This window comes from Callorhinchus milii, unplaced genomic scaffold (genome assembly GCF_018977255.1).
Source record: "Callorhinchus milii isolate IMCB2004 unplaced genomic scaffold, IMCB_Cmil_1.0 Scaffold5, whole genome shotgun sequence".
Lineage (NCBI taxonomy): Eukaryota > Metazoa > Chordata > Chondrichthyes > Chimaeriformes > Callorhinchidae > Callorhinchus > Callorhinchus milii.
In genome coordinates this window covers 54178841-54250369 of record NW_024704746.1, presented here as the reverse complement: position 1 = coordinate 54250369, position 71529 = coordinate 54178841, and the positions used below count along the sequence as shown (strand labels likewise).

General features: G+C 45.4%; 3 protein-coding genes across 4 annotated transcripts in view; 1 reads left to right on the top strand and 2 right to left on the bottom strand.

Annotated features, from left to right (window-relative positions):
• The window catches only part of uhrf1bp1l (UHRF1 binding protein 1-like), a 119960-nt gene extending 97015 nt beyond the window's left edge, over positions 1 to 22945 (bottom strand). Inside the window, exon 1 of the mRNA XM_007907722.2 lies at positions 22780 to 22945. Coding sequence (XP_007905913.1) covers positions 22780 to 22823 — 44 coding nt within the window. The 5' untranslated portion in view covers positions 22824 to 22945. The remainder of the gene's footprint in view (positions 1 to 22779) is intronic.
• Positions 22946 to 33933: 10988 nt separating this feature from the next.
• On the top strand, positions 33934 to 41450 carry LOC103187963 (cytoskeleton-associated protein 4). Its single transcript, XM_007907721.2, has 2 exons — positions 33934 to 34421; positions 39824 to 41450. The coding sequence occupies exons 1-2, from the start codon at positions 34128 to 34130 to the stop codon at positions 41060 to 41062; spliced, it is 1533 nt and encodes a 510-aa protein (XP_007905912.1). The 5' UTR covers positions 33934 to 34127; the 3' UTR covers positions 41063 to 41450.
• An 8266-nt stretch (positions 41451 to 49716) lies between these two features.
• Positions 49717 to 62441, bottom strand: LOC103187961 (IKBKB interacting protein). 2 transcript variants are annotated; one of them, XM_007907717.2, is made up of 3 exons: positions 62118 to 62441; positions 57333 to 57450; positions 49717 to 50798 (listed from the first exon to the last, which is right to left on the bottom strand). In XM_007907717.2, the coding sequence occupies exons 1-3, from the start codon at positions 62315 to 62317 to the stop codon at positions 50043 to 50045; spliced, it is 1074 nt and encodes a 357-aa protein (XP_007905908.1). In that variant the 5' UTR covers positions 62318 to 62441; the 3' UTR covers positions 49717 to 50042. The 2 variants fall into 2 exon arrangements, with proteins under 2 accessions (XP_007905908.1, XP_007905909.1); XM_007907718.2 differs by lacking the exon at positions 49717 to 50798 and adding an exon at positions 53983 to 54996.
• Positions 62442 to 71529: the final 9088 nt, after the last annotated feature.

Genomic DNA, 71529 nt, shown 5'->3' with positions numbered 1-71529 from the left:
AGTTCAATTGCTCTACCCATGGGCCACTCCTGCCAGCATTTACCCCACTGATATCACAAGTAAACCAAATCACAAAATGAACTACTGTAGCAACTATGTCATAAAGGGATTAAGTTGTCTGGTTTAACTGGTATCCATGTCATAAATGAATTAAGAGTCCTAGGTATTAGTTTGGAACTTTCTGTTCTCGAATGCATTGCTGAATGGAGAAGTTATGTGTTCTCTTAAACAGGACTTTAAAGAAGATGTGGAAAACACTGCTATTGACAAAAACAATTAAAGCAGTCACAAAGACCACCTAGAAAAAAGTACAATAGCTTATCAATTTACTAATTTAGGTGTTTTTAAAAATGTAAGAAATGTATGGCAGCAGGTCAACATTTACAGTTAATAGCCAACAGAATGTCTCTTACATAGTACTGTAAAAACAGTACTCACAAGTCTACAAAACTGTGTGTTTGTGTGTGGGGGTGGGGGGGTTAATCCAATGTGACAGCTGACAGCTAATTATCCTTCCATTAGTTTATGGTCCCTCTTAGATTTGATGTTACATTTAACTCTATTTTGGGAGGACATCTCAAAGCACTTACGAACTGGATGGAAACCGTGTTGTTGCAGTCGTTTCAGCATTCAAGTCCAACTGTGCTGTTCTTTGTTCTTCAGTTTCATTTGATCAGCTGGCAATTTTATTTGCCCATGAAATTCTTGACATTTGCTTAGAAAATGTCCTGGTCAGGAGAACACTTGTTGGTAGGACTGTGGCTCCCATGACAACCCGAAAAAACCGCCATACATTTGTTTCAGAATAAATTAGTATACATGTATCTCTTTAGAAGTGTGTGTACTTTCCTGTGTCGCTACTTTGTTGCAGAATACTTTGCATACCTCATATTTTAGGGCTTCATTAAAGCATGTTTTTGTTAAATGTAGCTGAGATTGCTGGAAGATAATGCTCATGACTCTCCTGTCTCTACATCAATAGGTTATTGCATTATTGGCGGAAACACAGACACACACACACATTTTGTCGTTATTAGTATAGATTAGAAAGTAATCAATAGAGACTAGTTTCCAAAACACTAGCCTGGAAATTCAAATTGGTTCGCTCAATGGTTCAATGGCACCTTATATGCCTCTTCAGGTCAGGAAGATTTCAGGAAATTCAATCCCTGATCTTTGCCAATAACAATTTGAACTTTTAAAGTGATTTTTCATTGAGAAAACAAAAACATTTCAAAACAATTCACAGGAACAAAGTGGAGGCCTGAGCAGGATGGAAGATGGGTGGGGAGGGTTAGGAATGAAATACATGAAGATGCAGTCAAAGTTTTGTAAGACTGAGAAGATTGAGCAAATACCTTCCACATGGTAACATTTTGCTTCCACCTTGCTACCATACAATGCTGTCTTTACTCCACACAAATTAAGCAAACAAGCCAACTTCTGAGTAATCCAACAGAATGGACCAACAACTTTTTCCATTCAATCTAGCCTGTCTGAGTGCAACACAGATCTGGGTACTCTTTCAACAGCGACAGACTTCACACTCCATTGCTGAAGCATCTGATCTTGTTAAACTACTGATAAGATAAAGATACCTTCCATTTTTATCTTCCCCCGAAAGGGAAATATTAAGAGCCAGTTAGATATTACACACTAAACATAAAAGACAAAGGTCATAATAATAATCCATGCATTTGATACAGCGCTTTAATAATAATAATAATAATAATCCTTGCATTTGATATAGCGCTTTTCACGTCAGGAGGACGTCCCAAAGCGCTTCACAGAACACACTGTAAAGTGAATTGACTGTATATTTGTGGGCGAACGCGGCAGCCAATTGCGCACAGCAATGTCCCACAAACAGTCGTAGATTGAAAATGACCAATTTATTATTGATTTTGGTTTTGGAGGGATTATTATTAGGCGTGTGGAGTAAGGAAACTTGCCCAAGGTTTCGCCCTGCCTGGAATTGAACTCAGGTCTCTCGCTTGCAAAGCGAGTGCTCTAACCACTGAGCTACAGGTCTTCTAGATGTCTCAAAGCGCTTCACAGAATATACTGTAAAGTAAATTGACTGTATATTTATGGGCGAAACGTGGCAGCCAATTGCGCATAGTGTCCCACAAACAGTTGTGGATTGAATGACCAAATTATTATTGGGTTTTTTTCTAGAGCGATTATTATCAGGCGTGTGGAGTAAGGCCAAGGTTTCGCCCTTCTGGGAATCGAACCCAGGTCTCTCACTTGCGAGGCGAGTGCTCTAACTGCTGAGCTACAGGACTCCTCACCTAACAACCGGGTAAGTAGCAACCTGGCTGTTAGTCGATTGGCGGATCGTTTTACCGGGTATAGTAACCCCTTAAAAAAAAATTGGCGATTATCTGTGGACTCTGTTAATTAAAAACACCAGTAGAAATGGAAAACTACTGACTGAGTTAGTCTTCATAATTACAATTCATCTCGGAATTGGACTGGAACTTCTCTGTGAGAAGGTACTCAATTCTGCAGCATTAATACTGTCAGCGCTGGTACCCGAGCAGAGCAAGACAGCCGGGTAAAACTCATCCACGCCGAGGGGACAGAGTTTGCGACACCTTAGAATGATTACAACATGAAAATATATTTTTGAAAAGACTGCTTCTCTTTCTAGTCCTTGACACTAAATCAACAGTCCTGTAGCTCAGTGGTTAGAGCACTCGCCTTGCAAGCGAGACATCTGGGTTCAATTCCAGGCAGGGCAAAACCTTGGGCAAGTTTCCTTGCTTCACACGCCTAATAATAATCCCTCCAAAACAAAAGAATAATAAAATTGGTCATTTTCAATCCACGACTGTTTGTGGGACACTGCTGTGCGCAATTGGCTGCCGCGTTTCGCCCACAACTATACAGTCAATTCACTTTACAGTCTATTCTGTGAAGCGCTTTGAGACGTCGAGAAGACGTGAAAAGCGCTATATCAAATGCAAGGATTATTATTATTAACACTTAATAATAATCCTTACATTTGATATAGCGCCTTATCACGTTGTTGAGCAGTCTCAAAGCTCTTCACAGTAAAGTGAATTGACTGTACAATTTGTGGGCAAAACGCTGCCCACAAACAGTCATGGATTGAGTGACCAAATTATTAATTGTTTTTAATGGATTATTACCGCCAGGAAGCGATCCGCCAATCAATTAACAAACCAGTTCCTCCTTACTGCTAGGTAAATAGAGGTGCATGGAGGAGAGAAACTTGCTTAAAGCTCCGTAGCAGCACTTACACCAATGAACTCTTTGAGCATGATACAGGGTTGACCAATCTATCAGGGCTTACCCATTAATAATAATAATAATGGCTACTCAGGTGAGGCAGTGAAGGGGCACCCAAACCTCAATTGAAGGGGGAAAAATTAGTTGGGTGCCTTCACAAGGAGGAGAGAAACCTAGAAGAGAATACAGTAATTGGGGGGGGAATAAAAGATTAATTCTTCAACGTGTCAGAAATAAACCTGCCTATATGTGGAAACGTATTGGACACCAACAATAAATTCATAAAACCAATGATATTGCAGACATGAGGTAAATAGGAATAACAATGTATTGTCATATATCTTTAGCTATGTGCATGGTACTAACATTAAATGACCCTAGCACAACTCCAGCAATTCCTCCTGGACATGGGGCTTGTAAGCATGATTCTTTGGATGAATCTAAATTCATTCAAAGAATCATGCATACAGCCCCATGCATGATTCATCCAGTCCTTAAGAAACCTGGGGCATTCCTGCAAACAGGATTCCTTCCATCAGCCAGTCCTTTTTATTGAGCCAGAAACAAGCACTACATTGTCATAAATCATACAGTAGATGCCATAAAAATTGTAATAAGCATCAGGAAATATTCATAACACTCAAAGCAAGTTTCAAGACAAGAAGTTATTGGTAAACCAGAAGCCAAAGGTAAATTGACTTGAACAGAGTTATAAGAGTTCCTTATTTGATAAAAGAACACAACAGAGTCAACAAGCAAACAGCTAACATGGAAACCTTAGTTTGCATTCCAGGACAACACTATGGAATTACCGAGCAGCAATACCTGTGTTTGGCATTGTGAACAGGTGTCAAACATGTAATTAACATTTCAGCTTAAAAATGCAACACTAAAATGAGAAGATACTATATCGCTAACCACCTGCCTCTAGTCTCAGCGTGCGTATTTTGGCTCCGCGCCCGACCCGAGCCTGCTTTCCCCCAAAATGCCCGCATCCCTGTCCTCTACCCCTCATCACTCCTATTCTGTCCTCCTCTCCCTTCATCCTTTTCATCTATCCCCACTTGACCGTCCCACAGCCTCCCTCTGCTCCAGCCTCGGAATTCTCCATCAGGCTCATTGTGGCACTCGGCCTTAGCTGTCCAGCAGCAGCCTTGCTGACTGCCCCATCCCCCACTATCGCCGCAAGGCCCACCAGCCCAAGACCCCAGGGGCAAACCTCTCCTCCCTCATCCACATTCCCACTCTCCCTGCCAATCCTCCCATACCGTTCCTCCCATCTCATCTCTGCCACCTCACTTGCCCTATTTCCTTACTCCTCCACTTCATTCCCCTCCTTTGAGCACCTTACCCTCTATCATCCCTCCAATCTTTCTCTCAAAATTCTCCTAGTTTGTCATCCCTCCAAACTTGCCCCACCTTCCTATTTGACATCTTCACCCTTCTAGCTTCCCTCTGCCTCTGCTCTGAATGCCTCCTCATCTTTGGCAACCAATTCATCCTGCACTTCACCCTCTCTTGCTCTATCTCCTCTGACTTCTCCTCTCCTCTCACAACCTCTCCCTCCACATCCACTCTGCCACCCACGTTCATGGTCATCCGCTTGACCTGGTGACTTTCGGGGCTTCAGAGTCTCGGACCTCATCATCACCGACAAAGCCATCTAGGGCCACTATTTCATCTCCCTTAACTCCTCAATCCCTTGCGCCACTGCGACTCAACCCACCGCCATCTCCTACCACCCCTGGAAAAAATCTCCCGCTCCCTCTCCGCTGCCCTGGAGTCATCTGAATTCCTCCCCCTCTGGGCTTTCCCTGCAAAGACCTATCCTCCTCGGTAACTCTCTACAACTCCCTCTCCACCACTCTCAATGCCCTTGCCCTCCATCATCTCCCGAACCACCTCCTGCTCACGCAATTCACCCTGGGACACCAGCCACCTCCACTCCCTCAAGAGACAAGCACGTACTGCCAAATGCACCTGTCTCAAATCTAATTTAATGGTCCATCGGCAGATTTGGCATTAAAACTTACCACTCCACCCTCAGCTCCACTAAATCATCCTTCCACCCCAAGATAATCTGGGAGACCAAGATAACACCAGGGTCCTCTTCTCCCCCACCAACCGGCTCCTCCGCCCAGCCTCTCATGCCTCGCTCATTCTCTCCTCCAACTCCAATTGCGAGGAGATGCTGGACCAAAATCCAGGGGATCCACTAAGCCGCCTCTGCCCTCTCAACCATTACCTCCTCCCCATTTCCCCCTCACACACCAATCCCTATGCATCCCTCCCTCCACACCTTCGAACCTGCCTTCCCCGTCCTATCTCACTACCATTATAACCTACACAAAACCCACCACCTGCTCCCTCGAACCTATCCTTACCCCTCTCCTTACCTGCCAGCTCCACCTCCTTGCCCCTCTACTCACAGACCTCATCAACCTCTCCCTGTCTTCTGGCACCGTTCCTATCCCCTTAAAAGCAGCTGTCGTCATCCCATCTTCAAAAAACCTTCCCTGGACTCATCCCTGCTTTCAAATTACTCCCCCATCTCCAACCTACCTATCCTTTCCAAGGTTCCTGAATGAGTTGTTGCTTCCCAACTTCACTCCTTCCTCTTCCATCACTCCCTATACAAACCTCTCCAATTGGGTTTCTCTGCTGCCCACAGCACAGAAAAAGCGCTAGTTAAAGTGATGAATGATATTCTGTCCATCTATGACTTGGGCTTTCTCTGTCTCCTCGTCCTCCTTGACCTCTTTGCTGCCTTTGGTACAGTTTACTACTCTATCCTGCTCAATCACCTCTCCTCTTACCTCAACATTCAACATTCATCCTGCCTCTCACACCGTCTCCACTTTGTCTCTACAAACAGCTTCTTCTCCAGCCCCCGCACCGTCTCGTGTGGTGTTCCTCAATCAGGGCTCTGTCCTTGGTCCTCTCCTCTTCAACCTGTACATACTCCCACTTGGTAACATCATCCGCAGATATGGGGTCAACTTCCACGCTGACACCCAACGCTATCTCTCTGCCTCCACCCTCGACTTCAGGATCACTGCTATCCTGACAGAATGTCTGTCAGATATCAAGTCCTGGATGAGAGCTAACTTTCTACAGTTGAACCTCAACAAGACTAAGGCTCTCCTGATTGACTCCCGTCAGGACCTCCACACCTCAGGCACTGGCAGCGTTACCATCCATGGATGCACACTCCACCTCCCTGAGCCAGTCAGTAGGCAAATACCACTGCCAATTTTCGTTCTGCAATGTGACACAGAACAGCCGTAAAGTGTATGATTGATTTTATCTTCAGAATTGTTGGCCAGGACACTGGGAGAAATAAAGAGAAAGCTTTTTTTTGTATTCTTGTTAAACACAGTGCATCAATATAGGTTTAAATCTAACTCATGAATTATGAATTCTTTATTCATGCAAGATTATTGAACATTTACCTCATGTCTTTAATAGGCTTTTAAAAGCCCTCACCCGCTACACCAAATGGTTGTGAAGTACAGTACACCAAATCACTAGCATTTTAAAAGATACAGTTGTTGAACATAACTTCTCATGTGTAAAACAAATGGAGCACAACAGAAATTCAAATCTCAAAGGACACGGTTCAGGAAATAAACGTTTTCAACCTAAACAGCCCATTGTGCTACTATGGCTTTAAACTTGTTTCACTGGAAATATAAGTGTACACAAAAGGTTGGATGGACTGTGTAGTACTGACAGTCAAACTGTGTCTCAGCTGTTGAAGTACTGGGAAACGAATGACGTGTAGGAGAAAGAGTAGAATTTTGCTGGACAAATCCTGAAATGAAAAAGGACATTGCCTCCAAATTTGATTTGAAGTCACATACTTCAGGCAAAGTGAATTGAGGGTTTATGTCTGACTTACATTTTATTTAAAAAAAGCTTGATAATTCAGTTACAATATTATTGCAATGTTAATACACTACAGTTCTTTTTAAGAGTTTATGTTCTATTAAAACAGTTCTGCTTTGAAACTTGTTTGATTTGATTAATTGTACAGTAAACATTTTGTGCACATGAGGCACAGGACTGTAAAGTTACCATATATGGAAAAAATGGGCTACCATAGCTTTAATATGCATGGGTTAGTTACAGAAATCTTGCCTTAATGTCATCAGCCAGTTCATAGAATTATACAGCACAGAAGGAAATTATTCGGCCCATCATGTCTGTGCTGGCTCTTTGAAAGAGCTATACCCAAATTAATCTCACTCCCCCCGCTTTCCCATATCCCTGCAAATTTACCCTCCCCAAATACTTGTGTATTTGTTATGTGTAAATTATATAAAACCTGACCTATACAAAACTTTACATATCATAAATGATAAATGATACGACTTGTGCAGTTTCTACATAACGTATACTCTGCATAAGTCATAATACATGTAAGGTTCCAACTGATACAGCTTGTGAGGTTTACTGCATTGTTTTCCAGAATCATAAACAATGCAATTTAAGATGCAGAGATATCTTGGCAACTTTAGGCTTTCAAATTTCAATCCAAAAATGATTACCTCAGGTTTCGTTTAATCTCGTTTGAAAAGTACTAATTATTCACCCACCCAACCCAATTATTCACCCAGGGGCTGTATTTTACAAAAAAAACACAACACCGAAAAAGTACCCATTATGAAAAGATTATGATATCTTCATGTGGAGGGCAAACTACGTTGTGGGACTCGATACTGCATGTAAGAAAGGCAGCTGTGGAAGCAGCTAGAGGATAGAACAGATCTTATGACATTTAAGGACATCTTAATCAATGGTTGGCTTATTGATTAAGCAAATAAAATGTACAAAATGGATAGAATAGAAAGAATGTCTACATTCAAAATATTGTATAGAAGATTGACAAGATGACGAAAGGTGGAAGCAAACAAACAGAATTAAAGGTTTTAGCATGTTCTCACAATTTAAAAATGTTATTAGCATAATTGAAAAATAATAATAATCTTTGCTTTGGTATAGCACTTTTCACTCAGAATGATGAACCAAAGTGCTTAATGGGATACACTGTAGTGTGACTTTTTGGGGGGCAATATTACAGCAATAGCTCCTCCAAACATCTGAGGAACGTACCTACTCATTAAACATGGGCGCTTTCAGTCTAAGTATTCATTATTTTTAATAAAATAGTAGAATTAATTGAAATAGTAAAATTTGTGTTGTGAATCATTATGCATTTTGATCACAAAAACTTCAGTACTCAATTGATACCTACCAGCACACATTCAGATTGTATTTGATAATCTATCAAAACTGTTAAGCAAAGCTTTAGCAGTATGTTCTAATTTTAGTTTCACCCTTGATATAAAAAGAAAACTTTTATGTTTACACATTATTTTAAAAGCCACAAAGAGCACTTCAAAGGACATCTTATCTATATTTATCTGCTGACTTTATTGGGCTCATAAGTTTCTAGAACTTTTCAATTTCCTGTTGAACAAATAAAATCTATCTGCTCAAATATTCCCTCTACTGAAATTGCCAGTGTCTAGATCAAGTTGTAGCAAGATAGATCAGATAATAATAATGATAATAACGTCAATAATCCTTGCATTTGGCATAGCTGCTTCAGGTCAAAAGAACAGCCCAAAACTCTTCACTGGCAATACTTTAAAGTGTTTTGTGGGAGATAGAGTTCTCTCCATTGCTACTAGCATTACCACCCAAAATCAGCAGTCATTATTATTTTTCCTGAGCCAGACTGTTAAATTAAGAATTAAATTAAAAATATATTGAGCAACGGACTATTTGGGTCACTGGAAACCGAGCTGAGATTGACAATAATTCACAAGAGAATAAGAATGTGATTTTTTTCTGTTCCAGCCTGGAATTTAACCTAGATTTCAGGGATAAAAGTGTACAATATTCCAACTCTCTAAATGTATTTGATTTATACTGTAGGTTACGATAGGACATTCCCCGGGCAAGTCACATAATAGATCCTGATAAATTGTGAAGTCATATGATTCAATCCTGGACACTTGCTATCTAACTATCTGCTGTGACACTCTATTAGGTAAAAACAAGCAATAGGTTAAAATAGTAATAGATTAAAATGACAAAATGATAAAATATGATAAAGTAATAGGTTAGAATAGGTTGAGCGAATAGTGAACCTGTGGAACAGGTTCCCTAGGTTGAAGCAGGAAGTGTTGATTCTTTCAAACACAGATTACATAATTTTCTTTTAGGAAATACAGTACATAGGTAGTTTGGGACAAATGTGTATGCGAGCCAGATGGATCTTGGTCTTTTTCATCTAGCATTTCTTATGTTCTCATGTTCCTAAAATTATCCAGGAAAACATACCATGTCTCAAAACAGTAAAGCAATTTGTTGTTAAGATGATATTCATGGCATCAGTGCCACCACCTTAAGGGTTGAAGTGTGATGTGGGAAGAATGAGGATGGCAATGCTCTCAACCATTTCATGCTCAGGTATGCTGCTCAGCAAAAGGCTTGCAAGGAATTTCTGGTATTTGCTTTCCACCTAGTGAGAGTGGAAGCCCAAACCCGTGGTTTTTGGTTACCTAACCAAAGAGGATAACTAGTGACTATCCTCTTTGGAAGGGGTTAGTAAGCAGTGCCTCCTTGTGACTGAGCTGGATCCATGCCGATATGCTTGGCAATGAAATATACATTCTGTTGCTGTCTCGGTAGCCTGTTTCTTAAAACAGGCAAGTCTGCAGTACTCCAAAGTGCTATTGATGATAGACCATTCTGGCTGAGCATCAGGACTTGAAGCCTCTCTGCCCCCAACCTCTGGAACACCATTCCATAGTCCCTCTGCCTCACCCCATCCCTTGCCTCTTTCAAGACCCATCTGAAGAACCTCCTCTTCGACCTTACCTTCGGTCACCATCTTACCCCTACCATCCCACCCTCCACTCCTCCTGATCCGAACTACCAGCTCGGTGCGGATCCCTGACTGTCCAGCGCCTTGGAACGTCCTCCTGATATGAAAAGTGTTATACAAATGTAATTTGTTGTAGTTGTTTGTGGGACATCCTGTACACAAATGGGCTCTTTGCAAATCTCTTGGTGAGTAGCAGTTAGAAGAAGTGTAGAGCTTCAGCAACAGCCACTTATCTTTCAACACACCAAGATAGATAGATGCCAAGCCCTGGATATGTGAGTATCTGATCACAAACCCAGACTTCAAATAATGCCTTCCAGCAGCTCGGAGTTTTCTCATCAGCTATTCAACGGATTTCTGCCTTCAGTGTGATGGTAGGACCACCAACACAACTTGTGATGTACTAGCCCCTTGATGTTCCAGATCAGTGTGGTTCAACAGGCGGTTTCATCCAGCCTGGCGGACAATTTCATGCAGCCAGAGACCATTTCCAAATTCGGGCCGCCCTGCTCCCTCCCAGCCCGACGAACGTCCTCTCAGGACAGAGTCAGAGGTTGGGAGGATGCAGCACAGGGAGTGGAAACAATGCCAGCCGTTACTGTTGTCTGTCACGGGATTGCGTGAGCAGCTGTTTCCATTGCCAAAGCCGTTGAGAGAGTGAGTGAGAGATGGTGGGTGGGGGGGAGAGAGAGCATGATAGAGAGAGAGAGTGATTGAGAATGTGTGAGAGAGGAGAGAAAGAGAGTGGGTGAGGGGAAAGTGAGAGAGGGTGTGTGAGAGAGGGAGAGAGAAAGGGAGAGTGATTGACAGAGAGGGGGAGAGAAAGAAATAGTGAGAGGGAGTGATTGAGAGGGGAAACAGAAGGAGGGGGAGTGAGAGGGAGTAATTGAGAGAAAGAGAGAATGTGTGCGAGAGGGAGAAAGAGTGAGTGCAAGAAGGAGAAATGAGGGTAGTGTTTCTATGGGTCAGCATCTTGGGACGTCCTCCCAAAGTGAAAGGCGCTATACAAATGTAATTTTGTTGTTGTAGATGATCAGAGCCTCCCATGATCGCCGCCAAGGGGGCGGCCGAGGACAGATGCCACGCAGTTTTCTCACAGAAAGCTCCCTCTTTCCCCTCAATGTCCTTGACAACCACCCACCCCTCCTGACCAAATTACATTTATATACAGGCCATTCCCTTTGTCCAGCAAACACCAGCTTACTTAACAATACTGCACTGGAGAGTTAGCCTGGACTATGAGCTCCCACACGCGGTTTGAAACCACAATCCTCTGACCCAGAAGCAAGAGTGCACTACTCATAACTCCCTAACCTGTGTTCACTTCAAATTCCGGTTTCCAAAATTGTACCTGGCAATTTGCAAATCCTAAATTGGCAGGGTCCAATAAAAGGCTAGTGAGCAAAAATATCAAGCTTTTTTCAAAGTAATTTGCCATGGTGTTTTTTTTAAACTGTGACAGCTCACTTCCTAATTAAGACTGAATTCAAGAATTTTTCACAATTCTGCACAATCTAAATGGCTTAGAGGTTAAAAAATTGATTTCTGGTGTACCATTAAGTATGTGTAATAATAATCCCTGCATTTGATATAGCACTTTTCACGTCTTCTAGACATCTCAAAGAACTTCTCATAATATATTGTAAAGTCAATTGACTGTATATTTGTGGGCGAAATGCAGCAGCCAATTGCACACAGTAATGTCCCACAAACAGTCGTGGATTGAGTGACCAAATTATCATTTGATGAATATTACTATAAATTACAATGATGATGGGGATCATCAAGCAGCGAGTGTGTTGACCAAATAAATATGTTTAAAGGGGATTTTATCTTGTCCAGAACAGTAGAACCAGAGGACACAACACAATTGAAGGCGGGCAAATTCAGAACAAGTCTGGGGAACCACTACTTCAGTAAGCAAGTAGTAAATGTATGGAACAGGCTCCCTCGGGAGACTGACAGTGGAAGCAGAAAGTGTTGATTCTATCAAGAATAAATAAGAGATTTCTTTCAGAAAATAATATCTGGGGATACAGTATATTGTTTAGGACATGATGTGTGCAAGATACTGCCAGGATGGTTGGTGGAAGGAGAAATGGGATGGATCTTGGTCTTCTTCATCTGACAAATTCTTATGTTCTTACGTGTCACAATAAAATTAGCATCAGGGCAGTTTTTGCACTGCTTTGTGTAATTCAATAGTGACATCAAAACACTCATGTGCAGGTACAGACCACTGAATAATTAATTCAGCTGTTGGAACTGAAACAAAGTTCCTACTTCACTCAGTCCTGGCCCAGGGAGAAATGCAAAACAAAACTTCACAAATCTAAGTCAATCCTCTTTTCCACCCATTCTTGAGTAAAAAAAAATGCGTACATAGAGATAAAGGTAAGATTCGGTATTCCACCATCAAGCAAAATTGTGATCAAAGAATAAGATCAAACACAGAAAACTCCCACTCTTGTTCACAAAACAGATATTATCATGTTTCTAGAGATTGAGCACAGTTACATCTAGATCTGAATAGGCATGAGCCAACAGGACAGAACTGCCCCACAATTAAATGAAATAATTCCATTCAGAAGATGCCTGATAAAGGAAATGAGTAAAAACTAGCACACACATACATAGAAATTGGTTTCAATCTGATTATATCTGAGGACGATGTAATAGTTAAATATGGTATAGCGTTTTTCACATCAGGAAGATGTACTGTGAAGTGTTGTGTCTTTTGTGGACAAATGGATCAGCGAATTTTGCACACAGCAATGTCCTACAAACAGCTATAAAACAAATGATCAACTTTATTTGAGAACATCATGAGAAACTCCCTTACCTTTTTGAATTATGCCATGGATCTTTAACGTCTCAACCAAAGGACGGCACCTCCAACAATGCAGCACATGCCCAGCATTGCACTGGAGAGTCAGCTAAGGCCCAACATGGAGTCCTGTAGCTCAGTGGTTAGAGCACTCCCTTTGCAATTCCAGGCAGGGCGAAACCTTGGGCAAGTTTCCTTACTCCACACGCCTAACAATAATCCCTCCAAAACCAAAAACAATAATAAATTGGTCATTTTCAATCTACCACTGTTTGTGGGACATTGCTGTGCGCAATTGGCTGCCGCGTTCGCCCACAAATATACAGTCAATTCATTTTACAGTGTGTTCTGTGAAGCGCTTTGGGACGTCCTCCCGACGTGAAAAGCGCTTTATCAAATGCAAGGATTATTTTATTATTTAACGTGGGACTTGAATACCACGTTTCTGACTCGGTGGCAAGAATGCTAGCAGCCTGAGTCAGGGTGACCTACTATGTCCCAGATATAGAACATGTCCAAGATTTTCCAGAACAAAATGGCTCAGAAATTGACAAAATTAATTTTAAAAATTGAATCCATGTTTTATAAGTCATTGAGTAAACTGGCAATATCGTACTTTGCTTAACTTGATTTTAGCCATCTCTAAAATGGTGAAAAATGTTCAGGTGGATTTGTGGAAAAATCCTGTGCTTGCCGTCTGCAAACACAAAAGGCAGCTGCAGGGAGGGAAGGCTCTGACCTACACTGAATTGTCGCCGAGCACCCTGGAGGTGGAGTCGGCTTCATAGCTGGCACTTCTGTTTACCAAGGCCCCTCGCATGAGGATCGCTATTAAGCAGCTGGTGCTGAGTAAGCCTGGTACATAACATTGGACTTGGACCTTGAGAACATCAAGGTGGCTAACACAGAACAAGCTGCCCTGTAAAGGTCCTCTTACCATGTTGAAAGCAGATGTCCATCAAATAGCTGATAAGGTAACTGAGGCTTGGGGTGACAGCTGCTCGAAGTCCAAGTTGGTTTGAACATCCGGAGCTTGGAATCCACCTTGAATGGTTTGCAGAGCTGCTTAAACTTGCACCTTCAACTAGTGGAACCATCACTCAATGGGAAGGAATGTTTGTCGAAGCTGTGGGCAAGAAGATGATACCAACACATTTCACGCTGAGCTGTGGTCCACTAGAAAGCTCACAGAGAGTTCCGGTTACCTGCCACCCACTGAGTGGGGGCTCAAACCCACTCTTGTCAGATGTCATGAATTCCGAAAAGATGCTCTGAGGAAGAAGATGGAGAACAGGTCTAAGCCTGGAACCCCAACTCGTCTTGGAGCTGTCCTTCTAGCGCTGGTCAACAGGATTCTCTCTGAGGCATGCAACCATTCAGTGTTCAAGAGTGCAATTGTGGTGTCTATCCACAAGAAGGGTGACCCTAGCGAAATCGATAACTACACAGGGGCTTTTAAAGTGGTGCTCCGGATAGTCACTGCACATGTAGATCACGTATTGGAAAATCACAGTTTCATCAGGAAGGAGCAGGCTGGCTTCCATTCTCGTGAAGAATGTGTGGGACAGGTTGTGGCTCTGTACAAGTTTGCAGAACGTTGTAAGGCTGAGGAGAAACCCACAAACGTTGCAATCATCAACTTTAGCACAGCATTTGACCTTGTGCCTCATGAGGATCTCCTGATGAAACTGGAAGCCATGGGAGTACATGGCCGAATCCTGAATTTTATCCAGAATGTGTATTCTAGCCCCAAAATCCGTATAAGAATCAACAGTGAAGGATACTGAGCCTATCCCTCTGGAAAGGGGGTCAGGCAAGGTTGCCCATTGTCCCCACCCAATTTGATGTGTTCATCAACAACATGTTGGATGGCTTCGAGAAGGAAGGACTTAGTGTATTTGTTCCAGGTCTTTCTAACAGGATTGCAGCGCTTCTCTTTGCAGATGATATTGTGTGGTTAGCGTACTCACCTGGAGACCTTCTGTGCTGCACCCACCATCTTGCCACTGGTCCAAGTGGTGGGTCATGGTGGTAAGTGCGGAATCATGGTTCTGCACGCCCAAAGGAAGGCTTCAAGGGAATTGATTGGAAGATACAAGGAGCATCAGTCCGAATTGTTGACCTCAGGGTCGTGGTGGACACCAACTTCAGCCTGGATACTGTCTTGAAACACCACGTTGAGAAGGGGCAAAAGGCACTCGGTCATGTTCATCCCTCTTCAAGAACAACAACAAGATTCCACTTATAGAGCGCCTTTCACGTCGGGAGGACGTCCCAAGGTGCTGTACAGTTGGGTCAGGACCCGAGCAGGGGGGAAATGGTCAGGGTGAGGGGAGGGAACGAGGAGGGAGCAGAGAGTCGAGAGGGGAGCTGAAGGCACGGTCAAAGAGAAAGGTCTTGAGACCGGCCTTGAAGGAGGAAAGGGAGGAAGCAAGGCGAAGGCACTGGGGGATGGAGTTCCAGAGCCTAGGGGCTGAGAGGCTGAAGGCCCGGCCACCGATGGTAGGGCGGTTGGGGCGGGGGATGTGGAGCAGACCGGAGCCAGAGGAACGGAGGGTTCGGACAGGTAAGTAGGGGGATAGTAGGTCAGAGAGGTAGGAGGGAGCAAGGCAGTGAATGGCCTTGTAGGTGAGGATGAGGATCTTGAATTCGATCCTCTGGGGGATGGGAGCCAGTGGAGGCGAGCGAGGGTGGGAGTGATGTGGTCGCGAAGCCTGGTGCGGGACAGTACACGAGCTGCAGAGTTCTGAATGACCTGCAGCTTGTGGAGGGAGGTGCCGGGAAGGCCGGCGAGGAGAGAGTTCCCATAGTCCAGCCTTGAGGTGATAAAGGCGTGGACCAGAGATTCAGCAGCGTGAGGGGTGAGGTAGTGCCGTAGTCTGGCGATATTCCGGAGGTGATGGAAGGCGGTGCCAGTTGTGGCGCGGATATGAGGAAGAAAGGACAGCTCAGGGTCGAACAGAACCCCGAGGTTCCTGACTGGCTTTGAGAGGTGGAGAGTGCAGCCTTGGATGCTGATGCTGTCAGCGCCTGAGGTGCAGAGTCACTGACGCGAGTCAATCAGGAGGGCCTCAGTTTTATGCACGTTGAGCTGAAGAAAGTTGTCTCTCGTCCAGGACTCGATGTCAGACAGTCAGGCTGACAGGACATCGGTGGTCATGGAGTTGAGGGTAGAGGAGGAAAGGTAGAGTTGGGTGTCATCCGCATACATGTGGAAGTTAATCCCATGTCTGCGGATGATGTCACCAAGGGGGAGCATATAGAGGGTGAAGAGGAGGGGACCGAGGACAGAGCCCTGAGGGACACTGCACGAGACAGTGCGGGGGCTGGAGGAGAAGCCGTTTGTGGATAGGTCGAGGAGGACGAGGAGGCAGAGGGAGCCCTGGTCGCAGATGGTCAGGATGTCATTGGTGACCTTGACCAGGGCAGTTTCTGTGCTATGGGCAGCACGGAAACCCGACTGAAGGGGTTCGAATAATGAATGGGTGGAGAGGAAAGAGCGCAGCTGGGAGGCGACAACTCTTTCAAGGACCATGGACAGGAAAGGGAGGTTGGAGATGGGCCGGTAGCTTGATAGCTGCAACGCATCAAGGGAGGGTTTTTTCAAAGTGGGAGTGATGGTGGCAGTTTTTAGGGGAATGGGAACAGAACCAGAGGAGAGGGACAGGTTGATGATGTCTGTAATACGTGGGGCAAGGAGGTGGAGCTGAGAGATAAGGAGTGGAGTGGGGATGGGGTCAAGGGAGCAGGTGGTGGGTTTGAGGGATAGGATGAGTTTGGTGACAGAGGGTGAGGAAACGGGTACGAAGGTGTGTAGGGGAGGATGAGTAGGAGTCGGAGTGTGGGAGGGAGGGGGTGGGGGTGGGTGGAGGTTGGAGGGGAAGTGACCGCGGAGCGGATTTCCTTGATTTTGGATTCAAGGAAATCCAGCATCTCCTCACAGTGAAGGTTGGAGGAGATGACTTGCACGGGGTGGCGGGGAGTCGGGATGTGGTAGAAAACAGAAGCCTGGGTTTGTTCTTCGCCTCCAGGATTATCAAGGTATTAGCAAGGTTCCAATGCAGGTCAAGCTTGTGGCATACAAGACCTGTGTTCAAACAGCTGGTGCTTAAACTCTGCACATTCAATTGGTGGAGACATCACTGATTGGGAAGGGATGTGTGTCTAAGCTGCGGACAGGAAGACAGTGGCAATGCTCTGATGCATTTCATGCTGTGATGCATTACCCACCAGGAAGCTCGCAGGGAGCTCCTTGTACCTACCATCCACCTACCAAGGGCTCAAACCCACACTTGTCAGATGTCGAACGACCAACTAGTTACTAGTCTCCTGGGTGGGAGGAGGGGGGAAGATTCCAATGCCGGAATTCAACCAGCCCTCTGTCAGAATCAAGCCAGCCAGTCTCAGTAGTTCAGTCCCTGAACCAGGTGGATCCATAGTGTTCCAGGGCTCTGCTGATGACAGCATACTGATCGGCTGATCGGCAGAAACCTGGAAGGGCAAACCAGTCACTGAGGGCAGGGAGTCATCCCACTTAGTTCCTATTAACCCTGCAAGTCAAAGCCCTAACGGGTAGAGTGGTCCGAGCTGTACAAGCATTGGGAAAGCTTGCCAGACAGCAATATCAATGGCAAACTATGTGGTTTCAGCTGGTTAGGCTTCAGCAGTGCCCTGACTCGCATTCTGGGGTACCAAGCCTTGGTTCTTGCCAACCTGCATCTAATATTTTCCAAAATTAAGTAAGCAGGATGCATCCCTCCAGGGAGAGAGTACGATTCCACTCCAACAATCTATCTCTGGTATTTCAATGTGTAGATGGGATGCATGGAAATTTCAGCTTGGTTTGGATACTATTAAGCATGGTGATGGGTTTCCACACGTGTCAGATACCTGGCTGCCACCCCGCAAAAAAAAAAAATCAGATGACAAATGACCAACTAGGTACTTTCTTCCTTGGGGTAGAGGTAAAGTGAGTCTCCTTGGAGCTCAACTTGTTTCAAGGTGGCAAGTTTTGCAATGGAATGTCCAGCTCCTGAGTGAGGCACATCTGCAGTACTCCAGGGCACAGCTGATGACAGCACAACCATGGAAGCCTCAAATTGGTTGGGATACTCTTAAGCCTGGCAATGGATTTCTGCGTGGGTCAAACACCCAGCTGACTAAAAAAAGTTTAAGCCTAGTCTAAATCCATTTCCTCCACTATAATAATCTAATTTATTTCCTGTTTCCACTAGTTTTTCAGGCATTAAAAAAGTTTAATAGTTATTCCTTTTGTTCTTTTTCCATTCATTTTCTCTTTTTCATGGTCTCTCATATGTAACCTTATCCTCATTTTCTCATCAGGTGAGTCCAGGCAAGCAGCTAGATATCTCCATAGCCTATGCCAATGTCACTGCAACCTGAATATCAGGTTTTGCTTCCCAAGTATCAGCAAAACACTTCATCTTGTTTTATTAATGTATTATTAATAAATTAATTAATTTTATTAATGTATTAATCAGCCTGATCCCATGAAGGTAATAATAATAATCCTTGCATTTGATATAGCGCTTTTCATGTCTTCTCGATGTCTCAAAGCGCTTCACAGAATAGACTGTAAAGTGAACTGACCGTATATTTGTGGGTGAAACACGGAGAAAATATGTTAGCTCAAACTCAAGTTTTCTAAAATAAGTTGTACTGCATTAACTTTAGTACTGAATGAAGAAGAAAGACAATCCAAATTACAATTTGGCTTCAAAGCATTTCCCTGAGGAGGTCTTGGCCTTTCAATACAATCACTGGAGCTAACAATATTATTGATTCTTGATAAGCATTACTTAGAAATGCAGGTTAGGCCATTGTGCCAGTCGCATTATTAAGGTCCCACTTGTGTGTGACAAAACTGGTTTGATATAGCTGAATTATGGGAAGCAATGCAAAAATACATTGAAATTAGTCACTCAGTGATACATACAAACAGAACATTTAACAACAATGATGACAACTTGCATTTATATAGCACCTTTCACAAAGAATAGCATCTCAAAGTGCTGACTGGATTGAGAAAAACATATTCTTTCCAGATTAGGATTAAAACAATATTTTCACCAGCATAGTGTAAGCAGCAACAAATCTAACCAGTGGTTATTGTACAATGAAAGATTTAAATACCTATTTTTAGAACTGAAAAATGTAAAAATCTTCAATGCAATTTACACACTGAGCTTTCCTAATGTCTCAGAGGGTTTAATCCAATGAGTAGCTGCATTATATCAGGACTGGCTGTTCATCGGGTTGTATATAGCAGTACAATAGAATCCCTAGATGAACTAGTGATACTGTACTACTATTGTAGCTTCAGTGCCTCCAAGTTGAGTGGAGGGCAAAGTAGAAAAATAAAATGAGGCAGGGTTCCTGATCATTATGTAACCGACCTGTGTTTGAGATGAAACAACAAACTGCAGGATAGGCTCAGCTGCCATGCTTCACTCTGATCAAATACCCTGCCAGCCATCACCATCAGGGCTCAAACATGAATCGCCATTTGGGTAAGATACTGTGAGCAACCAGCATCCAAGGAACTGTGGCAGTTGGTAAGAATCATAGAATCATACAGCACAGAAGGACCCCATAGTGTCTGTGCCAGCTCTTTGAAAGAGCTACCAACTACGTTCCACTCTCCCACTCTTACCCTATAGTCCTGTAATTGTTTCCTTTTTTAAGTATCTATCTAATTCCCTTTTGAAAGCTATTAGGGAATCTGCTTCCACCACTCTTTCATTCCAGACTGTAACAAATTCTCCTCATCTCTTTGGTTCTTTGTCAATTATCTTAAATTGTGTCCTCTGGTTACTGATCCACACACCATAAAGTGATCTATCTCCCTCCCTCTCTCCCCTCCCTTCTCTCCACCCCTCTCTTTCTCCTCTCCTCTCTCTGCACGCAAAAGTATCGACAGAGGAAATCACACAGTTCTAGAAAGATACATCTGGAATAACCTATTCTGCAACAAAGTAGCGACAGAGAAAACCATGGGCTTTTGGGGAGATTTCCTATTCTTATACAAAGTATAATAATCTAATATAAAGTATAATAAAGTATAATAATCTGATATAAATATTATAATATAAAGTATAACAATATGATATAAAGTATAATAATACTGAAATCTACATTCCATATTGGATCCCTTGGTTGCAAGCGTAGCTGCAACGGGTACATATAGTCTAATATATGGACAATAACAAATACCTACATTGTGCCCATATTTGGAGATTTTACTTGTGACGAAAACATAACTGGCAAGCTGAAACTGCTGTTCTATGCATGCCTCACTGTTTACGTTGCCTATTCAACCTACTATCCAGTATCCTTGTTTATAAAATGCACAGAATTCTTAGTTATCAACTTGCTACGACAATCATCGCCTTTTCAATGTCATCACACAAAGAACAAATTCAGCGTATAGAGGCAGATGAGCACAGAAATTCGCAATGAATGATGACATTGAAAAGGCGATGATTGTCGTAGCAAGTTGATAACTAAGGAATTCTGTGCCTTTTGTCCTTCATTCTCTGAATTTACAGGATCATCTGAACTGGTTCAGATTATAGCCCTGTGATCATTCCAAGAATCCTTTATTGTCTATAACATACATGGTTATTAAAATAATTTAACCAAATGCTCCCAATATATATTTTTGCCTCCTAGGAAAGAATTGGCATCAAGGAGACTGAATTGACTGACCTTTGCTAATTTGCTTCCAACTTTGAATTGATTCGGGTCATAACCTGAAATTATATTTCATTGATCAAAAAGTAGGGAATGCTCTTTGAGAACGAATGATGATTTCACTTGGATAAATGCACAAGCCATTGTATTTATCACTCACTATGACCAAAGAAACAAGAAAACACCAATCCTGAGCCTTTTTGTAATCACAAAAAACATTCTGTAGATCATCCAAAACTCTGTAGCACGTGTACTCTCGCGCACCAGACTCCGTGACCCCATCACTCCCACCCTTGCACAATTCCATCCCTCAGAGGATCAAATTCAAGATCCTTGTCCTCACTTTCAAGGCCATCCATGGCCTTGCCCCCTCCTACCTCTCTGACTTGCTGACTCCCAACCAACCTGCCCGCTCCCTCTATTCAGCGGGCTCCGGCCTGCTCCATGTCACCCGCTCGACCAGCCCTACCATTGGTGGCCGGGCTTTCAGCCTCTCTGCCCCCACACTCTAGAACTCCATCCCAGTCTCTTTGCCTCACTTCCTCCCTTGCCTCCTTCAAGGCCGGTCTCAAGACCTTTCTTTTCGATCGTGACTTCGGTCACCCTCCCACCTCTCTGTCATCCCTCACCCCTACACCCACCCCTCCCCCATGCTCGGGTCCTGACCCCTGACTGACCAGCGCTTTGGGACATCCTTCCGAAGTGAAAGGCATTCTATAAATGTAATTTTGTTATGTTGTGTCTAATGACACATATCTTTTCAATTTTACTTCCTCTCAACAAGTCAACATGCTAATAACATTATGTGAAAAGTATGTATGAAATACATGTAGTGGTTAGGAAATGTTATTAACAGATAACTGGAATTTTGACATTATTTGACCTTACAATATAAACAACAAAACTACATTGTATAGTGCCTTCCATGTTGGGAGAACATCCCAAGGGACTGGATACGTTTATTCGCCTCGTAAGCGAGAGGACCTGGGTTCGATTTCCGGCCGGACGAAACATTGGGCAAGTTTCCTTACTCCACATACCTCTGTTTACCTAACAGTAAGTTGGTCAATTGGCGGATCACTTTTCCGGGGATAATAATTCCTTCCAAATACAATTTTTAAAAATAATTTGATCACTCAATCCACGACTTTTTGTGCGACACTGCTGTGGTTTGCCCACAAAATATACAGTCAATTCATTTTACAGTATATTCTGTCAAGAGCTTTGGGACATCTCGAAGACACAATAGGGCACTATATCAAATGCAAGAATTATTATTTTACAAACACAACCACCTTGTTTCAAACCAAAATAGTCAAATGTACTCAATGTAAACTATAAATGGGTTTCTCTGCAAGATCAGAGCTCTCGATTAAAAGGTCAGTCGTTATAATCCAACCGAAAGGTTTAACATTTTCAAAATAATCAAAGTTCAGTTCCATTCTCCGATATTATCGAGCACACCTTATTCTTTCGTGCATTGAGTTCACCGTCTCCTTGGGTGAAAAGTCACCAGTCGATCAGATCCTTCTCACCAGTCCCCAGTGTCAAGGGTGCAATACGAACCACAAGACCAGGGGACTCAGCCGGTGTCAATAACTGTGTGGGCTCAAAACTCGTATCACGAAGCAGCGTTGTGCAATCCTCCCACAGAGCGAAAAAATAAAGCCGTTTTACGGGAAGCAGAAATAATTGTTTAAAAGTTTGCACAGCCCAACATTTCTCCCTCTCTGCTTAGAGAGCTGCTTCTGATCCCGCTACCCGAGCTTCCAGTTTCTCGTGACCCGCACTGAGCGCTGCAGAGCGATCCTGGCAGTGAAACCAGGGCTCAGGCTCAGGACATGACCGGCGCTGCCAGTTTTCCACAGGGGAGGCTCAGCGAACAAAAGTGAAATAAAACCTCTCTACACGGAAAAATATTTAGTGAAGTGGAAAAGCCGGTGAGGGTGGGAGTCGGGTTAAAGAGGGTTGTGGTTGGGGGGGTGGGGGGGGGGGCTCTGGACAGCATCCGTTCCTACCACCCGGGCACCTGCAGGCCCCAACACATCCGCACACTCAGACCCACACAGATTACGGCTCTCACCTGGACAAGTGCTTCAGGATCTGTTTCTTGATGAGTCCCGCCATCTCGTCACAGCTCCAGGAAGTGAGAAGATACCAGTTTCATTTCAGTTTTTGATGTGCGTGGAGAGAGCCTCACGAACTCTCACAACCCGAAACGTCCATTACTGTTAACGAGCAATAAATTCTGTCAGAGTGAGGCTTGTGGGGCAGAGTCTGAGGGAGAACCAGAGTGAGGCTATTGGGGCAAAGTCTGAGGGGGATCCAGAGTGAGGCTAAAGGGGCAGAGTCTGAGGGGAATCCAGAGTGAGGCTAGTGGGGCAGAGTCTGAGGGGCATCCAGAGTGAGGCTAAAGGGGCAGAGTCTGAGGGGAATCCAGAGTGAGGCTAAAGGGGCAGAGTCTGAGGGTAATCCAGAGTGAGGCTAGTGGGGCAGAGTCTGAGGGGTATCTAGAGAGAGTCTAGTGGGGCAGAGTATGAGCGAATCCAGAGTGAGGATAGTGGGGCAGAGTCTGAGGGGAGTCCAGATTGAGGCTAGTTGGGCAGGGTCTGAGGGGAATCCAGATTGAGGCTAGTGAGGCAGAGTCTGAGGCCAATCCATAGTCAGGCAAGAGGGCAGAGTATGTGGGGGATTCAGTGTGAGGCTAGTGGGGCCGAGTCTAAGGGGAATCCAGAGTGAGGCGAGAGGGGCAGAGTCTGAGGGGGGCCCACAGTGAAGCAAGTGGGGCTGATTCTGTTGGGGATCCAGAGTGAGGCTAGTGGGGCAGAGTGTGAGGGAGATTAAGAGTGAGGCTAGTGGGGCAGAGTGTGATGGGGATCCAGAGTGAGGCGAGTGGGGCAGATTGTGATGGGGATCCAGAGTGAGCCTCGTGGGGCAGAGTCTGAGCGGGATCCAGAGTGAGGCGAATGGGGCAGAGTCTGAGGGGGATCCAGTGAGAGGCAAGTAGGGCAGTTTCTGAAGAGGATCCAGAGTGAGGCTAATGGGGCAGAGTCTTAGCGGATCCAGAGTGAGGCTACCACATCCCAACTCCTCCGTCCCCCCCGCCACCCCGCGCAGGTCATCTCCTCCAACCTTCACTGCGAGGAGATGCTGGATTTCCTTGAATCCAAGATCAAGGGAATCCGCTCCGCGGTCACTTCCCCTCCAACATCCACCCACCACCCACTCCTTCCCTCGCACACTTTGACTCCTACCCATCCTCCCCTACACACCTTCATACCCGTTTCCCCATCCTCTGTCACCAAACTCATCCTCTCCCTGAAACCTACCACCTGCTCCCTTGACCCCCTCCCCACTCCACTCCTTATCTCCCAGCTCCACCTCCTTGCCCCACATATCACAGACATTGTCAACCTGTCCCTCTCCTCTGGCTCTGTTCTCATTCCCTTAAAAACTGCCACCATCACTCCCACCTTAAAAAAACCCTCCCTTGATGCGTCGCAGCTATCAAGCTACCGGCCCATCTCCAAACTCCCCTTCCTATCCAAGGTCCTGGAACGAGTTGTCGCCTCCCAGCTGCGCTCTTTCCTCTCCAACCATTCACTATTCGAACCCCTTCAGTCGGGTTTCCGTGCTGCCCATAGCACAGAAACTGCCCTGGTCAAGGTCACCAATGACATCCTGACCATCTGTGACCAGGGCTCCCTCTGCCTCCTCGTCCTCCTCGACCTATCGGCAGCATTCGATACGGTCGACCATGCTATCCTCCTCCACTGCTTGTCCTCCCACCTCAACCTTCAAGGCCCTGTCCTTGAGTGGTTTAGGTCGTACCTCTCCCACCACCTTCACTTTGTCTCAACAAATGTTTTTTCCTCCGGCCCCCGCACTGTCTCGTGCGGTGTCACTCAAGGCTCTGTCCTCGGTCCCCTCCTCTTCACCCTCTATATGCTCCCCCTTGGTGACATCATCCACAGACATGGGGTTAACTTCCACATGTATGCGGATGACACCCAACTCTACCTTTCCTCCTCTACCCTCAACTCCACGACCACCGATGTCCTGACAGCCTGCCTGTCCGACATCGAGTCCTGGACGAGAGATAACTTTCTTCAGCTCAACGTCCGCAAGACTGAGGCCCTCCTGATTGGCTCACGTCAGCGCCTCCGCACCTCAGGCGCTGACAGCATCAGCATCCAAGGCTGCACTCTCCACCTCTCAAAGCCAGTCAGGAACCTCGGGGTTCTGTTCGACCCTGAGCTGTCCTTTCTCCCCTATATCCGCTCCACAACTGGCACCGCCTTCCATCACCTCCGGAATGTCGCCAGACTACGGCACTATCTCACCCCTCACGCTGCTGAAACTCTGGTCCACGCCTTTATCACCTCAAGGCTGGACTATGGGAACTCTCTCCTCGCCGGCCTTCCCGGCACCTCCCTCCACAAGCTGCAGGTCATTCAGAACTCTGCAGCTCGTGTACTGTCCCGCACCAGGCTTCGGGAACACATCACTCCCACCCTCGCTCGCCTCCACTGGCTCCCCATCCCCCAGAGGATCGAATTCAAGATCCTCACCCTCACCTGCAAGGCCATTCACGGCCTTGCTCCCTCCTACCTCTCCGACCTACTATCCCCCTACCTACCCGCCCGTACCCTCCGTTCCTCTGGCTCCGGTCTGCTCCACATCCCCCGCCCCAACCGCCCTACTATCGGTGGCCGGGCCTTCAGCCTCTCAGCCCCTAGGCTCTGGAACTCTATCCCCCAGTGCCTTCGCCTTGCCTCCTCCCTTTCCTCCTTCAAGGCCGGTCTCAAGACCTTTGTCTTTGACCGTGCCTTCAGCTCTCCTCTCGACTCTCTACCCCCTCCTCGCTCCCTCCCTTCCCTCTCCTCACCCTTACCATTTCCCTCCAATGCTCGGGTCATGACCCAACTGTACAGCGCCTTGGGACGTCCTCCCGACGTGAAAGGCACTCAATAAATGGAATCTTGTTGTTGTTGGTGTAGTGGGATAGAGTCAGGGAGATTAAGAGTGAGGCAAGTGGGGCAGAGTGTGATGAGGATCCAGAGTGAGGCTAATGGGGCAGAGTCTGAGGGGGATCCAGAGTGAGGCTTGTGGGGCAGAGTTTGAGGGAGAACCTGACTGAGACTCCTGGGACAGTGTCTGAGGGGGATCCAGAATGAAGCTAGTGGGGCAGAGTCTGAGTGGGATCCAGAGTGAGGCTAATTGGGCAGAGTCTGAGGGGTATCTAGAGAGAGGCTAGTGGGGCAGAGTCTGAGGCCAATCCATAGTCAGGCAAGAGGGCAGAGTATGAGGGGGATTCAGTGTGAGGCTAGTGGGGCCGCGTCTGAGGGGAATCCAGAGTGAGGCGAGAGGGGCAGAGTCTGAGGGGGGTCCAGAGTGAAGCAAGTGGGGGCGATTCTGTTTGGGATCCAGAGTGAGGCTAGTGGGGCAGCATCTGAGGGGGATCCAGAGTGAGGCGAATGGGGCAGAGTCTTAGCAGATCCAGAGTGAGGCTAGTGGGCCAGAGTGTGATGGAGATCCAGAGTGAGGCAAGTGGGACAGAGTGTGTTGAGGATCCAGAGTGAGGCTAGTGGGGCAGAGTCTGAGGGGGATCCAGAGTTAAGAAAGTGGGGCAGAATCTGAGGGAAATCCAGAGTGAGGCTAGTGGGGCAGAGTCTGTGGGGAATCCAGAGTGAGGCTTGTAGGGTAGTTGCTCAGGGGGATCCAGAGTGAGACAAGTGGGGCAGAGTCTGAGGGAAATCCGGAGTGAGACTAGTGGGCAGAGTCTGAGGGGTACCCAAAGTCAGGCTTGTGGGGCAGAGTCTGAGGGGGATCCAGAGTGAGGCTAATTGTGCAGAGTCTGAGTGGTATCCAGAGTGAGGCTAATGGGACAGAGTCTGAGTGGAATGCAGAGTGAGTCTGGTGGGGCGGAATCTGTGGGGTATCCAGAGTGAGGCTAATGGGGCAGAGTTTGACGGATCCAGAGGGAGGCTAGTTGGGCAGAATCTGTGGTGGATCCAGAGTGAAGCGAATGGGGCAGGGTCTGAGGGGGGATCCAGAGTGAGGCTAGTTGGGTAGACTCTGAGGGGAATCCATAGTTAGGCAAGAGGGCAGAGTTTGAGGGGGATCCAGAGTGAGGCGAGTGGGGCAGAGTCTGAGGGGGTTCCAGTGTGAGGCTAGTTGGGTAGACTCTGAGGGGAATCCATAGTTAGGCAAGAGGGCAGAGTTTGAGGGGGATCCAGAGTGAGGCTAGTGTGTCCGAGTCTGAGGGGAATCCAGAGTGTGGATAGTGGGGCAGAGTCTGAGGGGAATCCAGATTGAGGCTAGTGAGGCAGAGTCTGAGGCCAATCCATAGTCAGGCGAGAGGGCAGAGTCTGAGGGGGGTCCAGAGTGAAGCAAGTGGGGATCCAGAGTGAGGCTAGTGGGGCAGAGTCTGATGGAGATCCAGAGTGAAGCTAGTGTGGCAGAGTCTGTGGGAATCCAGAGTGAGGCGAGTGGGGCAGAGTGTGATGGGGATCCAAAGTGAGGCTAGTGGGGCAGAGTCTGATGGAGATCCAGAGTGAAGCTAGTGGGGCAGAGTCTGTGGGAATCCAGAGTGAGGCTAGTAGGGCAGTAGCTCAGGGCGATCCAGAGTGAGGCAAGTGGGGCAGAGTCTGAGGGGAATGCAAAGTGAGGCTAGTGGGGTAGAGTCTGAGGGGGATCCAGAGTGAGGCTAATGGTGCAGAGTCTGAGGGGTATCCAGAGTGAGGCTAATAGGGCAGAATCTGATGTGTATCCAGAGTGAGGCGAGTGGGGCAGAGTATGACGGATCCAGAGGCAGGCTAGTTGGGCGGAGCCTGTGGGGGATCCTGAGTGAGCCTAGTGGGGCAGAGTCTGAGGGAAACCAAAGTGAGGCTAGTAGGGCAGCAGCTCAGGGTGATCCAGATTGATACAAGTGGGGCAGAGTCTGAGGGGAATCCAGAGTGAGGCTAGTGGGGCAGAGTCTGAGGGGAATCCAGAGTGAGGCTAGTGGGGCAGAGTCTGAGGGGTTCCAGAGTTAGGCTAATGGGGCAGTGTCTATTGGGTATCCAGAGTGAGGTTAATGGGGCAGATTCTGAGGGGAATGCAGAGTGAGTCTCGTGGGGCAGAGGCTGAGGGGGATCCAGAGTGAGGCTAGTAGGGCAGTGGCTCAGCGGCATCCAGAGTGAGGCGAGTGGGGTAGAGTCTGAGGCGGTTCCAGATTGAGGCTAGTGGGGCAGAGTCTGAGGGGGATCCAGAATGAGGCTAGTGGGGCAGTGTCTATTGGGTATCCAGAGTGAGGCTAATGGGGCAGATTCTGAGGGTAATGCAGAGTGTGTGTCCTGGGGCAGTGGCTGAGGGGGATCTAGGGTAAGGCAAATGGTGCAGAATCTTAGGGGGATCCAGAATGAGGCAACTGGGGAAGAGTCTGAGGGGAATCCAGATTGAGGCTAGTGGGGCAGAGTCTGAGGCCAATCCAGAGTCAGACGAGAGGGCAGATTATGAGGGGGATCCAGAGTGAGGCGAGTGGGGGAAGAGTCTGAAGGGGATCCAGAGTGAAGCAATTGGGGCAGTGTCTCAATGGGATCCAGAGTGAGGCTAATGGGGCAGATTCTTAGGGGATCCAGAATGAGACTAGTGGGGCAGAGTCTGATGGAGATCCAGAGTGAAGCTAGTAGGGCAGTAGCTCAGGGCGATCCAGAGTGAGGCTAGTGGGGCAGAGTCTGAATGGGATCCAGAGTGATGCTAATGGGGCAGACTCGTAGGCGATCCAGAGTGTCACTAGTGGGGCAGAGTCTGAGGGAGATCCAGAGTGAAGTTAGTGGGACAGAATCTTTGGGAATCCAGAGTGAGGCTAGTAGGGCAGTAGCTCAGGGCGATCAAGAGTGAGGCAAGTGGGGCAGAGTCTGAGGGGGATCCAAAGTGAGGCTAGTGGGGCAGAGTCTGAGGGGAAATCAGAGTGAGGCTAGTGGGGCAGAGTCTGAGGCCAATCCAGAGTCAGGCTAGTGAGGCAGAGTCTGTGGGGGATCCAGAGTGAGCCTCGTGGGGCAGAGTCTGAGGGGGATCCAGAGTGAGGCTAGTGTGGCCGAGTGTGATGGGGATCCAGAGTGAGGCAAATGGGGCAGAATTTGAGGGGGATCCAGAGTGCAGCTAGTGGGGCAGTGTATGAGGGAATCCAGATTGAGGCTAGTGGGGCAGAGTCTGTGGGGTATCCAGAGTGAGGCGAATGGGGCAGAGTCTGAGGGGGATCCAGAGTGAGGCTAACGGGTCAGAGTCTGAAGGGTATCTAGAGTGAGGCTAGTGGGGCAGAGTAAGAGTGGATACAGAGTCAGGGTTGCGGGGCAGAGTCTGAGGGGGATCCAGAGTGAGGCGACTGGGGAAGAGTCTGAGGGGAATCCAGATTGAGCCAAGTGGGGCAGAGTCTGAGGCCAATCCAGAGTCAGATGAGAGGGCAGATTATGAGGGGGATCCAGAGTGAGGCGAGTGGGGTAGAGTCTGAGGGGGATCCAGAGTTAAGCAATTGGGGCAGTGTCTGAATGGGATCCAGAGTGAGGCTAATGGGGCAGAGTCTTAGGGGATCCAGAGTGAGACTAGTGGGGCAGAGTCTGAGGGAGATCCAGAGTGACGCTAGTAGGGCAGAGTCTGTGGGAATCCAGAGTGAGGCTATAGGGCAGTAGTTCAGGGCGATTCAGAGTGAGGCAAGTGGGCATGTCTGAGGGGATCCAGAGTGAGGCTAACGGGGCAGAGGCTGAGGGGTATCCAGAGGGTGGTTCGTGGGGCAGAGTCTGAGGGGAATCCGGAGTGAGGCTAGTGGGACAGAATGTGAGGGAGATCCAGAATGAGGTGAGTGGGGCAGAGTCTGAGGGAGATCCAGAGTGGGGCAGAGTCTGAGGGGGATCCAGAGTGAGGCTAGTGGGGCAGAGTCTGAGGGGGATCCGAAGTGAGGCTTGTGGGGCAGTGTCTGAGGGGGATCCAGAATGAGGCTAATGTGGCAGTGTCTGAGGGGTATCTAGAGTGAGGCTGGTGGAGAGTTTGAAACAGGATAATTCAAACATTAAATATTAATATCGGAGTCCTGTGGCTCAGTGGTTAGAGCACTCGCTTTGCAAGCGAGAGACCTGAGTTCAATTCCAGGCAGGGCGAAACCTTGGGCAAGTTTCCTTACTCCACATGCCTAATAATAATCCCTCCAAAACTAAAAACAATAATAAATTGGTCATTTTCAATCTACGACTGTTTGTGGGACATTGCTGTGCGCAATTGGCTGCCGCGTTTGTCCACAAATATACAGTCAATTCACTTTACAGTGTATTCTGTGAAGCGCTTTGGGACGTCCTCCCGACGTGAAAAGCGCTATATCAAATGCAAGGATTATTATTATTATTATTATTAAGCAGCAGTGCAGTCGTGTGATGGTGAATCCAAAGTAAATGCAAAAATTAATGTAAATTTGGAAAAATAAATCCACCGAAAGGAGGGTAAAGCTATTGTGAAATGCAGTGTGAAAGTGTTGTAAATGTCAACAATGAGAGCCAGGTTTGTGTGGAAAATGAGGGCGAGCGGAATCTGCAGGATGTTAGTCAAAACACAGGGACCTGCTGCCAGGATCAGTTCATGAAAAGCTTGCCCCTACAAAAAAANCTCACAAAAATACACTGGAAATAGCAATCAACAAATCAGGAACAAAACAACCCATGGAAATCTCGTGAGTGAATTTATTGACTAACACATGAAATTAATTATGATCTCGCTTTGCTTTGCTTCTTCAGCTCTTATGGCCCTAACTTGAAATACTGAAGCAGGGAACAAAACAGTCAGAACGGTGGAAGAGATTGAAATTCATCAATTAGCTTACATCTGTGACATGCCCAATGTGAACGTTTAGAGACCCATCACACAAAAATTTTTGCTAAGTTAATTTTGTTAAACCTTTGACATTATTCAATGGCTGACAAGATTTATAAATGTTTTGAATAATCGAAACAATGATCTGCAATGTAGTAGCTTGTATTTATTTGTGAATAGCTCAGATCCAGAGATACCAAACAATAGACAATTTAAGAATGATGATTTTTTTGCATTTGATATAGCACTTATAATGTCAAGAATGTCTCAAAGAGTTGCAACACCAAGAATCAATGTACCAGTTTAATGGAAAAGGAATGATTGAAAAAGAGAAGAATATGGCAGAAAAGGTTGTTCTGGAAAATGACATCAATACAATACAAATTACATTTGTATAGGACATCCCAAGGGACAGTCGGGGATTTGGACCTGAGCTGGGGATTAGGATCAGGGAGGGTGGAAGGCAGGGAGGGTAGGAGGGTGGCTGAAGGCTCAGTTGAAGAGGAGGTTTTTGAAACGTGCCTTGAAGGAGGCAAGCGAGGGAATGTGAAGGGAATGTGGGATGGATTTCCATGGGGTGGAGGCAGAAAGACTGAAGGCCCAGCCGCTGATGGTGGCGCGACCTGAGCAGGGGACATGGAGAGGCCAAAACCTGCTGAGCGGAGGGAGCAGACAGATGGATATGGGGTTAACGAGCCAAGGAAGTAGGGAGGGGCAAGGCTGTGCAGGGCCTTGAAGGCAAGCACGAGGATTTGGGACTCCAATCTCTGGGGGATGGGGAGCCAGTGGTGCCGGTTGATGGTGGGGGTGATACGGTTACGGAGCCTGGTGTGGGAGAGGACATGAGCTGCATAGTTCTGGATGATCTGCAACTTGTGGAGAGAAGAGTTGGGAAGGCTGACAAGCAGAGAGTTGTGTAGTCAAGCCTAGATGTGATGAATGCGTGGATGAGGGTTTCGGTGGCCTGAGGAGTGAAGCAGTGGCAGAGCCGGAAGTTGTTGCAGAGGTGGGGGAAGTTGGAGCGGGCCATGGCATGGATGTGGGGTAGAAAGGATAGTTGAGGGTCAAACAAGATTCCAAAGTTCCAAACTGGCTCAGTGAGGTGGAGTGTGCATCTTTGGATGGTGATGCTGTCCATACCTGAGGTTTGATATAGCACCTTATCACATAATTGGGACGTCTCAAAGCACTTCACAGAATATACTGTAATTTTGACTGTATATTTTGTGGGCGAAATGTGGCAGCCAATTGCACACAACAATGTCCCACAAACAGTCAGGAATTGATTGACCAAATTATTATTTTTAAATTATTGAATAATTATTATATATTCTGCATGGGATAAATTCATATAAGATTATATATATTCATGGTTACCAATGCGAAAAATATTAATGCTGAATTAAGCATGTTGCATGTCAGCTTGAACATCAACAATTTACATATTTTGCCCTTTATGTAGGGTAATGTCTTGGAGTGCTCAAATACTTTTGTATTGTTATGAAGACATGTAGTCTATCTCTATTTAAGCTTTTTAAGTTTGACTGTGCATTGTTTATGTTGTAAATATATCTCTTTTGTGTTCTTAACCAATGCTGTTTTTTAACTTGATACAACTTTTAAATTGCCATCTGAAACAACAGCAGGCACACAATACACAGTCACTAGACACTATAATAAATCCTATGAAGCTCTTTCAGATATCTTCCTGATGTGAAAGACAACAATAACTGGTATTTATATAACATCCTTCACGTTGGGTAATGTCTCGGAGTGCTGGGCACTATATCAAATCCAAGGATTATTATTATCATCATATTTCTTTCAAAACCAACATTTTCCTGACTGTGAATAAAAATGGAGATGTCTCCCTCCATTTTATATTTTTAGGCAGAAAATAATGATATATGGACTGACTACAATTCTTAGGTTATAGCTGTAATCTGCTTGCATTTCCCAATGTAATAATAATAATAATCCTTGCATTTAATATTGCGCTTTTCACATCGGGAGGACGTCCCAAAGCGCTTCACAGAATATACTGTAAAGTGAATTGACTGTATATTTGTGGGCGACCGCGGCAGCCAATTGTGCACAGCAATGTCCCACAAACAGTCGTAGATTGAAAATGACCAATTTATTATAGTTTTTGGTTTTGGAGGGATTAATATTAGGCTTTGTGTGGAGTAAGGAAACTTGCCCAAGGTTTCGCCCTCTGCCTGGAATTGAACTCAGGTCTCTCACTTGCAAAGCGAGTGCTCTAACCACTGAGCTACAGGACTCCACGTAGATGTAAATGTTCATGCGTAACAATAGTCTATTTATAATATTATTATTAATATTGTGATTCATTCTGTGGCCCTTCTCAAATTTGTGCCATAATAGTGGGAGTGGACCTTCTATAGCCCTTTCCTTTCCTCCTTTTGTCGCATCTTTCATGCTCATTTTCCCCTCTCTTTAACTCACTTTTTTATACCTTTGCCAAACTCACACATTTCGGGTTTCTGTTGAAAGTTCTGCAATAGAAACGTCTTTGGAAAATAAGCTGCTTTCCGAAAACAACTAAATCTAATAATAATGTGGGTGTGGTTTTATTGAAATTATATAATTTATCTTCTATTAATGTAACTATAATTTCTGTCGGGTAGGGTTGTGGCATTCGACAGTATTACATACACCTGACGCAAATATTTGGTTCATTCGCACATTTCTCTCTTTCTCTGAGCCTTTGGGATAATCGTTATTGTTCATTATAGCGGTTTGAGATTGAGAAAGATATGTTTGGAACCAAACTGCCACGTTGTGTGGGTGGAGAAACAGAAACTACAATCAGAACATGTCCGATCCATCACCCATAAAAGGCTAATAAAATAAATTATTTTCATAATTTTTTTAAAAAAATTAAGTGTCCGAACATGTGCTTTTCTTCTAAACTCCTTTGATAATAAGAGTTATTATAGTAAGATTCCTCCACAGCAGTAGCCCCTATAATTGCGAATGACTCGAATAAATGCAAACCACTGAATCTTACTACGATCTCTGATGGTTCACTGTTTCCCTTCAACGCTATTTTTTGATCTGCCGAAGTGTTGCAAACTCAAAACTCTAAAGGCGTCGTTGAATGAGTGTTTGGTGTATTAATGTTGGGTAAAAGAACTCAGCGTTCTGTTATGAAAGGAAGGCATAGTTTTCACATCAATGTTGCTTTCTACTTAATGCAACGCTTTGAAGTTGTGCTTTTCTGCAAAGTGATGCAACTGAAGCTAACTCCACACTACGCGTTTGCTACCCTCGCAAACAGGCAGTGTACGTGGCAGCAGCTGTTTCAGCTTCATTACTTCATCACAAATCACTGCAAAAAAATTGGAGTGCCCCAGACATTGAAGTAACTCTGTGGGGTGGAGGGTGGTCACATCCAACTGGAAATGTTCTGGAAGCAGCGGACGCTCCTCCTCTGAGTCTTCTGCCTCCGGGGCTCAGACACACACTTTGCCTGTTCTCTTATTAGACACGTCACATCAGCCATCTCAGACTGCAACAGACGAAGATCGCCATCCTTTCCTTCCTGGACTAAAGTTGCACAGTTCTACAATGACTTCGGTAAAGCAAAGAAATAAAATTAATTCCGATCGAAGTTCTAGCGCTTCCCATGATGACGTGGCAAAGAAGAGCTGGAAGGGAAGCAAAGGGGGATCGGGATGGTGCTCAGTGGTCGGGAAGGTCCTGACTTTTCTCTTCTTCCTCGCTCTGAGCGGAGCGGCTGGTATGTTCGGCTGGTACATGCACAACCTCTCCGAGCAGATCAACCACTTAAACAGGAGGCACGAAGAAACGTCCCTTCAAAGCAATGAACTGGCAACGAAGGTGAAAGGTGTTCTGGTACAGGTGAGATGTTTTCCCATTTAACTTGAGCGACGCCTGTTCATGACCTGTATGATGATATGCTTCCCCAGTTTATCAAAGCACGATTAAAAATTAGGGCACGTTTTAAAAGCATTTCACATCGAATCTATTTCACTGCAAAATAGTCTGTTCCTCGGATACTTTAGTCAGCTATGTGCATGTATATTCCATTATTTAGAGTTCAGGTTGGAGATTTTTTTTAAATTTACCGATAATTATCACGGATAAGGTAAGACACAAGATTAAAAGTAAAATGCCTAATTTTGTATACCAATACTGTACTTGATAACCGAGGCAATAGTTGTCACATCATGCGCATCTGAGATAAATAGATTCTATAAGAATTCTATACGGATTTCTCTGAGCTATATCATTTAGTGAGAGCGTTCAGAGAATTTTAATAAAACATCTTGGGGAGCACAGTCAAAGTTTTTCCACTCTCAAAGTGTAGCTTCATGGCTAAGGGCCCAGAATTGGACACAATACTCCAGCTGAGGCCTAAACAATAACATAAATATTTAGCAGAACTTCCTGCTACCCTATGCCTCTATTTATAAAGCCAAAGATCCAATATGTTTCAACAGCTTTATCAACCTGCCCTATCTGTGTATGTGAAACTCCAGGTCCCTCTGCTCCTGCACACATTTAAAACTGTACCATTTATTGTATATAGCCTCTCCTCATTCTTCTTCTCAAAATGCACCACCTCACACTTCACTGCATTAAACTTTATCTGCCATGTGTCTGCCCATTTCACCAGTCTGTCTACCATGTTTACTACGTTCCCAAGTTTTGTGTCATCTGCAAACTTTAAAGTTTTACTCTTTATACCCAAGTCATTCACATATATCAAAAAGAGCGATGGACCTAATACTGACCCTGGGGGACACCAACTGTATACTTCCCTCCAGTCTGAAGAATAACCATGCACCATAACCCTCTGCTTTCTGTCTCCCAGCTGATTTCATAGCCATGTCCCTGTTATACCATGGGCTTCAATTTTGCTAAGTAGTCTATTGTGTGGCACCTTATCAAACACCTTCTGAAAATCCATATAAACAACAACTTGGATTTATATAGCACCCTCCTGGATGGCATCTCAGAGTGCTTCACAGTAACAGATCCCGGGGCCAAGCCAGGGGGAGGGGGAGGTAACCAAAGGCGCGATCGAAAAGAAAGGTCTTCAGCCGAGACCTGAAAATAGGAAGAGAGGGTGCGAGGAGAAGGGAGTGAGGAAGGGAGTTCCAGAGCCTCGGGGCGTAGTGGCTGAAGGCACGGCTTCTTATGGTGGAGCAGAGGATTCGGGGGACAAGGAGGAGGCCAGACCCGGTGGAGCGAAGGCAACGGGTACTGTTGTGAGGAGAGAGGAGGTCAGAGAGGTTAGGGGCTTCCAGAGGACTGGAGGGATTTGAAGACAACGGTGAGGATCTTGAAGTCGATCCTCTCTGGGACAGGCAGCCACTGCAGTCTGACAAGGAGTGGGGTTATTGGGGAGCGGAGTTTGGTGCGGGTGAGAATGCGGGCGGCAGAGTTTTGGATGATATACACTATATCAACAACAACAAAATTACATTTGTATAGTGCCTTTCACATAGAGGGGACGTCATAAGTCAGTGTTTCGGATTTGAGCTGGTGGTTGGGATTGGGAAGAGAGGAGGGTGATCGAAAGCGTGGTTGAAGAGGAAGGTCTTGAGATGAGTCTTGAAGGAGGCAAGAGAGAGGCAGAGGGACTGTGAGATGGAATTCTAGAGGGTGGGGTCTGAGTGTCAGAAGGTTCACCCGCTGAAGGTGGGGTGGGCGAGGCGGGGGATGTGAAGCAGGCTGGAGCCCACTGAGTGATCGGAGTGGGCAGGATGGTCGGGGTTTAGTGAGGCCATGGAGGGCTTTGAACGTGAGGACCAGGATCTATATTCTCTCCACTGTATCATCAAAGAACTCAATTAAGTTTGTCAGACACAATTTGCCTTTAACAAATCCGTGTTGACTGTCATTAATTAGCTTATGTTTTTCTAAGTGAAAATTAATTTTGTTCCAGATTATGGTCTCTAGAAGTTTCCCCACCACCGACATTAGGCTGACTAGCCTGCAGTTACCAGGTTTATCACTCTCCCCTTTTTTGAACAGGACGTAACATTTACAACCCTCCAGTCGTCAGGCACTAATCCCATATATCCAAGGAGGATTGAAAGATTTTGGCCAGAGTCTCCACTATTTCCACCCTAACTTCCCTTAACAATCTAGCAGCTGGGTAACTTTTCTACTTTGAATGCTCCTATTCTTTTACGTACCTCCTCTCTATCTATTTTTATCCTATCCAATTTCTCAATCTCCTCCTCCTTTACTGTGACATTGGCGGTATACTCTTTTGTGAAGACAGAAGCAAAGTATTCATTCAGTACCTCAGCCATGGCCTCTGCCTCCACAAGAAGTTTTCCCTGTTGGTCCCTAATCGGCCCCACCCTTGCTTTGACTATCCTTTTACTTTTTATGTGTTTATAGAAGACTTTAGGGCTCACTTTTATATTCCCTCTAATCTTTTCTCATACACTCTCTTTGCCACTCTTATTTCCTTTTTCAGTTCTCCTCTGCACTTCTGTATTCTGCTTGATTCTCTAATGTATTAATGAGAAGCTCCTTAGAGTGCCAATATGAGTTTCTTAGTCTTCTGAATGGTTTTGTATCAATGAGAGGATTAAAAAGAATCAAATTAGTTCACCTATTTATAAAGTATTCATCCCCCTACCTTCCAGGATAACTGCCATGGTCAAGAATACTTAGATGGCAGCTTCTACAAAAGTCCAATAGCCTATATTTTCTGAAAACTGAAACAATAAAACTTTGATTTTTTGTGATAGTAGGAGAGAAATTGATAAAATAATTTCTGTTTGATAAGTGCTCTCTGACAGATATTTGTGCGCAGAATGACAGTGTTACAAGCGGAGTTGTATACTGGCATATTTGTTCCATGTACATTCATTCAATTCAACTCAACACAGTCAATTCATCAGATTGTAAAGGGGATAACTACAGTGTACAATTAATTCTAATTATGTTCATATACAATCATGAGACTTTTTTTGAGTTAATTGTTCTCACTTGTGTTTCCAACGTCTTCCCGATTGTCAATTCTTTTCACAGCCATATATTTCTCTATAGTCTATGCATAACTTTTCCAGTGTGTATAATGCTGACTTTTCATTGGTGGATCCAATGAGAATGACAACCTCACTCAAATCTTCAGTTGTGTCATGGGAATGTTATGTCTGAACAGGTAGATGAGAAATATTTAATCTTAGGCCGGCACCTCCAACAATGCAATGGAGTATCAATCTAGATTGTGAGCTGAAAGTCTGTAAGTCAAGCTTGAACCCACAATCTTTTGACCTGGAGATGAGAGTGCTACCACCTGAGTTAAGCTAACGCTCGTGAAAGAATCATAGAATTGTACAGCACAAAAAGAGGCCATTCGGCCCATCGAGTCTGTGCCAGCTTTTTGAAAAGAGCAATCTAATGTCAATCCCACTCCCCAGGCCTTTCCCCATAACCCTGCAAACCCATCCTCCTGAAATACCCATCCACCGCGTTTTTAAAAGTTGTTATCGAATTGGCCTCGACCACCCTTTCAGGTAATGTGTTCCAGATTTGAACAACTCACTGCATGAAAAAATTTCTTCTCACCTCCCCTCTGCTTCTTTTAGAAACTATTTTAAATCTGTGACCTCGAGTCACCATTGGAAACAATTTTTCCCTTTCTAACCTATCAAATCCCCTCATGATTTTGAAAACCTCTATTAGGTCTCCTCGTAACCTTCTCTGCTCCAATGAGAATAATCCTAACCTCACTAGCCTTTCTTCATAATCATGTTCCATCATTCCTGGTACCATCCTTGTAAATCTCCTCTGAACCATTTCCATTGCCTCCACATCCTTCCTATAATGTGGTGTCCAGAACTGGGCGCAGTATTCTAACTGAGGCCTAACCAATGTTTTATATAGGTTAATCATAACCTCCTGACTCTTGTACTCTAAGCCCCTACTTATAAAGCCTAGTATCCCATATGCCCCTTTTACAGCTTTATCTACCTGTCCTGCCACCTTCAAGGATTCATTTACCTGAACCCCCAGGTCTCTCTGTTCTTTCACCCTCCTTAAGATTGTATTACCAGCCTATATTGCCTCCCCTCGTTTTTTCTTCCAAAATGCATTACCTTGCATTTCTCCACATTGAAATTCATCTGCCATGTATCTGCCCATTTTACCATTCTGTCTATGTCTTCCTGCAGTTGGTGACTATCCTTCTCACTGTTTACCCCCCTACCTAACTTTGTGTCATCTGCAAACTTGGAAATGGTACTTGCTATACTTGCTAAGTCCAGATCATTTATATATGTTAAGAAGAGCAGTGGTTCTAATACCGATCCCTGGGGAACGCCACTGTACACTTCCCTCCAGTCAGAAAATCAGCCGTTCACCGCAACTCTCTGCCTTATATCTCCCAGCCAGTTCTGGATCCATGCTGCCACTCTCCCTTTTATACCATGGGCTTAAGTTTCACTTAAATAATGAAGCAAAGCAATACACAACAGCAAATCCTCTAATTTTAGAGAGGCAGAAAACATATCAGTTTTTAGTTACGACATGCAAAAGGACACCTCCCACCACATTGCTGAGAGGTAGCTGTAGTTTAGCCATTCATCCTTTATCTCTATTGGAGTATACACAGTGCCAGCTTACAGCAGTAGGGATTGCAAAATATAATTTGAAAAAGGATACAGAGAAAAAAAAAGACAAAAATGGACAAGGTAATTAGAACAATGAAAGCAGAAAAGAGACAAAGAAAGAAAAGAAAGGGAAAAATAATAATAATAATTTTTTTTCAAGGATTATTATCCCCGAAAAAGTGATCCACTAACAATTGGGTTCCTACTTACTGCTCGGTAAACAGTTGTGTGGAGTAAGGAAACTTGCCCAACATTTCCCCCTGTTAGGAATCAAACCCAGGTTTCTTGCTTGCGAGGTGAGTGCACTAACCATTGAACTATAGGACTCCACCTGTAGTAAAAGGACAAGAAATACGAAAAACAAGAACAAGATAATAATAAAAAACTACAATTTTAATAATTGGTTTTGAATAGAATAACACAAATGTATCAAACTTTAGCACCATGAATATTACAATAGGATTACAATATTACACTCATTATTATTATTATTATTGTCATTATTGTCATTATTGTCATTATTGTCATTATTGTCATTATTATGATTATTATGATTATTATTATTACAATCATTCAGGTGTATAGCTATTTTAGGTATAATGTTATTTATCATTAAAATGCAATACTCTAATATTATTTTTATGATTTTTTCATCTATAACAGGTGGATTCCTTTAAAGTTACAATTAACAGATTTGACATAATGCTGCACGACACACAACATGAGCTGAAGGAAACTATAAAAGCACTCACCAAGGGCGAACATGAGACCAATCGAATTGGTGAAACACTGCAAAAGCTGCAGAATGAAATCCTGAGAGACCTCTCTGATGGTATTCAAGATGTGAAGGATGCAAGAGAAAGGGATTTTATATCCCTTGAGAAAACTGTAGAGGAACGATTGATTGAATTAACTAAATCGATCCATGATAATATTGCTGTTTTCACAGAGGTACAGGGCAAATGTCAAAATGATATTGATGAAATTAAGTCAAAGATTACTTCACTAAAAACAACTGTTGAGATAAAGGGACAAGAAATCACTTCTTTAACTCAGAAATATGCCGACTTGAAAAATACCCTGTATTCACAGCAGATTACACATGGAATCCTGCAGCAATCAGTCTCTGAAATTCAGGTGTCTGTTGCAGCTGCATCTGAAGAGATTCAAGACCGTACAAAGGATTTACAGAAAATTAAGAATAGCATAAATGAGCAAGAACAAATAATGCTTTCAAAAAATAATGATATCTCAGTAAATCTAGAAAAGAACAGTGAAAGTTTTGAAGCTAAGTTAACCGTTATAGAAGAAAACATTATGGCTTTGAATACAGCTGCAACACATTTATCTGAAAAAATTGAATACATTGATGCAAGTTCAGTGGAACGTACTATGAGAAGTGTAGCTGAAACTCAGGTATCACTCACAGGGGATATTAAAGTGCTAAAGGCAAATCTAAATGATTTGCAAAGTTTGATGACTGATAAAAGCCTCAATGATTTGCAGCGTGAAATGCAAGCTCTAGAAAAGCATCACACTCAACAGATAAAGGAAATACAATCTGAGAATGAAGAAAAGTTCAAGCAGTTGGAAGCAAACATCAGTAAAGTTGAAACAAAAAATGAGAATCTTGCAGCTGTTTTGCAGTCAGTGGAAGAAATTATACAGACTGAAGTTGAAGGGAAATTTTCATTAATGGAAACATCCATGGATAAATTAAATTCTTCAATCAGTGAAGCAAAGGTTGATCTACAAATGTTAAGGACAGCTGTTGATAATCTACTTTCATACTCACCAAAGATTGAGACTAGTGAGAATGAGCTAGCTTCATTAAAGATATCAATGAATGAGCTGATATTGAATGTTAATAAACTGTCAGATTCTATAGATAGCATAAAGTAAGGCATTAACTTCTCTATAACCAGTTGAAGTTTCAATAGTTTTTATGTAGTTTAGCTCAGAGAAAATACAAAATAAAGAGGTTGTATTGTGAGGATTTTTTTAATGAGACATAAACATGTTAAAAAAATAAAGATTTTACATGTTATTTGTTCAGTACACAATACTTTTAGTTAATGCTTAAAACTGACTCAACTGATCATTTGCATTTTAATAGTGTATAATTATTTCTGAGCATCCAGAGCAAACTGTCCTTCTCATTTTTCACTGCCTTGCATTGAAGTTAAAAAAAAGCATTGTAAAAGTGAACAGTCAGTGATTAGATTACTCATCCTTATCATGAGCAATAAATGTTTTCAATTGATAAATAAAGTTATTACATATAAAAGTACACAAATCAATTATTGACAAGTACTGCAAGCACTTCAATTTTCCTCACCATTAACTTTCAAATTGTTCCCATTCACATGGTGGCAAGACAAAGATCATCATTGGAAAATATAATAGCTCCAACTGCATGAATCCATGAACTCTATTAGGCATGAGTTAACTCATCAGGGTTTTGCATTACCTCCCCACTCCCATCGGGTCGGTGTCATGCTCCGCCATTATCAAGGCCTATGGGACACTATTAAGAGCCCATTGTAAGCCCCATCTATTTTTGGATGAATTGGAGCACTAAGAATTTGTCTGTTTATAGTTGGTGTCTCACTCCTTTTATGAATATCGTGATTATGTTGGTTATGAACCAATTCAATTTCAATAATCCCAATTAATTTTGGACATCGGAAATGCTAAAATCTGGAGAGAAACTGCAAGAAGTTTAACGATCTTAGGTTACTTGCATACCAAATATTGTAGCTGGCAGGTTAACAAGTAAAATGAGTGCTGGTTCTACCCAAACCATAAGTTTTTTACAGGCTTTTGAGAAGTCCAAGGCTCACCAACTTCTTCAAAAGAGGAGAATTTGGTAAGTATGGAAGCTATTGCAGTTCTGAGAAAGAACTAGAATTTTAGAGGCGCTCTCCTTTGGAAGGAGATGTCAAACTGAGGTACCCTATGTCTGTTCAGGTGAAAGATTCCATGATGTTTTTTGAAACGTGAAGTTTCTTCTGGTGCTCTAGTCAACAATTCCTCAGCTAAAATGAATCATTCACTTCATGGCTGATTTGTCACTACATTTTACAATAAATCCTGTAAATAACAACAAAATTACATTTGTATAGCGCCTTTCACATCAGGAGGACTGGTGCTGGGCAGTTAGGGATCTGCACCCGAGCTAGTGGTTGGGATCAGGTGGTGTGGAGGGTGGGGAGGGTAGGGGTGGGAGGGTGCCCGAAGGCACAGGGCTTGAGATGGGTCTTGAAGGAGGCAAGGAAGGGAGAGAGGCAGAGCGACTGTGGAATGGAGTTCCAGAGGGTGGGGGCAGAGAGGCTTAAGGACTGCCCGCCAATGGTGGGGCAGGCAAGGCTGGGGATGTGAAGCAGGCGAGAGACTGCTGAGTGGAGGGAGTGGACAGGTTGGTTTGGGGTTAGGAGGTCACAGAGGTAAGGAGTAGCAAGGCCATGGAGGGCTTTGAAGGTGGGGAACAGTATCTTGAATTGTATCTTCTAAGTGATGAGTCAGTGGAGCCGGGCAAGGATGGGGGTGATAAGGCCGCTGAGCCTGGTGCAGGAGAGGTGGCAGACAGAGACAAGAAGGCAGAGAGAGCCCTGATTGCAGATGGACAGAATGTCATTAATGACTTTCACCACGACTGTTTCCGTGCTTAGGGTTGCATGGAAACCTAATTTGAGCGGTTTTATAGAGGAAAGAGCGAAGCTGAGACTCGATGACTCTTTCCAGGGCCTTCGATAGGAAAGGGAGGTTGGAGATGGGGCAATAACTGGAGAGTACCAATGGGTGCAGGGAAGGTTCTTTGAGGATGGGATTGATGACTGCTGTTTTTAGAGGGGTGGGAACAGTGCCTGTGGATAAGGAGAGATGGATGATGTTGGTTAAAAGGGGCAAGGAGTTGGAGCTGGGAATTAAGGAGAGGGGTGGGGATGGAGTCAAGGGTACAGGTGGTGGGAGATGATGGAGGTGAGGTAGAGGTCTCCCCCACCCAAATCTCGTCCCTCAATCTCGCCCCCTTTCTCCCCCCTCAATTAATCCCCCTTCCCGCCACTCCATCATCCCGTTTTCTCACCACTCAATCTCCCCACTCTCCCCTTCTCTCTCCCTACTCAATCTCCCATTCTCCCTCCTCAATCTCCCCAGTCTTCCCCCCACAATCTCTCCCCATCAATCTAACCCACAACCTCCCCCACTCAATCTCTCCATTCTCCACCCCTCAATCTCCCCCATCACACCTTCAATCTCCCCCATCCCCTCTCCCACACTCAATCTCCCCCCTCACCCCCTCACCCACCACTCAATCTCCCTCCTCTCCTCCCTCAATCTCCCCACCTCAAACTCCCACTCAATCTCCTCCCACCAATCTCTCCCCTCAATCTACCCCCTCTCTCTCCCCCCTCCCTCTCCCTTCCTCTTCCCTTTCCCTCTTTCCACCCTCTCCCCACTCTCTCCTTCCTCTTTCCCCCAACCAAATCTTCCCCCTCAATCTTCCACCTGAATCTCAATCCCTTTCTCCTCCCCAGTTTCCCCCTGTATCCCAACCCTCAATCTCCCCCCTCAATCTGACCCCCTCTCCCCACCCTGATCTCCCACCCACTCTCATCTCCCTCAATCTTCCTTTCTCCCCACCCTGATCTCCCCCCACTCTCTCATCCCCCTCAATCTCCACTCTTGCCACTCTCTCATCCCCCTCAATCTCCTCCTCTCCCCGCGCTCTCATCCCCCTCAATCTCCCACTGTCCCCCCTCAATCTGTCCCTGTCCCCCCCCCGCCTCAACCTCCGCCTATCCTGCCCTCAATCTCCACCCTCTCTCACCACCGCCAATCTCACCCTCAATCTCCCCGCTCACGCCCCTCAAACTCCCCCCTCTCCCACTTCAATCTCCCCTGCTCACCCCCTCAAACTCAGCCCTCACTCACCTTAATCTCTCCCCCTCAATCTCCCCCTTCGATCCCATCTCAATCTATCCCCTCAATCCCACCCCTTCAATTTCCCATCCCAATCTCTCTCCTCAATCTCCCCTCTCTCTCTCCCCTCTATCCCCGCCCCCCTGCCCTCTCTCCTCCTCTCAACCACCCAAATCTCCCTTCTTAATCTCGCCCGCCCCCCATCCTCCTCAATTACCCTCACTCTCCCCTCCCTCTCCCCGCCACTCCATCTCCCCCCTCTCTCCCCACTCAATTTCCCCACTCTCCACCCTCAATCTCTGCCCCTCCCCCTCCTCAATCTCCCTCCTCCCCCCGTCTCCCACGCCTCAATCTCCCCCCTCTCCCACTCCTCAAACTCCCCCTTTGTCCCACTTCAATCTCCCCCCTCTCCCCCCACTCAATCTCCCCCCTCAATCTCCTCCCGACTCAAACATCCTGCTCAGTCTTCCCTCTCCCCCCACCCTCAATCTCCCTCCTCTCCCCCCTACAATCTCCCTCCTCTCCCCCCCTCAATTCCCCCCACCCGCTCTTCCCCCTCAATCTCCCCCCTCAACCTCCGCCTATCTCTGTTTCTCTTCTCTTCTCCCTCGCATTCGCTCCCTTCCCCTAATACTCTCTCTATCTCTCCCCCTTTCCCACTCGCTCTCAATCTCTCTGCTCTCTCCCTCTCTCACTATCTCTCTCCCCCCCCCACTCTTTCCCTCCTTTTTCTCTCCCCTCACACTCTCCCCCTACTCGCTCACCCCTAGTGTCTTCTGCCTACTCTCTCCCTCTCTCTCCACCTTCAATCCCCCCCTCGTTCTCTATTTCTCCCCCTACCCCTTCTCCCTCACATTCACTCCCTACCCGTCATTCTATCTCTATCTGACTCTTTCCCCCTCTCCCATTCTCTCTCAATCTCTCTCACAATCTATCTTTCACTCCCCCCTTTATTTACCCTTTTTCTCTCCCCCACCCCCACTCTTTCCCTCTCTCACCCCCACTCTTTCCCCCTTTTTCTCTCACCCTCTCTCCTCCCACACTCTTCCACCTACTCTCTCCCCCTCTCTCTCCCTCGATCTCCCCCTCTCTATGTTTCTCTCCCCCTTCTCCATCACATTCACTCCTTTCCCCCTCACTCCCTCTCTCCCCCCTTTCCTATTCTCTTTCTCAATCTCTCTCACACTCTCCCCCTCTCTCAATCGTTTTCTGCTCTCTCCCTCTCTCACTCTCCTTTTCGTATCTGTCTCTTACACACATACTCTCTGCTGTATTCCCCCTTTCTCTCTCTCCCTTCTTTCTCCCCCACCGCACTTTCTCCCCCTTTCTTACCTCTGTCTCAAACACATACTCTCTCCCCCTCTCTCTCTCCCCCCTCAATCTCCCCCTATCTCTGTTTCTCTCCCCTTCTCCCTCACATTTTCTCCCTTCCCAATACCTCTCTCACTCTCTCTCAATCTTGCTGAAGATCCTGTTGAAACTCTGGTTCACGCCTTTATCACCTCAAGGCTGGACTATGGGAACTCTCTCCTCGCCGGCCTTCCCGCCACCTCCCTCCACAAGCTGCAGGTCATTCAGAACTCTGCAGCTCGTGTACTGTCCCGCACCAGGCTTCGCAACCACATCACTCCCACCCTCGCTCGCCTCCACTGGCTCCCCATCCCCCAGAGGATCGAATTCAAGATACTCACCCTCACCTACAAGGCCATTCACGACCTTGCTCCCTCCTACCTCTCTGACCTACTATCCCCCTACCTACCTGCCCTTACCTCCGTTCCTCTGGCTCCGGTCTGCTCCACATCCCCCGCCCCAACCGCCCTACCATCGGCAGCCGGGCTTTCAGCCTCACAGCCCCGAGGCTCTGGAACTCCATCCCCCAGTGCCTTCGCCGCCTCCTCTCTTTCCTCCTTCAAGGCCGGTCTCAAGACCTTTCTCATTGACAGTGCCTTTAGCTCCCCTCTCGACACTCTACCCCCTCCTCGCTCGCTCCCTTCCCTCCCCTCACCCTGACCATTTTCCCCCTCCTCGCTCCCTCCCTTCCCTCCCCTCACCTTGACCATTTTCCCCCCCAAGGCTCGGGTCCTGACCCAACTGTCCAGCGCCTTGGGACGTCCTCCCAACATGAAAGGCGCTCTATAAACGGAATCTTGTTGTTGTTGTTGTTGCTGCTCTCTCCCTCCCTCACAATCTCTCTCACTCTCCCTTTCTTTACCTCTCACAGTGTCTCTCTCACACCCCCTTTCTTACCTCTCTCACACACATACTCTCTCACCTCTCTTCCCTCTCTCTCTCCCCCTTTCTCTTCTGCCCCTCTCTTCCACCTACTCTTTCCCCTTCTCTCCCCCCTCAATCTCAACCCCCTCTATCTGTTTCTCTTCCCCATCTCCCTCAAATTCACTCCTTGCCCCCCATACTCTCTCATACTTTCCACCTCCCCACTCTCTCAATCACTCTCAAAATCTCTCTCCTACTCCTCCTTTCTTTACCTCTCTCTCACAGTCCCTCTCTCTCAGTCTCTCTCACTCCCTCCCCATTTCTTACCTCTCTCACACACATATTCTCTCGCCTCTCTCTCCCCCACTCCCCCTCTCTCCTTTCCTCTCCCCCCACTCTTTCCCACTTTTTTTCTCCCCCCTCCCACTCTCTTCCACCTACTCTCTCGCTGTTTCTCTTCCCCTTCTCACTCACATTCACTGGCTTCCCCCTCTCACATTCTCCCCCACCCCCCCACACTCTCCCATTCTCTCTCAATCTCTCTCTGCTCACCCTCTCTCAATCACTCTCTCAGTCTCTCTCTCATTCCCCATTTCTTAACTCTCTCTCGCACACATACTCTTCCTCCTTTCACACCCCTCCACACCTCTTTTCTCTCTCCCTCTTTCTCTCCCCATCTCCCCCCCTCTATCTTCCCCCTCTTTGCCCCTCTCTCTTGCCCCTTCTCTCTCCCCCCACTCCCACCTCTCTCTCCCCACCTCTTCCCCCCCCCCCTCTCTTCTCCCTCCTCTCTCTATCCCCCCTCCTCTCTTTGCCCCCATCTGCCCCCCCCCTTCCCCCTCTCTCCCAATCAGTGAGTAGCAATCACTATCTGCACCAACAGGAACCTGCATGGTTACTAAGGACACTCAACAATAACAACAACTTGCATTCATATTGCACCCTCCATGCCGGGTAGCATGTCAGAGTGCTTAACAATGGCGGAGCCCAAGCCCGAGCCAGGGGGAGGGGAGGGGGAAGGTGACCGTAGGCACAGTCGAAGAGGAAGGTCTTCAGGCGTGTCCTGAAGATGGCGAATGTGTTGAGCAAGAGAGTTCCAAAGTTTTGAGGTGTAGTGGCTGAAGGCTCAGCCGCCGATGGTGAAGGATTTGGGGGACACGGAGGAGGCCAGACCCAGTACAGTGGAGGCAGTGGGTACTGCTGTGGGAAGAGAGGAGATTAGAGAGATAGGGGGTTGCCAAGGAATGGAGGAATTTAAACACTTGAGTGAGGAGCTTGAAGTCAGTCTGCTCTATGACAGGGAGCCAGTGGAGGAAGATTGAGGGGGTGGGGGGTGGAGGGGGGGGTGAGTAGGGGAGATTGAGGGGGGAGAGGGGGCAAGAGTTTGAGGGGGGGCGAAGAGGGGGGAAAGCAGTTATGGTCAGGGACAGGAAGGGGGGGGAGGAAGGATAATTGGGGTTTGAACCTGATGCCTAAGTTGCGCACGGGTTCGTAGAGTTTTAAGGACAGGTCGGGTAGGTTGAGGAGATCAGAACTGTCAGATAGAAGACGTTGACAGGAGTCAAAGCATATAGCTTCTGACTTGTTGACATTTAACTGCAGGAAATTTGTTCTCAGACAAGCTAACAGAACATCAGGGGCCTGGGGGTTGCAGCTGGAGATGGAAAAGTAGAGTTGAGTGTCATCCGCATACATTTGGAAATTAACCGGATGACATCACCGAGAGGGAGCATATAGATGAGGAAGAGAAGGGGGCCAAGGATGAATCCTTGGGGTACCCTGTGGGTCATCGGGTGGAAACACGAAGAAAAGCCATTTGCAGAAATGTAGTGCTGGCGGTTTTGTAAGTTAGGACTTGAAACAAGCGAGTGCAGTCCCACTGAGGTGGATGACGGGAGGACAGGTGGCGGAGGAGGATGGCGTGATTGACTGTGTCGAACGCGGCGGAGAGGTCCAGGAGGATGAAGAGGCAGAAGGAGTTCTGGTCACAGAGAGGATAGCGTTTGTGACTTTCACAAGTGCTGTCTCTGTACTGGGTAGAAACCGGACTGAAGGGGTTCAAGTAGGGTGTGGAGGGAGAGGTGTGCATGAAGTTGGTTGGCAACAAGCGTGATCTTTGGCCAGGAAGGGCAGGTTTGAGATAGAGCAGTAGTGGTCGAGGTTGGAGGGATCAAGAGTAATTTTTTTTAAGGAAGGAGTTGATGACCGAGGTTTTGAGGGGGAGTGGGACTGATCCTGAGGAGAGAGACTGATTAATAGTGTCTGCCAGTGGGCAGACGAGGGTGAGTTGGGTGATCAGCAGTTGGGTGGGGAGGGAGTGGAGCCAGCAGGTGGTGGGTTTCATTGTAGTGATGGTGGATAAGAGGGAGAGATGGAGGCAAATGAATGTAGGATGGGGGCATGCAATGCAATCTTTAACTGCAGCAGTTGAACTAAGTTGCTAAGGATGCAGTTGGTAAGAGACTCGCTTGCCTTCCTGACAGACTGCAGCAACGGCCATTATTATTTCTATTCTGCACGCTACGTCCTCCCAACCGCCAGCTCCTGCCACTGCCGGGTGGACGTTCACCAGAGAGGGAGGAAGCGGAAGTTGGAATGGTGGAAATAGTCGTGGGTCAGATAAAATCCCCCACCTGTTGGACCACCTATTGGATGCTGCCTGTTGGACGACAGATCATTTGGAATCACAGTGAAATTCAATATACGTTTCTAAAAACAGCAATTTCTTAATTTAATGTATATAATTCCCAATATGATATATATTTAAATGTATATTTTGGAGAAGTGATTGGTAAGTATTTTATGACATTCCTGGCTCAATTAGTAGCACACTTGCTGCTAAGTGAGGAGGATGTGCTTTCAAATCCTATTTTGGGACTTTTAGACTCAGTCTCCAGGCTGACACTCCAGTTCAGTGTTGGGGGAGCACTGCATTCCTGGAGGTGTCGGATGAGATGTTAAACCAAGATCCTGTCTGCCTGCTTAGGTTGGCATTAAATATTCCATGGTTTAGGATGGCATTAAATATCCTATTCAATAAGAAAAGGGAGTTTCAGCAAAATTTTCCCAGAAAACAATGGTCACTCACGTGATAACTTTTTGTGGTGCTTTACTGTGTGCAAATTGATTGCCATACTCGCCAGATACACAGTCACTACACTTTGTGAAGTCTTTTGAAACATTCTGATAGATGTTATATCAATTACAAGGATTATTATTTACCTTTGAACTTTGGGAACTACCAGGCAATGTTTTGTAATAGTATGTTTTCAGTTCTAATACAACACGTTGCTTTTAAAAATACTTCTACCCATAAATGGTACAATTTTTTAAAACTTGTAGTCATTGTGAGCCACTGATAATGTAGTGCAAAGGAGATACTGAAGTTATGGCAATGCAAAATTAAATAAAAAGCTGTGTAAAACATTTTATTTTTAAAAAAAAGAAATTATGAAAAACATTCGCATGATGAATTTCATCCCTTATTGTATGAAACATATTTGACTTCATAGGGTGCAGGGTGTTTTAAGAGCATTTTTTTTTTAAAAACTACATATCAATTACTAAAGCAATACTTCTCAACTCATTTGGAAAGTGATCTAAATGACATTTTGTAACATGTTGTTCATTGCAGGGCCATTTAGGTTCAAACTTATAGTGGCAAAACAAGTGACCAAATCTCAATTGAATGCTCAAAAGAGTTTTTTTTTTAAAACCTATTACCCTAGTGTAAGATGCACAATTATCAACCCATTTCAGTGACCTGATCAAGCTGGTCTTTCAAATCCTTTACATCATTTGGAATCACAGTGCAATTCGATATTTGTTTATTCAACACAGCAATTTCCTCATTTTTCTTTAATAAGGCAGAAGAAAGCTGACCAATTCTCCCAATTAGATCATTCACATGTGACTCAAGAACAGACAAATCCTTTTTGAGATGGAAAACCTTTGGTTTAAGGTCATTGGCGAATGTAACTGTCTTAATCAGTTTTGCTCTACTATTTTCCAGACTAACAAATCTATCTGAAAATGTGTCATCTTTAGCCTTCAATTCATCCATTTTTTTCTGTACAAACTTAATTTCCTCTGTATTTTTGGAGAGTGCTTTCTTAATTTGTGTGATCTGCTCTACACTTTTTATTACTAAGTCCCCTATCTTAAGGATGAACATTTTCTCCACTTCAGTTGCTTTGTTTTCCAGGTCAAGCAGAGATTCTTTCAATGAAACAACATCTGAATCTAAACCTGACGTGCGTCTCATGTCAGTTCTGATGCCAGAAATTTTGGTGGTGACATCATTTGATATGTAAGCTGTGCTATTTCCTATCTTTTCAATGGCTTCAGTTAGTAAAACTATTTTTTCATACATCTCATTTCTTTTCTCTGTGATGCTGAATGACCATGACTTCATTTCATTGACATCGATTTGCAGGTCTTCTATTTGTGCCATCAGTGATTGGCCTTTAAATTTGTCCAGATTTTCTTGTGATTTTTCACACTGCGCAGATAGAGAGGAAAAAACAATTTAATGTTGACAGGTGCAATATAAAATAGGTTGCTGCAAGTTCAAAAAGTTTATCAACAACCTTCATAAATATGTATCTGTGCTCTTCATACAGTATTGAAATTATTCATACAACAAATTGAACATTCCAAAACAAAAGATATTTTACTCTACTGCTGTTTTTTCTCACTTTTACTTACAGAGTATGTCATTTTGAAGTGATGTGAAACAAGTTATCTCACAGTAACGTGGTGATTGTTCTATTACAGATGCATAACGTTTAATAAATACCAGTTCAAATAAATTTTCTTATATAAAAAAATAGTGGAGACCAATTTATCAGCTTTTCACAAAATTCTAAACAATCAAGCCACTTCATATTCATGTCTACTATTTTATGTCACAATAGTCTATGTCACAATTTCATTTCAACAAAGAAATTTGTCACCAAACAACAATAACAACAATTTACATTTGTGTAGCACCTTTCACATCGGGCGGATGTCCCAAAGCTTTGGACAGTCAGGGAGTTGGACCCGAGAAGGGGTTTAGAGGTTGGATACTGTTGGATGCAGGTGTATACTGGGCTGTATCTCACCTTTTAAGAATGATCTTTCTCTCATTTATTAATATTTTTGACTACTGTACCAAGAATGAGTTGTTTCATTGGGACAGTTAAATTATTGGTAAAACAGCTAAACTTTTGGCAACCTAATGCAACTTTTTGCATTAAAAATACATAACTGTCAACGTTAATCATGAAATTTGAAATCAGCAAGAGAAATGTTAAATATATATTATGTTAAATATACAAAGTATGTATTTATTTTTGCAGAAAACCACATCAATATAAGGTAATTCAATATAAATAGTTATCCCTTCTAATCAGTTACACCTCACAGGGTTGAGTTAAGCTGTACTTTGTGCTTACCTGAGGTGGAGGACCTTTAATGCGATATTTTAGCAGATAACTACACATAGTCAATGGCATGGATTACTTGCAGAACTTTTTTAAAAATGTGTTTATTTTCAAAAATGAAACTTTTAGCAATGTCAATTTAGGTTCAAGAAGAAAACAGACTCTTGATGTTTACATAAACTTGCACTTTCAATACTGAGTTTAAAAGAGCAGAAAATTTACTGGCTAAAACACTAATTAATATAACTATTAACTTGGATAAATCTAAATAAATCTGCTCTTTTGTATTATATCAAAGCCGTTTTGCCAAAGCAATCTAAATCACAATCAGACTGGTTTTATTACTGCTGACACAATTGACTCAATATGTTTACTCGAGTGTGATACAGCAGATTACGAAGATTACTGAAAAGAACTTGCATTTCATTTTATATAACATTGTAACATTGTTCAATGCCCACCAGTAATATTGTCTTTGTCACAAGTGGACAACAATGTCAGTGACATCCTATGCATAATTCTTGAAGCTTGTCTACAAGTATCAAATTGTTGTCTTGAAAAAAAATGAAGTTATATTTTTGCAGTGGAATTGTATTGCAGTGGAAGTGCAGAGCAAACTGCTATAAAATGGATGTTCTATAATGATCTGCGAAAATCAAATGACTTATTTGATTAGAAGAGCATGTGTGGCTGGCTGGCTGGTTATTCTACCACAGTGAGAAGATTCAGTGTGATTGATGGGTACATTAGTAAGAGGATTAATTACTGAATCTGTGAATTGCACAATTAGGTGATTTAGCTTTTCAGCAACTGGTAGCTTTTTTGGATCAGGTTTGACCAGTCATTCGATTTTTGCAGATCATTATAGAACATCCATTTTATAGCAGTTTGCTCTACACTTCCACTGCAATACAATTCCACTGCATTTTTTTTCAAGACAACAATCTGATACTTGTAGATGTTAAAAAATATAAATGCATAATGTGATAATACAGAATTATGATAGATAGTTGTGTAATGTTTTGGTTGTGTCTGCTATCCTCGTGGCATCTGATATTGGGAAAAGTGGACATGTGATGCGTTAATATGTATATCACGGATAAATTAATATGTAAATACGATGATTCAAACATGGTTGAAGATGATAGGCCCACGGGCAACCGAAATGTAAATGAGAGGAATGGATGAGGGACAAGACGGTTGGTCGACAAACTGCTGAGTAAGGCCAGGTGTGGTCAAAATGTTTGGATATGTAAATGGAGATAGTAATGGTTGGAAAGAGATTGGCCGATGAATGCAATTGGGTAAACTAATGATGGATTAAAGTGTACTTGGGTGTGGACGCATGCACAAGTTATGAAAGAAATAAGGAAGTGAGTTGGGTGATTGACTATAATAAGCAGAAAAGGAGAAGTAAGCAACAGTCCAGGACGGCATAGAAGGGGGTATAGGAGACTTGGTGAAAGACTAAAAGCATGAACAACAGACACTCGATGGAAGATTGAAAGCCTGAATAACTGAAGAGCATAATGAAGTACCCTGTCCTGGACTCGCGGTGACATTGTCTAGTGGCACTGACTGTCCTCTGCTAAAATAAGCGCGCATCAATTGTCTTATTGTTGAATAAACTTGGTTCAACAGATTTTACCTAGAAGGAATGCTGAGTGACTTTTTTGACATCTAACATAGACAAGCTTCAAGAATGATGCAAATATTCCACAAATATGGTAAAAACAATTTACATGTGAAATATGGAAAGACATGATGTTATTTACCATATATGTTACACAAGCTAAATAACTGAGGACGGTTCAGGAGGGAGTTATACATAGGTCCATGAAAAAAATATTTAGAATAGCCCACGACATTTTATGACATGTTAAATTCAATGAATATTTTCTGATACAAGACAATTTGTTGAAGCTGCCCTATGACATAATGGTCATTGTAATGCTGCTCTTGTGGAACTACAAATTATTTTCGCTGGTAGTTCAACACAAGCTTACTATAAATGTGTGACATGAATCTGACAGATGAGAGTAACACTTGTCCATGCATTTTATAATAATAATCCTTGCATTTAATTAAAATTGGGTTTCCCCCTGAATAAATATATCCAACAACTGTCTGGCATGCTTCTTAATGTGGGTGCCCAGAATTGAACGCAGTACTCTAGCTGAGGCATAACCAGTGTTTTATAAAGGTTCATCATAACTTCCTGACTTTTGTACTCTATGCCCCTATTTATAAAGCCTAGTATTCAATATTTAACTATTACATTTCTTTTAAAAAAAGGTCTGTCCCATCAATACCATCGCTTCAATTACCAATGTCTCCAGTTTCTTTTCAATTGTTTGAAACTTCACTTTGAGTCACAGGCCTACAATAAGCTGGAGCGAGCTTGTGCAGACAAAGTAGGTACAAATGGAGAGTCACTGTCACGGGTAGTGTGACCATGACTCTCCATTTACCTGAGAATGCAGTGCAACTAAAGCATGATTGTTCAGGATTGTTCCTTAGTTCTGTCTTTTCACATTTCACCATCTTCAGTTCATGTCTCTACTTTTAATTTGCATCATCAGACTCTGATGCTTCCAATTGTGTTTTTATTTCTTGTATGTTATTTATCACTTTTAGCATACTGTCCTCCAAATTGAACATCAGAAATGTCAGGTCCTCTATTTTCTTCTCAGTGCTCAGAAACTCACTGGACACTTTCAGAATAGAGTGAATACCATTATCGATTATGGGAAGCTGTTCTTGGCATTCTTTAAGCTTAGTGTCGTACTCAGTCAATTTTTCCATTAATACAGTGTCTTTGGCAATCAAATCGTTTTGGTGATCCTCCAGATTCAGGATGGTTCTTGCATTCAATTCCAGTTGCTTCTCAAGCCTTTTCAAATCCGCCTTTTCTTGTTGTTGTATTGCTCTTGTATTTTGCTTAGTACTAAGTTTTAAATCTTCCAGCTTTTTCGTGAGATCTTTCACACCTTCTTCCACTGCATTAATTTCTGAGGAAATCTTGCTGTGCATATTCTTGGATTCCGACTTCAGGTTTGCAATCTCACTGTTTATTTTGTCTAAGCTTTCTTTCCAGGTGTCTGAGATAGTTTGGAAGTTCTTATTTACATGCTGCATCTTTTTCGCTATTGCGTGCTCTTTAGTCTGTACACTGTTCATACTGCTACGCAGCTCTGACATCTCCTGCTCAAAAAGGTTCATGAGTGAGCTGAACGGCAATGCTTTCTGCAGGATCTCTGATGATGATTCCAGCTACATCCAGAACACAAAACATGGGCAGGTCTACTTTAATTATCTTCAAACGTCTAACAAAATCATTCTCAAATAACAAATAATCTTTTCTGGGCTTATTGCTTATCTGCTTGTGTGCCTGCCTATTTTTTCACCTTTTGAAAAATAATTAAATGTATTACAATGTTGGAAGGAGGAACTCGGGCTTCATCTTCCCTCCCTAGCCCAGGAACACCAAAGCCAACTGTAGACCATTAATGCTGCCCAAGCTGAAATCAATTAATTCAACACAAACTTCAGACCTTTCTATTGCTTAGTTCAGTTATCATAGAATCATAGAATTATACAGAACAGAAGGGGGCCATTCAGCCCATCATGCCCGTGCCGGCTCTTTGAAAGAGCTGTCCAAATGAATCCCACTCTTCCGTGCTCTCCCCATAACTTTGCAAATTTGTCCCCAAATATCTATCTGCTTCTCTCTTGAAGTTGTTATTGAATCAGCTTCCACCACCCTTTCAGGCAATGCATTCCAGATCCAAACAACTCTCTGTGTGAAAAAAATTCTCCTCACCTCCCCTCTGGTTCTTTAAATCTTTCTGGTTACTGACTCACCTGCCAGTGGAAAGAGTTTCTTCCTGTTCACCCTATCGAATCCCCTCATAATTCTGAACGCCTCTATTAAATCTCCCTTTCACCTCCAAGGAGAATAATCCGAGCTTCTCTAGCCTCTCCTGATAACTGAAGTCCCCCATTCCTGGTGCCATCCTGATAAATCTCTGTTGCACCGTCTCCAAGGGCTTGACATCCTTCCTAAGGTGTGGTGATCAGAACTGAACACAGTACTCTAGCTGAGGCCTAACCAGTGTTTTATAAAGGTTCATCATAACCTCCTTACTCTTGTATTCTATGCACCCATTTAGAAAATCGAGTATCCCGTGTGCTTTTTTAACAGCTTTATCTACCTGTCCTGCCACCTTCAAAACTTTGCTTATATGGTCCCCCAGTTCTCTCTGTTCCTGCATCTCCTTTAAGATTGTGCTTATATTGCCTCTCCTTATTCTTCCTCCCAAAATGTATCACTTTGCATTTCTCTGCATTAAATTTCATCGACGATGTTTCCATGGTTTACTACATTTACTAACTAGGCTATTTTGGCAGATATTTATCTTCTATTATGTAACCTTTCATTATTTTCATGACTATAAAACTGATCTAACTATGCCACTCAGTAAAGCATCAAATAGAGAACTGGTATAGCAGAACAAATTATCTCATGTCCTGGTCTGCCAGTGCACGCCCAGAATAGCTTAAAGACTAGTGTCTGATAAATGGACTATGCTTACTTACTCCAAAATGCAATAAAGTGAATATCATTGAATGAAAGGAATAAAAAGACTCCACAGACAGAATCAAATACCCAAGTGTCCAATGGAAAGAAATTGCATAAGGTTCCCATGTTCTTATACAACACAATACAAAATTACATTTGTATAGCACCTTTCGCATCGGGAGGGTGCTCATACTAAAGGGCTGGTTGGGATGATGGATAGCCTAATAATGTTGAATAATATAAATCATCCAGCAATTATTAGAGATTACCATAAATAAGTTTTAATGTTGATATTCTGTTCTGTGTGTGTGGTATATGGCAGATCATGTGACGTTTCACTTACTGCTCACAAAGTACCAATCTGAGTAATCCACCATTCCTTACTCATTTGTAACTTTGATGCCAGTGCGTAGATGTGTGCCTTATTTGACAGTGTGTGGTTCAATATCCCATTAGCACTCAATCTGAACATACCAATGCTCCAATTAGTTCATCTCTGGCCTACTGAGTTAGCAATAGACTCACTCTTGTACTGTTTTTCCATTCTGACACTCCCATTTTTCCAGTGCTTCTATAGCCACCAGATTCACATATCAGGACTTGTTTTCTGTGTCAGTTTTACAATTTCAAAGTGCTCCCGAATGATTAATTCTGTAGTCATTTGATAAAATGTTCTGATCAACTGTAAAATGTTTCAATGTCTTCTAAATAAGTAACAGAAGACAACATTTGTCCTTTCATTCCTGCAGGAATCTTGCTTAGAAATCTTCCAAATAAGATGGCAACTTTTCCCTTGAACTTCCCCTAAAGTCATCAGGAGAAAGGCACATTCATTACCCCAATTTCCTATTTCTCTGTGCTTTTGAATAGCAAAAATAGGGTCTATAATGAGACAATTAAAAATATATGAAGTGGAATTCCAACTAAGTCTAGATTTATTGTATTAAAGTAACATTTCAGCATGGGGAAATTGGTTCAATGGCTTCAGGAGAGGATCTGTGGGAAGAAATTTATAAAACAGACTTACCTTTTCTGAAATTTTGCTAATTTCCTTTTTGAGGTCTTGGACAGCTAGAGATTTCATGTACAGTAATTGGTACTTTTCTTCCACATCAGCAAACTTGGCCGCCTGCTGAAATATAAGGCTGCAAAAAAAATCATAGGGTTCACAATGTTGGTTCGCAATATGACTTCATACTGTACATCCATTTTTTATTGCAAACATTTTCATTTATGCCTTTCATGTCGGGAGGATGTCTCAAAATAAAGTGGATTGACTGTATAATTTGTGGGCAAAATGCTGCAGCAGTGTCCCACAAAAAGCTGTGGATTGAGTGACAAAAATTATTATTTTATTTTTATTGGAAGGGATTATTAAACCTGGAAAAGCGATCCACCAAATTCCAACTAAAATGTCACCTTTGTTCTTGGACCTCCCCTTGTTCCAAACCTCACGGGATGACTAAAGTAAAACAGAAAAAGGAGACTTATGGTAAACGTCAGGTCCAAAATACAGAAGATAATCAAATAGAATATAGAAAGTATAGAAAGGAAATAAAAGGAGCAAAGAGATTGTATGAGAAAAGATTAGTTGGTAACATAAAAAGGAATCTTTTGTATACAAAAGTCAGGGTGTTACGATGAACCTTTATAATACACTGGCTAGGCCTCAGCTGTGTTATACTCCAACCAGGCTCGATTATGCCAATCCCCTGCTTGTCGACCTTCCCAACTCTTCCTTCCACAAACTGCAGATCATCCAGAACTCTGCAGCTCGTGTCCTCTCGCGCACCAGGCTCCGTAACCCCATCACGTCCATCCTTGCCCGGCTCCATTGGCTCCCCATCCCTCAGAGAATTGAGTTAAAAATTCTCGTCCTCATCTTTAAGGCCCTCCATGGTTTTGCCCTCTCCTACCTCTCTAACCTGATAACCCCTTATAACCGTCCACTCCCTACGCTCAGCAGGTTCCAGCCTGCTCCATGTCCCCCACTCGGCCCGCCCCAACATCAGCAGACGGGCCTTCAGCCTTTCTGCCCCCACCCTCTGGAACTTCATCCCACATTCCCTTTACCTTGCTCCCTCCCTTTCCTCCTTCAAGGAGCGCTTCAAGACCTTCTTCTTCGAGCGTGCCTTTACCCATCCTCGTATGCTCTCTGCCTTCCACCCAGCTTGATCTCACCCCCTACTCAGGTCGTAATCCCTGACTGCTCAGAGCCTTGGAACTTCCTCCAGATGTGAAAGGCGCTTTACAAATGTAATTTTGTGTTGTATTGTGTTTAGTTCTGGGCACCACACTTTAGGAAGGATGTCAAGGCATTGGAGAGGGTGCAAAGAAGATTTACCAGGAATGAGGGACTTCAGTTATCAGGACAGGCTAGAGAAGCTATGATTATTCTCCTAGGAGCAGAGAAGGCTAAGAGGAGACTCAATAGAAGTTTTCAAAATTATGATGGAATTCGATAGGATGAACAAGGAGAAACTATTTCACCTGGTGGGTGGGTCGGTATCCCGAGGACACAGAGGGAGGGAAGAGTTGGGAAGGTCAACAAGCAGAGCATTGTTAAGTTGTTAAAAGAAACAGAGGGGAGGTGAGGAGAAATTTTTGCACACAGTGAATTTAGATCTGGAATGTATTTCCTGAAAGGGTGGTGGAAGCCAATTCGATAACAACTTTTAAGAGAGAAGTAAATAATTATTTTGGGAGGTCAAGTTTGCAGGGCTATGGGGAGAGTGGGGGGGGGGGGGGGGGGGGTGGGGGGGAGGTAGTAGGATTGATTTGGATAGCTCTTTTCAAAGAGCCAGCAAAGACACAATGGGCCGAATGGCCTCCATCGGTGCTGTATAATTCAATGATTCCATGATTCTTTCAAATTAATTCCAATGTGTCACACCTAAGGAACTAACCTACCTTACTTCTATCATTCTGTAAGATCATTCATTATACCCATTATACAGTGACAACATTTTATAGTAAATCCTGTGAAGTACTTTGAGATGTCCTCCAGATCAAATCCCCAAATTATTCAGATTATTGTTGCTCATATAGTGGATAGCTTAACTTCACCCCCACCCCAGGATGAAAGTCACTAGTTGGTTGTTCAACGACAACTTGCATTTATATAGCGCCCTACACAATGGATGCTGTCTCGGAATGCTTAACAGTGGTGGAGCCCAATGTCAAGCAAGGATGAAGGTGACTGTAGGCATGGTTGAAGAGGAAGGTCTTCAAGCGTGTCCTGAAAATTGTGAGAATGGGCAAGGTGAAGGGATTGAGGGAGAGTGTTCGGGGCTTCTGGGCATAGTGGCTGAAAGCATAAAATGCGTGAGAGCATTGCCACCATTTTCATGTCCGCAGCTTGGGCACACGTAGGTTGAGCGATGGTTCCACCAATTGGAGATGCGGAGTTTAAGTAGCAACTGTTTGCCTCTCTGCAGGCCAACCAAGGTGGATTGCAGGCACTGGATGTTCCAGGCACACGTGTTCATAATTCGGACTCCAGGTAACAACTTCCAGCAGTCACCCCAAGACTCCTTCTGCCTTCAGCGTGGTGGGAGGACCTTTACAGAACAGCTTGTGATATGCTAGCCACCTTGATTTTCTTGAGGACCAAGTCCAATGCCGTTTACCAGGCTTACTCAGTACCAGCTGCTTAATCCAGGTCAGCGTGCGAGGGGCTTGGCAAATAGATGTGCCCACTGTGAAGTGATTTCCACTTCCAGGGTGCTTCGCGATAGGTCAGTGTAGGCCGGGTCTGCAGCGGGTTCCTGTGTTTGCCAAAAATTCACCTCACTGCTTGATCCTGGACACTGCAAATGGAGGAAGCCTCTCCGTTGCATCCCCAGTAGCTCAGATCCATAAAGGAGGACTGCTTGTAGGCCTACAAGACCACAAGCTTGACCTGCATTGGGACCTTCCTGTCCTTGAAGAGGGATGAGCATGACTAGAGTGTTCTTCGCCCCTTCTCAGCGCGATCCTTCAGGCTGAAGTTGGTGTCCACCATGACCCCGAGATACCGATAAGAGTCAACAATTGGGACTGATGCCCCTTTTATTTTCCAATCAATTCCCTAGATGTCTTCCCACACCTATTAACATGCACATCAACTAACCAGAATCAGAATATTAGTTTTTTTTTTAAATCATCTTAAAGTTATCATAGAATTTTACAGCATAGGAGGCCACTCGGCCCACCTTTGAAAGTGCTACTAACTAGTCCTACTCCTCCGCTCTCCTTGTCCCCACTCTGGATCTTTCGCCAATTATCTTAATTCTGTATCCTCTGGTTACTGACCCGCCCGCCAGAGGAAACAGTTTCTCTGTATCTACACTATCAAAACCACTCATAATTTTGAACACCTGTATTGAATCTCCCTGCAACCTTCTCTGCTCCAAGGAGAATAATCCCAGCCTATCTAGTCTCTACACATAATTGTAGTAATCAAATTCAATATCCTCATCCTCACCTACAAGGCCATTCATGGCCTTGCTCCCTCCTACCTCTCCGACCTACTATCCCCCTACTTACCTGCGTGTACCCTCCGTTCCTCTGGCTCCGGTCTGCTCCACATCCCCCGCCCCACCCGCCCTACCATCGGTGGTCGGGCCTTCAGCCTCTCAGCCCCTAGGCTCTGGAACTCCATCCCCCAGTGCCTTCGCCGCCTCCTCCCTTTCCTCCTTCAAGGCCGGTCTCAAAACCTTTCTCTTTGACCGAGCCTTCAGCTCCCCTCTCGATTCTCTACCCCCTCCTCGCTCCCTCCCTTCCCTCCCCTCACCCTGACCATCTCCCCCCTGCTCGGGTCCTGACCCAACTGTACAGCGCCTTGGGACGTCCTCCCGACGTGAAAGGCGCTCTATAAATGGAATCTTGTTGTTGTTGTTGTAATCCCTCATCTCTGGTATCATTGTTGCAATCTTCTCTGCACCCTCTCCAAGGCCCTGAATCCTTCCTGAAGTATGGTGCCAAGTATGCCAGCTGAGGTCTAATCAGCGATTTGTTTGCTCTTATACTCTATGTCTCTATTTATAAAGCCAGAGATCTTTCTTAGCTGCTTTGTCAACTTGTCCTGCTACCCTTAAAGATTTATGTATGTGAAACCCTAAGTCTTTCTGTTCCTGCATCCCCTTTAAACTTGTACCATACCATCCCTCCCAAAATGCATCATTTCACACTCCCTTTTTTTCAAAACAATTTTCTGGGCAGTCCCAGTGCGGTGTCTGAGAGTCCCCTTTGCAGTGATTACCAGTCCCAAATTCAGGCAGTGAATCCCACTCCACTTCTGTTAATCCACATCCATCTCATATCTTTGTTCAAATCCACTCGTCGCACTATAAATTTTGCATCGATTTCAGTCGGTGCATTCAGTGGCCCCAAAACCCAGATCTGGGCTCAACTTGTACTCGGGTTGGATAAAAATCTCCCAAATTCTGCAGAAGTCTCGATGTGCAACTCCATTTCAATTATTTTAAACAACTGCCACAGTTTAATTTTTCTGATTTTGAAAATGAGAGACCACATATTTAGTTTTAAAAACAGAAAATCTATACTTTGGCTTTAGCAGTTGGATTTAACAAATCTGTGTTTTATAGCCGAATACATTGAGCGGTACATATCATTTCCAAACTACTTTTACCTAACCCAGAAAAAGATCCGCCATATGAAAGGAATGGGACGAGTATATTTGTTGGTTAACTGTTTACAGTTCCACAGATTATCCACCTTTACTGCATTCATTTCGGCCACGTTGATAACGCCAGTAATAGTGCATCAAATACGAGTCAAATGGACGACTCCAATCTATGTTCTTCCTTACCCTCCAAGTGCCGCGCTGGCGAGCAGCGAGAGTACACACAGCGCTGTCCTCACATCCGCATGCGGCCTCCGCGGGCTGTCCTTCCTGCAGCGCCCGCGCTCGGGCTGCTCAGCCACCGCTGTCACGGGGTGTGCCCGAGCGCCGCCGCTCTGTCCGGGGACCGCAGCGCTTCTCTTCCTTGGTTTAATTTCCGCGGACATGTTATAAGGTGTTTTGTGTTGATCCGCTGAGAGCTCCTAACACCGGGATCCGCTTTCACTACTCCGCTCCAACTTCTCAAAAACCTTCACAAGCTCCAACACCAGCAGCCGCGGGGGGGCCCTCCCCACCACAGTCACCTTCACACACATAATAGTTCCATTATCTGCTTTTGCCTCTCTGATTGCTCTGAAGCCGCAATAATACTTTTCACGTGTTACAATTTGTAAATCATCAAAAGTCTCCGAATAACTGTATGGAGGACTGGAGCCGAGTCACTCCCTGGTCTCTGGTTACAATGGAACACTCCATATTACGCGGTCCAGTGAATGGTTTCACTGTCACTATATCGGTCGGTGGAGTCTGGAAACTTGAATCTGGAGGAATTTTTTAAAAATAACGACAATATCTTTCCAATAGCCAACATCATTGATAAGTGAACGGAAAAAAGTGTTCTCATTTTTATTGCAGCAGTTAACAACAAAACAAATTACATTTTCAGCAGTTAGACATAATATCTCAATAATCCTCAAATTTATTTGCCGAAATGCTAACGAAAAAAAAGACACACAATGCTACAAAGGAATTCGAGAATGTATTTATAAAACCTTCAGCAGAAAAAGGTCTATGCAAATCTGCAGATCTGTTTTGGAATCCCCTGAAATCCAGGACCGTCTCCAAACCGATCCGCCATCTCCGCTCCATAAAATCCCAAACCCAGTTGCTCGAGCGCTGGTGGCACAAACCAGCCTCACGGTTCACCACCAAATTGAATCAAATATCACTGTATTCCACGTTTGTATCTCAAAATATTTTCACTCAACATTTTTACAGATATTCCACGAAGCATTATTTTGGTGCATTTTTGTGTACAAATCGTATCAAATATAATTTTCTGCACATTTGTACCTTATAATTTTATTTCATTCCACCTTTTTACAGACATTCCGTAAAGTGTTATTTTGGTGCACGTTTGTGCACAAATTGTATCAAAACTGATTTTACTCCACATTTGGACCTAAAACCACTTGCGATTTTACTTCACTTGCCATTTTTACAGATATCCATGGAACATTATTTTCATGTATGTTTGTGCACAAATTGTATCAAATCTAATTTTACTGTACATTACAACAATAACAACATCAAGATTACATTTGTATAGCGCCTTTCATGTCGGGAGGACGTCCCAAAGCGCTGGACTGAGTACAACATTTCAGACCCAAGCTGGGGTCGGGGAGGGGGAAAGGGAGGGGCAAGGGGGTGGCTGATGGCATGGTCGAAGAGGAGGGTCTTGAGGCGGGAGTTGAAGGAGGCTAAGGAGGGGTGAGCCAGAGTGACTGGGGGCTGGAATTCCAGAAGTTGGGGGCAGAGTGGCTGAAGGCTCTCTCGCCAATGGTGGGGCGGGTGAGTCGGGCGACGTGGAGCCTGTTCAGCCAACCGGCAGAGGGAACGAGCGAGTTGGTAGAGGGTTAGGAGGTCGCAGAGGTAGAGTAGGGCGAGGCCATGGAGGGCCTTGTATGTGGGGACCAGGATCTTGAACTGGATCCTCTGAAGGATAGAGAGCCAATGGAGTCGGGCGAGAATGGGGGAGATGGGGTCACAGAGTTTTGTGCGGCAGAGGACATTTTTACACCACATTTTTACAGAAATTTCACAAAATATGGCTTCTGCATGTTTGTGCAGAAATCGCTTCAAAAGTAATTTTACATTCTAAAATCACTTGAAATTTTATTTTAAGATATTTTACATATAGTCCATGAAATGTAATTCTGTTACATATTTGTACAGAAATCATCCATTCTGAAATCACTTCAAATGTTACTATTCTTGACAATTTTACCAAAATTCCATGAAATGTGGCTTTGTTGTATGTTTGTGCAGAAATCGCATCAAATGTTACTTTACTCAACATCTAAAACAACAACTCGCACTTATATAGTGCCCTCCATGCAGGATAGCATTTTGGAGAGCTTTCGAAATCACCAAAATCTTGCAAAATGACTTCAATTGTATTTCCAGACATTTTTATCAAAATTGCATGAAATATGGCTTTGCTGCACATTTGTGCAGGAATCGCATCAAATGTAACTTTACTCCACATTCATTTTGAAATCACTTCAAATGTTACCACACTGAATATAATATGTTTATGGAAATTCCATGAAATGTGATTATGATGGGGGCAAATGAATGTAGGATGGGGCTGTGATAGGAGCTGAGGGCAGTGTGGTGAGGGAGATGGAATAGGGTGGTGGTAGGCGACAGGGGGCAGAGGGATGAAGCAACCAGGCAGATGTTGTCAATTTTAGAGGTAAGAAAATCCATGACCTCTTTGCACTTCGCATTAAATGTGATGATTGAGGGTGCTTGAGGGAGCACACGTAGGAGGTGGTGGGCGGTGGAGAATAGGATTTTGGAGTTATTGTTGGCCTCCCATATGATGTTTGAGTACTGCACAGTTTTTGCTTGCGACAGGGAGCAGCGGTAGGTGTGAAGAAGCTTGAGCTGTATGTGCACCAAAATAACATTTCATGGAATCTCTGTAAAAATGTTGCGTTAAATAATATCGCAAGTAGTTTAAGGTATAAAGTGGAGTAAAATCAGTTTTACATCAGAATACATTAGAATATACAGCACAGAAACAGGCCATTCGGCCCAACTAACCCATGCTGGTGTTTATACTCCACATAAGCCTCCTCCTGCCCTTCCTCAACTAAGCCTTCAAACATGACCTTCTAGGTTTTGATACGATTTGTGCACAAACATGCACCAAAATAAAGTTCCACGAAATTTCTGTAAAACTGTTGAGTGAAACAAAATTACTTGTGGTTTCAGGTAGAAATGTGCAGAAAAATTAGATTTGACCATCATGCACAAATCTAATTTATCGAATTTCTGTAAAAATATCGAGTGAAATAACATTGCAAATGTTTTAAGCTACAAATGTAGAATAAAATAATATTTGATAAGATATTCCCAGAAACATGCACCAAAATAACGTTTCATGGAATATCTATAAAATTGGCGAGCGAAATAACATCACAAGTGGTTTTAGGTACGAATGTGGAGTAAAATGATATTTGATATGATTTACTCACAAACATGCATGAAATAGCATTTCGTGGAATTCCCATGAAAATGTTCAGTGAAAAAAAATTATCAACTACTCAAACAACAAGAACAACAACAACAATTACATTTGTATAGAGCTTTTCAAGTCAGGAGGATATCCCAAGGTTTGAAAACAGTATTTTGGATCCGAGCTGGGGGTCGGTATCGGGGAGGGTGGAGGGTAGGGTGGGAATGATGGTGATCAAAGGCACAGTCAAATAGGAGGGACTTGAGACGGATCTTGAAGGAGGCAAGGGAGGGGCGAGGCAGATCCAGCTGATTTTGAGGAAGTCCAGCGTCACCTCACAGTTGCCATTGGAGCAGTGGATGGGCCAGGCATGAGAAGGTGGGAGGAGGAGCTGGTTGGTGATGGAGAAGAGGAACCTGGGGTTGTCCTTGGTCTCCAAGATTGACTTGGAGTAGAAGAATGATTGAGCAGAGGTGAGGGCAAAGCAGTCACTTTTAATAAAGTCCAGCCAGATCTGGTGATGGACCATTAAATTAGATCTGAGCCACGTGGGTTCAGCAGCACGCACCTGTGCCTTGAGGAAGTGGAGCCAGCTGGTTGTACCATGGTGACTTCCATGAGTAGAAGGAGGTTCAGGAAGTGAAGGGAGCAAGGGCACCGAGAAAGGTGGAGAGGGCATTGTGGAAGAGAGTGACCGAAGGGGATAGGTCATTGCGGGAGGAAGCCCAGAGTAGGAGTTCAGATGACTCCAATGCAGCAAAGAGTAGGGGAGGAGATATTTTTCCAGGTGTGGTAGGAGATGGAGGTGCGTTGCATGGTGGTGGGGATTGAGGGATTGAGGAGTTAAGGGAGATGAAGTAATTGTCCAAGATCACTTTGTCAATGATGTTGGGGTCCGAGATGGTGAGGCCTCGGGCGATCACCAGGTCGAGGGGGTGACCGCAAAATGTGGGTGGCAAAGTGGATGTGGAGGGAGAGGTTAGAGGAGGAAAGGAGGGAGAAGTCAGCAGAGGTAGAGCAGGAGGGGCTGAAGTGAAGGTTGAAATCGCAAAGGATAACAACAACAACAACAACAAGATTCCATTTATAAAGCGCCTTTCACGTCAGGAGGACGTCCCAAGGCGCTGCACAGTTGGGTCATGACCCGAGCAGGGGGGAAATGGTCAGGGTGAGGGAAGGGAGGGAGCAAGGAGGGGGGAAATGGTCAGGGTGAGGGGAGGGAAGGGAGGGAGCGAGGAGGGGGAAGAGAGTCGAGAGGGGAGCTGAAGGCACGGTCAAAGAGAAAGGTTTTGAGACCGGCCTTGAAGGAGGAAAGGGAGGAAGCAAGGCGAAGGCACTGGGGGATGGAGTTCCAGAGCCTGGGGGCTGAGAGGCTGAAGGCCCGACCACCGATAGTAGGGCGGTTGGGGCGGGGGACGTGGAGCAGACCAGAGCCAGAGGAACGGAGGGTACGGGCAGGTAGGTAGGGGGATAGTAGGTTGGAGAGGTAGGAGGGAGCAAGGCCGTGAATGGCCTTGTAGGTGAGGATGAGGATCTTGAAATCAATCCTCTGGGGGATGGGGAGCCAGTGGAGGCGAGCGAGGGAGGGAGTGATGTGGTCCCGAAGCCTGGTGCGGGACAGTACACGAGCTGCAGAGTTCTGAATGACCTGCAGCTTGTGGAGGGAGGTGGCGAGAAGGCCGGCGAGGAGAGAGTTCCCATAGTCCAGCCTTGAGGTGACAAAGGCGTGGACCAGGGTTTCAGCAGCGTGAGGGGTGAGGTAGTGCCGTAGTCTGGCGATGTTCCGAAGGTGATGGAAGGTGGTGCCAGTTGTAGTGTAGTAGGAGGTGCTTGGAGCAGAGGGAGCAGTGGATGGGCCAGGCATGATCAGAGGGTGGAGATGTCGGGGAGTAAGATAGTGGGCTTGGGTGGGAGGGGGGCGATAGATAAGGAGAATTTTAAGGGAAAGTTTGGAGGAGTGATAAAGGAGGGGAAGGCTCCGTAGTAGTAAGGGAAAAGGTCAAATGGGGCCGGGAATTGAGAGCCACACTGCCACCAGCACCACTACCAACAACAACAACAGCAACTTGGATTTATATAGCGCCCTGCATGCTGGACGGCATCTTAGAGCGCTTTACAGTTTCGGATCCCGGGACCGAGCCAGGGAGAGGGGGGTAAGGTGACCAAAGGCGTGGTAAAAAAGAAAGGCCTTCAGCAGAGACCTGAAAGTGAAAAGGGAGGAAACGAGACGAAGGGAGTGAGGAAGGGAGTTCCAGAGCCTCGGGGCATAGTGGCTGAAGGCACGGCCGCCGAGGGTGGAGCGGAGGACTCGGGGGACAAGGAGGAGGCCAGACCCGGAGGAACAAAGGCAATGGGTGCTGTTTTGAGGAGAGAGGAGGTCAGAGAGGTAGGGGGTGCAGAGGAGTGCAGGGACTTGAATACGAGGGTGAGGATCTTAAAGTCGATCCTCTCTGGGATAGGCAGCCAGTGCAATCTGGCAAGGACTGGGATGATCGGGGAGGGGAGTTTCGTGCGGGTGGGAATGCCGGCGGCAGAGTTCTGAATGATTTGGATTTTATGGATGGTAGTGGATGGGAGACTGGCGAGGAGGAGGAGTCCAGCCGAGAGGTGACAAAGGCATGGACCAGGGTTTCCGCGGCTTTTGGAGAGAGGTATTGGCGGAGATGGGCGATGCGACGGAGGTGGAAAAAGGCAGTGCTGGTAAGGGACTGGATTTGGGGGAGGAAGGATAATTGGGGGTCGAACCTGACGCCTATGTTGCATACAGATTCGGAGAGTTTTAGTGGGAGGTCGGGTAAGTGGAGGAGGAGAGAACCATGTGATTTTAGACGTTGACGAGAGCCAAAGAGTATGGCTTCTGTCTTGTCAACATTCAGCTGAAGGAAGTTTGCCCTCATCCAGCCCCTGAGATCTGACAGGCAGGCGGACAGAACATCAGGGGACTGGTGGGGTCGCAAAGAGAGGTGGAAAAGTAGACTTGTGTGTCATCTGCATACATGTGGAAGTGTACCCCCTGTCTGTGGATGACATCCCCATGAGGGAGCATATAGATCAGAAAGAGGAGGGGGCCAAGGACGGATCCTTGGGGTACCCCACAGGTGACCGGGTGAGAGCGGGAGGAGAAGCCCTTTAAGCAGATGTACTATTGGCAGTTTGTGAGGTAGGACTCGAACCAGGTGAGTGCGGTCCCACTGAGGTGGATGACAGAGGAAAGGCGGTGGAGGAGGATGGCGTGATTGACTGTGTCGAACTTGGCGGAGAGGTCCAGGAGGACAAGGAGGCAGGGGGAGCCCTGGTCACAGATGGAGAGGATGTCGTTTGTGACTTTCACAAGCGCAGTCTCTGTACTGTGGGCAGGACGGAAACTGGACTGGAGGGGTTCGAGGAGGGAATGGGAGGAGAGGTGTGCATGGAGTTCGTTAGCCACAACCCATTCTAGAGTTTTTGAGAGGAAGGGCAAGTTAGAAATAGGGCGGTAATGGCTGGGATCTGAGGGATCTAGGGAGGGTTTTTTCAGGAGGGGGTTGATGACAGCAGTGTTGAGGGAGGCAAGGACTGATCCGGAGGAGGGGTCTGGTTGATGATGTCAGCCAATAGTGGGCATAGGAGGGGGAGCTACGTGACCAGTAAGTTGGTGGGGAGGGGGTCGGGCAGCAGGTGGTGGGTTTCATGGAGGTGATGGTGGATGAGAGGGAGGAGGGAGAGATGGGGAGGAAAGAGTAGAAAGGGGATGGTGGTAGGAGCAGATGATGAGGAAGGTGAGGGGGGCAGAGGGGGCGTGGTGGTGGGTGACAAGGGGCAGGTGGATGAGGCTGCCTGGCGGATGTTGAGTATTTTAGCAGAAAAGAAGTCCATGACCTCCTCGCCCTTGGCATTTGATGTGAAGATTGAGGAGGCCGGAGGGGGGGCACGGAGGAGGTAGTGGGTGGTGGAAAAAAGGATTTGGGGATTGTTTTCGGCCTCCAAGATGATGTTGGAGTAAAAAGCCGTTTTGGCGCGTATCAAAGAACAGCGGTAGCTATGGAAATGCTTGAGCCGCAGTTGGCGATGAACTGTCAGGCCAGTTTTCCACCATCTGTGCTCGAGCAGACGGGTTTGGGTTTTTTGGCGGTGGAGATGGTTGTTGTACCAGCGGGATCAGGTGGGTTTGGAGATGGTCCTGGATTTTAGGGGGACGAGGGAATTGAAAGTGGAGGAGAGGCGATCATGGAGCAGCTGGACAGCTGCTTCAGGTTCTCCGCAGGTGGAATGCCAGACGGATAGGATGTTTGATGATGAGAGGGCCTTTGTGAGGGTCTCAGGGGCTAGCCTTTTCCAAGGGCGGTAGAGGATGGTTGAGGGCTTGGTGGAGGTGAGAGGGATGTGAGAGGAGAAGGAGATGAAAAAGTGGTCCCAGGTGGCTTTGTCCACTATGCTAAGGTCGGAAATGTCAAGGCCGTGGTGATGAGGTCAAGTGCATGATCACGGTTGTGGGTGAGAGAGTTTATATGTAGGGTAAGGTTAAGGGAGGAGAGGAGGGCAGTGAAATCAGCAGAAGTGGTGTAGGGGGAGTTTAGGTGGAGGTTGAAATCGCCCATTATGAGTAAGCGCTCGGAGCAGAGGGACAGGGAAGAGAGGAATGGAGATGTCTGTGTGGAAGAAGCCGGGGGGCTTAGGAAGGTGGTAAACAAGGAGGATTTTCAAGGGAAGAGAGGGGTGGAAAAGGATGAGGTGCTCGAAAGAGGGGAAGCAGCCAGAGGAGTAGGGGGTGAGGCCAAGGGAGGCTTTGGAGATGAGGGCCACCCCGCCACCACGTTGGTTTGGACGGGGGTTGTGGTAGAAGGTGTAGCCTGGAGGAAAGGCTTCCACTAGGGGTCATTGGGGGAGAGCCAGGTTTCGGTGAGCCCAAGGATGTCAAGGTGCTCGTCCAGGATGAGGTCATGGATGGTGAGGGCTTCGTTTGAGAGGGAACAGACATTTTGCAGGGAACTGCAAGTGGGTTTGCTGGAGGGGGTGAGAGGAAGGAAAGAGTGGTGCGGAGAGGATTTTGGGATGTATAGGAGAGATGGTTGTGAAGAGTGGAGGATTGGGGAGGGTACGTGTGATGGAGGGGGAAGTTGGATTTGCCTTAAGGAGGCAGTTTGAGCGGAGGGAGTGAATGATGAGACACGTGGGGTTGCTGTTCTGGGTCAGCGAGTGCCGGGAGCCACGATGGGCCTGGCGGAGGATGTCCAGGCTGGAGCAGAGGGAAGTGGTGATGGGGTCGAGGAGAGAGAGAAGGCGGGGAGGGCGGTGGGAGAGAAGGACAGAGGGGCAGTAGCAGATGGGGCGGGGTGGGGTGGAGAGACGTAGAGGGGGGTGGGAGGAGTGACATTTAGGGGGAGGCTCGGGTCGGGGCGGCAGCCAAAACACGCACGCAGAGACCGGGAGCGAGTGATCAGTGGGACGGCATCAGCCCTCAGGCTTAGCTTCCTTTGTCATGGCTGGGATGGCAGTGCCAGGGGCCAGGACATTGTTGCTGTTGTTGTTGCTGGGTTTAAAAAAAAACAATTTTTTAATTTTCTTTTATTTTTCCTTATTTATTTTTTATTAACTGTGACGTCACACCGACATCACTTTGTAAATCATTTAGCCCCCCCCCGCTCTCCTACCTCCGCTCCCGACACCACATCAGTTATGTCATGGAGTATGATGGAAGGTGCAGCCGGGTGGTGTAACCTATGTCATTAGATGTGACCCAGGTTTGGTTGTCAGCGAGGATGTCAATATTTTTGTCCACAATAAGGTCTTGGATGAGGCAGAGGTGATAGTTGGTGACACAATGTGGGGGACAAGGTGGGGGCGGGGGAGGATTGACAGGGAGGATGGGGATGTGGATGAGGGAGGAGAGGTTGGCACCTGGGTTCAGGGCTTTGTGGTGAGAATGGGTTATAGGGCAGTCAGATTGGCTGCTGTTGGACAACCAGCGGCATTTGCCATGGTGGGTCCGACAGAAGAGAGGGAGGCTATGGGACAGTCGAGCAGAGATAAGAATTTGAGAAGGCCGTGGGAGAGGGGGAATGATCAGAAGTGCAAGTTTTTGTCATTGTCAGCGCACCAGTGGTCTTGGAGTCAAGGGTGGAGGCAGAGAGATAGAGTTGACCCCATGTCTGC

What these genes read in the sequence shown, in the direction of transcription:
- LOC103187963 (XM_007907721.2), top strand. Translation starts at nt 34,128, where the DNA reads ATGACTTCGGTAAAGCAAAGAAATAAAATTAATTCCGATCGAAGTTCT. An exon ending in TGAAAGGTGTTCTGGTACAG is followed by an intron (nt 34,422 to 39,823) that starts GTGAGATGTTTT and finishes CATCTATAACAG; the next exon opens with GTGGATTCCTTTAAAGTTAC.
- LOC103187961 (XM_007907717.2), bottom strand. Translation starts at nt 62,317, where the DNA reads ATGTCCGCGGAAATTAAACCAAGGAAGAGAAGCGCTGCGGTCCCCGGA. An exon ending in GCCAGCGCGGCACTTGGAGG is followed by an intron (nt 57,451 to 62,117) that starts GTAAGGAAGAAC and finishes TTTTTTTTGCAG; the next exon opens with CCTTATATTTCAGCAGGCGG. An exon ending in TTAGCAAAATTTCAGAAAAG is followed by an intron (nt 50,799 to 57,332) that starts GTAAGTCTGTTT and finishes CTATCTGCGCAG; the next exon opens with TGTGAAAAATCACAAGAAAA.